Source organism: Notolabrus celidotus, chromosome 1, assembly GCF_009762535.1.
Source record: "Notolabrus celidotus isolate fNotCel1 chromosome 1, fNotCel1.pri, whole genome shotgun sequence".
Classification (NCBI taxonomy): Eukaryota; Metazoa; Chordata; class Actinopteri; order Labriformes; family Labridae; genus Notolabrus; species Notolabrus celidotus.
Window position 1 is genome coordinate 687,811 of NC_048272.1, and position 72,089 is coordinate 759,899.

The window sequence follows — 72,089 nt, forward strand, 5'->3', positions numbered from 1 at the left end:
CAGGACCTTTCTGAATCAGAGGAGACCAGCGGCTCACATACGGCTCCAGTCTGCATCACTCATCATCCAGAGTTCCCTGCCTTACAGGAGGTTTGCTTGTTTGAACAGCCGGGATAAAGACAGGTACGTCCCATCTTTTAAATGTACAGAAAAGTGAGTTTAATTCACTCTAAAGACCGAGACCGCTACTTGATCCTGCTACGTGCTTGTTGATCCAAACAGCTGATCGGCGTGTATCCGTGCTCATGCAGCGGAAGAACACCGGTCTGTGAGGTGCGTCTGAAAATAGTCCCAAAACAAAGACTGACGGCAAACTGAAGAGCTCCAATTTGTTCTACTGGTTCATGCATTTGCACCGTGATGAGTTCATGGACCATATTTTCTCAACTTTAGTGAAATCACATGAAATAGGAGGCCCCGTCTGCAGAGAATTGTAGCCTAGCTTACCTGCCGGTCCTCTGGGAATTTTCTCATTAAAGGGGAAGAGCTCACCGGCACTCATTGTGGCTAACAGGAGCAATAGTGTACTGTAACTCATACGACCCCACTTCAAAAAAACTGTAATATCCCTTTAAGTGTTGATGGCCATGACCTGAAGTGGCAGGCCCATCATGACACAGCACGATGGAAACTGCTGAGTCAGTGAATCACACTTCTTTTTAAATGGTTCCTTCTTGTTTTGCAGCTGCTATGTTGACACTTTTCAACTTCTGACAGTGAGACCAACTTTCCACAAACTACCCAAAACCCTGACTGAGTCTAACCTGCTAACAGAGGAGCAGAAAAGGAGTACTTTTAGTTTCAGTGTTTCCTGTGCTGGTTTTGTTTGCATTGTTCTGTCAATACTGGAGAGGGAACACCACAACCTGCTTGTACGTCATTATTTCCCTCAGTTGTTTTAAAGGTGACATATCACGCTTTTTTCATCAACATATATTGGTCTAAGAGGTCCCCAAAACATGTCTTTAAAGTTTATGCTCAAAAAAACACTTTGAAATCAGATTTTGGTCTGCCTGAAAAACCCTCTTCTTCAGTCCTCCTCAGAACAGTCTGTTTTCCCTCTGACCACGCCCCCTCAGGAAGTGGATGTGCCTCGGCTCTCCAGCACGTTGATCTTAATGTTTACATGTTGGCTGAATATACACGGCTGCTCACAGACCCGCGTTACTTCAACCCTCTGAATCTGATCCAGAATCTGATCCTGACGGAGAGGCGCCTGCAGCAGGACCTTTCTGAACCATTGGTCACAGATTTAGTGTTTCTTGGTGTTTTATTTATCAGCATGTCGACGTGTGTCTTGGTGCACAGCGACGAACATGTAGCTATGTAGCTATGCTAACTAGCGCTAGCACTTATCCATGATAAATAAAAGTCTTCCACTAGATCTTCAAATCTGCAGACGTGGGGAGTAAAACTGACCTCTGTGTTTATTAAGACAGCCTACAACTAGCATGCCTCCCTCCTAAGCTCCTTGTTAGCACACATGTGTGCAGGTAATGAAAAACGGAGGAGGGGTTGAGTTGTATTTTATACAGTCTATGGGCTGAACAAGCTCCGAGCTCTGACTTCCTGTTACAGACTGGATGGCGTTGTGACGTATGAAAAACACTGAAAACTGAAACGGCTGGTTTCAGCACACATTTACAGAAAGGTGGAGAAATCAGAACAGGGGCAGAATGGATTCTTTTCATTCTCGGGGGGTTTGTAGACAGGGACACATATTTCAGGTAGAGAACCATTAAAAAGTCAAGTTTGCATGATATGTGACTCTTAACATTAACATTGCTTGTATTTTTTTGGAAAGGTAGAAACCACTATCTAACATGAAGAAGACCTAAGGGATTTCTTCAATCCCAGTACTTTTATATAATGGTGCCAGTTTGTCAGTGAATGCAGTCAACGTCAGGTATCCAGGTCCTCTTCTTCATCCTGTAAAAATGATTACAAAGCTACTTTATGACCACTTTTCTTTTTCAGGGTATAGTTCAACCTTTGGTATTATGTGTTCAACAACCAATAACATTGATTACTGTATATAATGAGGACATGCAAGTGCAGAGTTTATGAATCAGCAAGTTTCAAACGGCTCAAAGGTCTCCTCCAAGGTAACAACACTTAGCATACCGTATTGCATAACTGTGCATAAAGCAACCCTTCCCTTTCTTTGCAGGACTAAATCACATTTAATGGGTAACATCTGAAGGTTGGATAACTTATTATCACAGCAACATGCACTACATATCAGAGTCCTTCTTTTTCCTGTGTGCGTTTTGTGTCTGCTTTGCTTTGTATTCATTTTTAGGAAGAGTCAGCTTGCAGAGAGATTAAATGATTAACCAAATGACAGAAATGAAAGTACAATTTATGTTATTCTCAAATGACTCATTAGCAAGTAAAATAAAACAGAAGCACTTTTAAATTCCTTTTAAATTGTGTTAGTTTACCTTTAAAGCCTGAAGTGACTTGCCCAATGCACTAGCCTGCGATCAGGTAATGATTATTATGATATTTCTGTATGATCTTGTTTTTTCTAACATGTTGTAAAGTTGTTTTGTGGCATCAGCCACAGAATACTGTTTCTACTGTTAGTCTTCACAGAACCAACTTTGTCCTAGTCTGGGCAAACTCAAGACCGACCTTTTTAGTCTGGCTTTTAAACAAGTTTTATTTTTATTCTGAACAGTTTTATCTATTTATTTATTTCAAATTTAGTCACTTTTATTCTACTTTATTTATTTATTTATTTACTTATTTATTTATTTGAAGTCTCGCATCTTATTTTCTTTTAATGGTTTAATATTTTAGTCTTTTATTATCTTAGAAATGTATTTTACTTTGGTGATTTTAATTTCCTGTTTTGAGTTTTAACATCTTATTTTACCTCCAGTGTTTCCTCATTAAGATAACATGAGAGCGTTTCCTCAGTTTGTTCAGCAAATTATTCAGATTTTTTTTAATTGTTTTTATTACTTTTGTTGCATATTGTATTGTTAACCTTAGGATTGTGGGGTGGGTTTGGGGTCGGGGCTGAGATCTTTTTCTTAATTTAAGTGATTGTTTTTGGCCCCAAACACCTCAGAGAGACCTTTTCTAATAATATAAGTACCTTAGACGGCATCAGTCTGGCATCCAGCACCTCGGCTAGGAATCTAGGAGTCCTATTTGATCAAGATTTATCCTTCAACTCCCAAATTCAACAAATCTCAAGGTCAGCCTATTTTCACTTGCGCAATATTTCTAAAATTAGACACTTCCTATCTCAGAGCGACGCAGAAAAACTAGTCCATGCATTTGTTACCTCCAGGTTAGATTACTGTAACTCCCTCTTATCAGGCTGCCCCAATAAGTCTCTAAAGATTCTTCAGCTAGTTCAAAACGCTGCAGCTCGAGTATTGACTAGAACTAGGAAGAGGGAGCACATTTCTCCAGTGTTACCTTCTCTTCACTGACTCCCAATAAAATCTAGAATAGAATTTAAAATCCTTCTTTTAACCTACAAAGCCCTTAAAAATCAGACACCCTCGTATCTTAAAGAGCTCATAGTGCCCTATTACCCCTCTAGAACTCTACGCTCCCAACATGCAGGCTTGCTAGTTGTACCTAAAATCTCTAAAAGTAGTATGGGAGGTAGAACCTTCAGTTATCAGGCCCCTCTCCTTTGGAATCATCTACCAGTCAGGGTCCGGGAGGCAGACACCCTCTCCACTTTTAAGAGTAGGCTTCAAACTTTCCTTTTTGACAAAGCTTATAGTTAGAGCTGGATCAGGCTTGGACCAGCTTTTGTTATGCTGCTATAGGCCTAGACTGCCGGGGGAACTGGCGCACTGACACACTGGGATCCTAGCTCACCCCCTTCCCCCCAACCCCCTCATCACTTATTTTAACTCTGCCTGTCCCATTAAAGTTACTAACCATAGACCTTTCTGGAGTCCCTGAGCTCCCTTGTCTCGTAGATTCCTCTGAGCTGCCGTAGACATCCTCCTGCTGCAGACGATCTGGACTCCAGCTGATACGGACGTACTGGACTTCAGCGTCTACGACTCGTCTCATCACTATCACCTCTCTCTCTTACTCCCCTCTATCTGTCTTTCCAGACCCAACTCGGTCGAGGCATGATGGCTGTCTAACATGAGTCTGGTCCTGCTGGAGGTTTCTGCCTGTTAAAGGAAGTTTTTCCTCACCACTGTAACTAGCTAAATACTGCGATGTGCAATGCTCATGATGGATTAAGGTGGGGTCAGACTGAGTCTTACCCTGTCTTGAAGTTGGGTCTCTGTTCATAATTTGACATAGAGTGGTCTAGACCTCCTATGTTTGTAAAAGCGTCTTGAGATAACGTTTGTTGTGATTTGGCGCTATACAAATAAAGGTTGATTGATTGAACCATGATCTATGAGAATTAAAGAACACCAATGGACTAAATCTTGATTTAAATAGTCAGTAATGGAGTTAAAAATTAGATTTAAAAAAATGTGTATTGTGATTTTTTGGGAGTTCTGACACTTTCGGATAATTGGGTCAAATTAACACAGGAACATTATTGCTGTTCCAGAGAAACAAACATAACAGGAGGGTTAGAATGAATGTTTTAAGTGTTTATAAGGTAAAGGTGTCTTTTCCCCCTCTAATGCTATAATTAACCCTAACAACATTTTATTCTGGGGGTCATGTTGGGTCAAAAATGAACCCTTGAACACAGCAGGATGTTTCACTGAATCAATGTAATCAAAGAATATATCAAGGATTAAAGGACTGATGTCTCAGCAGGATGCAGAAAAACTCATCCATGCATTTATCTTTACAGACTAGACTACTGTAACGGGGTCTTTACAGGACTCCCTAAAAAGTCCATCAGACGCCTGCAGCTCATACAGAATGCTGCTGCTCGAGGACCAAAACAGTAGACCACATCACTCCAGTTCTTAGATCTCTACACTGGCTTCCTGTCTGTCAGAGAATAGACTTTAAAATCCTGCTGATGGTTTATAAAGCACTGAATGGTTTAGGCTGATCTGCTACTACTTTATGAACCACCTGGACCTCTGAGGTCCTCAGGTACTGGTCTGCTTTCAGTCCCTAGAGTCAGAACTAAACATGGTGAAGCAGCGTTTAGTCATTATGCACCACATATCTGGAACACACTCCCTGAAAGCTGCAGGTCTGCTCCAACTCTCACCTCTTTTAAATCAAAGACTAAGACTTTTTTTATTTAACACTGCCTTCCTATCTTAGCTCATTTTAACTCACTTTAAATTAAAATTTTAATGTCATTTTTAATACATTTCTAATTCTCTTTTCTGTTTTATTATATTAGTCATTTTAATTGTGTTCTTTTATGCTTGTCTGAATGTCTCCAATGCTTTTAATGTTTTAATGTAAAGCACATTGAGTTGCCCTTGAGTATGAAATGTGCCTTGCCTTGATTTAAATGGTCAGTAATGGAGTTAAAAATTAGATTTAAAAAAAAATGTGTATTGTGATTTTTTGGGGGTTCTGACATTTTGGATAATTGAATATGCCCTGGGTCAAATTAACACAGGAACATTATTGCTGTTCCAGAGAAACAAACATAACAGGAGGGTTAGAATGTGTGTTTTTAGTGTTTATAAGGTAAAGGTGTCTTTTCCCCCTCTAATGCTTTAATTAACCCTAACAACAATTTATTCTGGGGGTCATGTTGGGTCAAAAATGACCCCTTGAACACAGCAGGATGTTTCACTGAATCAGTGATTGGTTAACACTGTTGTTGAGTTAGTGTTTTTGGTCCTTTAAAAACTAGTTTGAACCATAGACTATAAATAAAAATGGACAGCGTTGCTCCACTTCTTTTTTTATATTCTATCCTCTATTTTTTATTTTATATTTATATCTGTATTTATATTTAGGGCTTTCCAATGTACATTAAAAAAAGTTTTAACATGAATTTGAATGAGAAATGAGTGAGTTATCCTCATTGAACCATGATCTGTGAGAATTAAAGAACACCAATGGACTAAATCTTGATTTAAATGGTCAGTAATGGAGTTAAAAATTAGATTTAAAATCAATGTGTATTGGGATTTTTTGGGATGATTGAATATGCCCTGGGTCAAATTAACACAGGAACATTATTGCTGTTCAAGAGAAACAAAGATAACAGGAGGGTTAGAATACATGTTTTAAGTGTTTATAAGGTAAAGGTGTCTTTTCCCCCTCTAATGCTATAATTAACCCTAACAACATTTTATTCTGGGGGTCATGTTGGGTCAAAAATTAACCCTTGAACACAGCAGGATGTTTCACTGAATCAATATAATCAATGAATATATCAAGGGTTAAAGGACTCATGTCTCAGCAGGATGCAGAAAAACTCATCCATGCATTTATCTTTACAGACTAGACTACTGTAACGGGGTCTTTACAGGACTCCCTAAAAAGTCCATCAGACGGCTGCAGCTCATACAGAATGCTGCTGCTCGAGGACCAAAAAAGTAGACCACATCACTCCAGTTCTTAGATCTCTACACTGGCTTCCTGTCTGTCAGAGAATAGACTTTAAAATCCTGCTGATGGTTTATAAAGCACTGAATGGTTTAGGCTGATCTGCTGCTACTTTATGAACCACCTGGACCTCTGAGGTCATCAGGTACTGGTCTGCTTTCAGTCCCTAGAGTCAGAAGGAAACATGGTGAAGCAGCGTTTAGTCATTATGCACCACATATCTGGAACACACTCCCTGAAAGCTGCAGGTCTGCTCCAACTCTCACCTCTTTTAAATCAGAGACTAAGACTTTTTTATTTAACACTGCCTTCCTATCTTAGCTCATTTTAACTCACTTTAACCTCATTTTATTTTTAATATATTTCTAATTTTCTTTTCTATTTTATTATATTTGTCATTTTAATTATGACCTTTTATGCCTGTCTGAATGTTTCCAATGCTTTTAATCTTTTAATGTAAAGCACATTGAGTTGCCCTTGTGTATGAAATGTGCCTTGCCTTGATTTAAATGGTCAAGGTGTCTTTTCCCCCTCTAATGCTATAATAAACCCTAACAACAATTTATTCTGGGGGTCATGTTGGGTCAAAAATGACCCCTTTTTCTGGGGGGGGTTCTGACACTTTTGGATAATTGAATATGCCCTGGGTCAAATTAACACAGGAACATTATTGCTGTTCCAGAGAAATAAACATAACAGGAGGGTTAGAATGTGTGTTTTAGTGTTTATAAGGTAAAGGTGCCTTTTCCCCCTCTAATGCTATAATTAACCCTAACAACAATTTATTCTGGGGGTCATGTTGGGTCAAAAATGACCCCTTGAACACAGCAGGATGTTTCACTGAATCAGTGATTGGTTAACACTGTTGTTGAGTTAGTGTTTTGGTCCTTTAAAAACTAGTTTGAACTGACTCTGTCTGACTGAAGTCTAAAGAGGTCACGGGTGTAGAGTCAAACTTTTGAATGCCAGCACGTAGGGTACACGTCCTTTATCTCTCTCTCACACACACACACACACACACACACACACACACACACACACACACACACACACACATTAAATGCAGCTGTGACAGATAGATACCATATTGTTTACTTTACCTGACAGCCCTCCCATGGCTCCAGTCCACGGCTGCTTGAACACGATGTTCCACGTCAGGAAAGCAGAAAACCCCATCAGCATCCCGAACGAGGCGTAGCCGATACTAATGTAGGTTTTATTAACAGCCATGGTCACAAGAACTCAAAGGTGTAAGGAAATCAGGGGGACACGAGCTCGACAGGACAAGAAGCGCGAGCGTGTTGGTGGTGAGCGAGCGCGAGACAGCAGCGAGCTGCTAATTTCAAAACAACAGCATCCGGTTACTCTTCAAGCAAGAGAGGAGGACAGAGCGTCAAACTGTGGACCTCTGAGGAATGATAGCTGTCCCGCACACACAGGGGGGAGTGTGGAACATGACAAAGCGTTCCTAGAGTCTTCTGTTAAGGTTTTTTTTTCTCAAGCTGCAAAACACATCGCCTCACTCAACGTCATCTGACACTAACCAAAGAAAGCCCGTTTAGTACTGCCCACTTTACTGCACAGCGCCCCCTAGAGGAGCAAACAAGGGAACAGACCTTTTTATTTACAGTCTATGGCAGGGGTGTCAAACTCATTTCAGCTCAGGGGCCACATACAGCTGGAGTTGATCTCGAAGGGGCCAGACCAGTAAAATCATAACATAATAACCTTTAGGTTTTAGTGCAAAAAATGATTCATGAAAAATTGGATCATGAAGTGAATTTCAGAATCAGAATCAGAATCAGCTTTATTCGCCAGGTATGCTTGAACACACAAGGAATTTGACTTTAGTAAACTGTGCTCTCTTTGTACAAGGCATAAGAATAGGAATAAGAATAAGAACTACAATAAAAAATAAAATAAAAATATAATAACAATAACCTTAGCTATAAATACAAAGAAACAACAAATAGGCTTGACTAATATGTACAGGCTAAAATAATATGATAAAGTGCAGTGGTGAGTTGCAGAGGTAGTTTAACATTATAAAATAGTAGTTAAATAATAATCCATCAGATTATGCAAACTGTAAAGTCCCAGAGCGCCGTTCACGTGTGCTCCATCAGCACTATGAATGAATATTAAAATATTATTGAAAAATTGCAAAATTTTCACTTTGCAAAGACATCCAAGGGGCCGGATTGGAACCTCTGGAGGGCCGGTTTTGGCCCGCGGGCCGTATGTTTGACATCCCTGGACTATGGAACAGAGCCCTAGAGTTCTAGAGAGGTAATAGGGTACTATGAGGTCTTTAAGATACGAGGGTGCCTGATTTTTAAGGGCCCGCCTTAATCCATCATGAGCATTGCACATCGCAGTATTTAGCTAGTTACAGTGGTGAGGAAAAACTTCCTTTTAACAGGCAGAAACCTCGAGCAGAACCAGACTCATGTTAGACAGCCATCATGCCTCAACCGAGTTAGGTCTGGAAAGAGGGATAGAGGGGAGTAAGAGAGAGAGGTGATAGTGATGAGACGAGTCGTAGAAGCTGTTGCCGCTGGAGTCAAGGACGTCTGCAGCAGCTCAGAGGAATCTACGAGACAAAGGAGCTCAGGGACTCCAGAAAGGTCTATGGTTAGTAACTTTAATGGGACAGGCAGAGTTAAAGTAAGTGATGAAGGGGTTGGGGGGGAAGGGGGTGAGCTAGGATCCCAGTGTGTCAGTGCGCCAGTTCCCCCGGCAGTCTAGGCCTATAGCAGCATAACAAAAGCTGGTCCAAGCCTGATCCAGCTCTAACTATAAGCTTTATCAAAAAAGGAAAGTTTGAAGCCTACTCTTAAAAGTAGAGAGGGTGTCTGCCTCCTGGACCTTGACTGGTAGATGATTCCAAAGGAGAGGGGCCTGATAACTGAAGGTTCTACCTCCCATACTACTTTTAGAGATTTTAGGTACAACTAGCAAGCCTGCATGTTGGGAGCGTAGAGTTCTAGAGGGGTAATAGGGCACTATGAGCTCTTTAAGATACGAGGGTGCCTGATTTTTAAGGGCCCACCTTAATCCATCATGAGCATTGCACATCGCAGTATTTAGCTAGTTACAGTGGAGAGGAAAAACTTCCTTTTAACAGGCAGAAACCTCCAGCAGGACCAGGCTCATGTTAGACAGCCATCATGCTTCGACCGAGTTGGGTCTGGAAAGACAGATAGAGGGGAGTAAGAGAGAGAGGTGATAGTGATGAGACGAGTAGTAGAAGCTGTTGCCGCTGGAGTCCAGAACGTCCGCAGCAGGAGGACGTCTACGGCAGCTCAGAGGAATCTACGAAACAAGGGAGCTCAGGGACTCCAGAAAGGTCTATGGTTAGTAACTTTAATGGGACAGGAAGAGTTAAAGTAAGTGATGAAGGGGTTGGGGGGGAAGGGGGTGAGCTAGGATCCCAGTGTGTCAGTGTGCCAGTTCCCCCGGCAGTCTAAGCCTATAGCAGCATAACAAAAGCTGGTCCAAGCCTGATCCAGCTCTAACTATAAACTATATCAAAAAGGAAAGTTTGAAGCCTACTCTTAAAAGTGGAGAGGATGTCTGCCTCCCGGACCCTGACTGGTAGAGGGACCTACGAGACAAGGGAGCTCAGGGACTCCAGAAAGGTTTATGGTTAGTAACTTTAATGGGACAGGAAGAGTTAAAGTAAGTGATGAAGGGGGTGAGCTGGGATCCCAGTGTGTCAGTGCACCAGTTCCCCCAGCAGTCTAGGCCTATAGCAGCATAACAAAAGCTGGTCCAAGCCTGATCCAGCTCTAACTATAAGCTTTATAGTTATATAAAACATGAATCGCTACAATGAATTAATTGAGCTCAATGACAATTTCAGTTGCAGTGTTGGATGACGTGTAGGCACTGAGAACTGTTGATAAATCTTGTATGAATGGATGTAGTTTTGTGTTAAAGGCTGAATTGTTTATTTTGTTTCATTACTAAAGGTGAACACTTGAGGAGTTAGTAAAGAGATGAAAACAGTCGAGCAGTGCTGGAAACAGTAAAAGCAGTGAGGTACATATAATGATTTAAAGTTTTATTTTTGAACATTCAAACCTTCTGCTTAAGTCATGCCCAAATGTGGATATTTGTGTCTGTAGACGTGTGTAGCTTGACTCAACTAAATGGCATAAAGAATTATAACTTCAGGGTTGAAGTTTTAGAATTGAGGTAGATTAATTTATCTGGCATTTCATACCACACATGAATAATCTTAAAGGGTTTACATCCAACGCAGCCCAAGAACAGATCTCCTTCAGAGAGTAGTAAAATGGACAAACATGGCCAATAACACCCTAAATTCAACTTTATACTGCATGCAACACCATCTCAAAACCCAATGGTTATTCTCTCACTTTTCAATATTTATGATGTTAAGAAATGAACACTCTTTTCCTTTTTGAAGTCCAGTAATCAACATGAGATGCAAACATGTAAAGATCATAAGTAAAGCAAAATTTGCCTCTCCAGTTATGACTGTGATATAAACCGTCATTTCCTGGTTCTGTCCTAGAAATATTTGTTTCAGGTGAATCTGAGTTTAGCTGTAAATGTTAACTTATACGGAGGCTTCACCCTGGCCTCTTCAGCAGTATGAACTCAAAAAGGAAACCGATTATCTATTTGCAATCATGTAGGGAAAAAGGAGTAATCTGAAAGTATCACAATCTGTTAAAACGTGCAACAACCCCTCTGTGGAGAACCACATAGTGTGTATATCAGCAGTGTGACACCAGTCTAAACCAGACTTGGTAGATAGTAGTAGAAGAAGAAGTTATCCAGCTTCTTCTTCATGATGTCAATGACGCTCTTGTCTCTATAGATGCGTTGAACCAGTAAGTCTTCGTTGGAGAACACCAGCAGATCACACCAGGACATGCCAGCTACCATCATCTCTCCTTGCATGTGCCAATACAGAGGATGGGTCTTCTTCAGCTGCAAGACTCCGTACTTGCAGACCAGGAAACTGCAGTCCATGAAGCTCCTGAACTGAACACATTTGACATGCACAAGCCCGTAACTGGGCTTCTCCTTGGGGTCATACACCAACCCGTGAGGCAGCGCCCCGAGCCACGGTGCATTAGGGTGGACGACCAGCCCACAGGGGGACCAGTTGACACACACAAGGCGACAGTATTCCCTCAGTGCTTCAGACTTTATCTCTTCGTCTACCTGTGAGTTCTTGTACTTGCGACCTCCCTTCTGAATCTTGAATATCAGGTGGTCAGCATTACTTTTTCCTGGTCTGAGTATGCAGATTTCCCGAAAACGGCTGGTCAGGCGCAGCTTCAGCAGCTCTTCAGCTAGCTCCTTGTGTCCATGTGGAGGACGTGTGGAACTCTCCAGACATTGTGCATTCTCCCAGGTAATCTGCATGATGTCCACGTGTTCCTGCTCTCTAGTACTAAGGGATGAAGGAAAATCAAGCACTGGCTCCAGCGTATGATATGACAAGGGAAGCTGTGGGCGAGGGGAAGCGTGATCATGAGTCTGATAATCCTTACTTGATGGCACAGGGCACTGGTAGGACAAGGGGGAACCTTTAGGGACTTTACCGAAAGCACAGTCCACAAAGTCTACACCCTCTGAGAGGCCCACTTTTGTTATCAGAGGCTTTTTGTCCTCCGGAAAATCCTTGAAGGCCTCAGTGAGCCTCGACAGAAAGGACTGGCAATCAGATGGGGTTGGAATAACACATTTGGAAGGCATCATCCTGCATACAAAAAGGTTTGATTATTACTTATACAGTGCAAGCAAATACAGTCCCCCCCAAAAGTATTGGAACAGTGAGGCCAATTCCCTTATTTATGCTGTAATAATAATAATAATACATTTTATTTAGAAGCGCCTTTCAAAGCACTCAAGGTCGCTTTACAGACAGATAAAAAACACAATAAATAAAAGAACACGATAAGATAAATAAAAACAACAAGCAAAGTAACACCAAGTTAAAAATGAAGCAGTGCAAATGAAGCGGGGAATGCAGTTTGAAACAGATGGGTTTTGAGTTTTGATTTGAAGAGGGGTAGTGAGTCAGAGTTTCGGATGTCCGGTGGGAGTGAGTTCCAGAGTTGGGGAGCAGAGCGACTGAAAGCTCTGCTCCCCATGGTGCTGAAACGGGCAGGGGGCACAGAAAGGTGGAGGGAGGAGGAAGACCTGAGGGAGCGAGAGGGGGTGACAATGTGGAGGAGATCAGAGAGATACGGGGGGGAGAGGTTGTGGACGGCCTTGAATGTGTACAGGAGGATTTTGAAATTGATTCTGAGTTTGACCGGGAGCCTGTGGAGCTGCTGGAGGATGGGGGTGATGTGGTGAAAGGAGGGGGTTCTAGTGATGATGCGGGCTGCAGAGTTTTGGACCAGTTGAAGTTTATGGGAGGGATTTGTGAGGGACACCGAAGAGGAGTGAATTACAATAATCGATACGGGAGGTGACAAGACTGTGGACCAGGATAGCAGTGGTGTGAGGGGTGAGAGAGGGGCGGAGACGGTTGATGTTGTGGAGATGGAAATATGCAGACCGGGTTATGCTATTGATGTGAGAGTTGAAAGAAAGTGAGCTGTCGAGGATGACACCCAGACTCTTTACCTGGGGGGAGGGGGACACTGTTGAACTGTCGATGGAGAGGGAGAAACTGTCAGCTTTGGATAAGGTGGATTTGGTGCCTATAAGGAGGAGTTCTGTTTTATTGCTGTTGAGTTGAAGGAAGTTGGAGGTGAACCAGGACTTGATCTCAGAGAGACAGAGGGTGAGGGAGGAGGGTGGGAGAGTGGAGTCGGGCTTGCTGGAGAGGTAGAGCTGGGTGTCATCCGCGAAGCAGTGGAAGTGGATGCCGAATTTGCGGAAGATATTGCCGAGTGGGAGAAGGTAGGTGATGAAGAGGAGGGGCCCCAGGACAGAGCCCTGGGGCACACCTGAAGTGACGGGGGAGGGATGTGAAGTGAAGGATTTGAGTTGGATGAACTGAGTGCGGCCTGTGAGGTAGGAGTGAAACCAGTGCAGGGGGGTGTCAGTGATGCCCATGGAGGAGAGTCTATTGAGGAGTATGGGGTGAGAAATAGTGTCGAAGGCCGCACTCAGATCGAGGAGGATGAGGATGGAGATGAGACCGGAATCAGCTGCCATGAGGAGGTCGTTAGTTATCTTGAGGAGGGCTGTTTCTGTGCTGTGACGGAAACCGGACTGGAATTTTTCATAGAGGTTATTGCAGGTGAGATGGGAGTGAAGTTGAGAGGCAACAGTTTTTTCTAGAATTTTGGAAATGAAAGGGAGGTGAGAAATGGGGCGGAGGTTGTTGACTGGAAACATTTGAGTTTGACACCAAAAGATGAACATGAGACAAGAGATCAACATGTCAGCTTTTATTTCCAGGTATTTACATCTGGATCTGATGCACAACTTAGAAGATAGATTTGTAAAGGAACACCACATTTTTAGGTGAGCAAAACTATTGGAACAGATACAATTAAAATAAATTAAAGTGAATAAGACTTAATATTTTGTTGCAAATCCTTTGCTTGCAATAACTGCATCAAGCCTGTGACCCATTGACATCACCAAACTTTTGCATTCTTCTTTTGTGATGCTTTTCCAGGCTTTCACCGCTGCCTCTTTCAGTTGTTGTTTGTTTTGGGGGGTTACTCCCTTCAGTCTCCTCTTTAGCAGGTAAAATGCATGCTCTATAGGGTGTAAAGCTGGGGTTGGCAGTCTCGGAAAACTAGCATGAATTTGAATGTAGTATTTCCTCAGGACTCCGTCTAACCCATCCCCCCCTCCATCAGAGCTCCTCCAAAACGACGCGCCCCCCCCCCCCCCCCCCCCCCCCCCCATGCACGAGCGCCGCTGACTTGCGACCATATGATCGTGACTGATTCAAAACTGGTCCTCACCAAAACATTCTCATAGTGAAAGTTAAAAACACAAATAAACATGGCTGCTGTTAGCACTCACAACTGTCATGCTAGCATTATCCAGTTGTACTGGTGACACGATATCAGGAGAAAAGTTATAACACATATATAATACTGTAACAGCTCTACTGTTTGTTAAACCTGTTCAGTGTAGATGTTCTTAATTCCTACAGTGTTGACGGTCAGTGAAGGCATCAGGAGAGGTGTAGAGTGTGTGAGCGGGAGAGAGGAGAGACAAGAGGAGAAGTTCTTCATTCATTCAAACTTTGATTGTTGTTTTGTTGGTTGGCGTGGTAACGGCCGACAGTGACCGGTTATTAAAGATCAACGTGTTCACCAATCGGCTCGTCATCCCTACAGCGTCCGGACAGACGCTACAGTACATCTACATTTCTGTAGGACTTACTAAATGTCATTCATTCTTCTGCTTGTCAGAGCCCCGTGGTGAGAGCTTTTTAGACTCTGATCCGGACTACAGTCCTGAGCAAAGCCCCTCATCAGGTCAGAGGGGACAGGCCTGAGGTGGAGCGAGAGGAGCAGTAAATAGAGTCAGGGGAAGCAGAGGCAGGAGACGGGGACTCGGAGTGCACGTCGGGGAAATGTACGTGCAGGAGGCGGGCAGAATGGCAGGACGGGATTTGAATGGTTTAAAATTTTGGCACCCAAAAAAGGCTGATTGGTTGGTGTTTTCCCAGGTTTACTCCGGCTGTAGATAGCAGCTTTTCTTCCTTCTTTTTTAAGAACACATTATGTATTGATTACCATCGGGACAGAAAGATCATTTTAACCAGTATAACAAAAAGTGTATCTAAATCTGACTACCAACCCCAGCTTTAAGTCTGGAGATTGACTTGGCCAGTCTAAAAGCTTCCACTTCTTGCCCCTGATGAACTCCTTTGTTGTTTTTGCAGTGTGTTTGGGGTCATTATCTTGCTGCATGAAGAAGGATCTACTTATCAGTTTGGTTGCATATTTCTTTAAAATTGGCAAACAAAATGTTTCTGTCATTTTGCTGCTGCCATCATGTGTTACATCATCAATGAAGATTAATTATTCATGAACAAAAGTACAGAGGCTACACTAGATGATGCAAACCACTCACTAGCATAAAGAATAGGAAGCCCAGACTGGATTTTGCCAAAAAGTACAGAGATGAGCCTCAACAATTCTGGGACAAAGTTTTATGGACTGATGAGACAAAGATGAACCTTTACCAAAGTGTATCTCTTCCAATAGTTTTGCTCACCTAAAAATGTGGTGTTCCTTTACAAATCTATCTTCTAAGTTGTGTATCAGATCCAGATGTAAATACCTGGAAATAAGAGCTGACATGTTGATCTCTTGTCTCGTGTTCATCTTTTGGTGTCAAACTCAAATGTTTCCAGTCTACAGCAAAAAAAAAGGGAAATGACCTCACTGTTCCAATACTTTTGGAGGGGACTGTAGGAAGCAGACAAATTGGGATTACATTGAATCTTGATATTCTTACCTTGGTAATTCCAGCACAGTTTTCTGCAGGGAGCGCCTTTTCTGTTTTGGAGTACAATTTAAAGGAAAAAAGAATAAATCATTGAAGAATCAACAAACCAGACTTTTAAATCAAACAACATAATCAACTAGATCAGGGTTCCCACTCTTTTCCAGAGATCATTTTCCAGGACATTTTCATTGATGATAATAATAATAATAATTTTTATTTGTAGAGCACCTTTCAAAACCAGGTTACAAAGTGCTTTACATGGGTAGCAAATAAAACAGGCAGATCATAAAAACACACAAGTCAAGATAAAGAAATAAAACATATTTTAAAAGACATAAAATTCCCTTAAAAGAACTCTAAAGGAATAAAATTCTTTCAAAATATATTTCTTAAAGACGGTTAAAATAAAATAAAATTCAGATAAAATCCGGGAAGGCTCTGCGATAAAAGTATGTTTTAAGAAGGGATTTAAAAGAGCTCACTGACTCAGCAGACCTGATCTCCTCGGGCAGAAGGTTCCAGAGCGTCGGACCCCTTACTGCAAACGCTCTGTCCCCTTTTGTTTTCATTTTAGTGTTTGGAATGCACAGTAAACCTCTGCCCGAGGATCTCAATGTACGTGTCGGCTCATAGGGTGTTAAAAGGTCTGCTATATAGCTCGGAGCAAGCCCATGCAGGGCTTTAAAAGTAATCAGTAAAATCTTAAAATCAATTCTAAAACATACAGGGAGCCAGTGCAAGGAAGCTAAAACCGGAGAGATGTGGTCGAATTTTCTGGTTTTGGTTAAAACCCTGGCAGCTGAGTTCTGTACGGTCTGGAGACGATCAAGTGATTTGTTGTGCAGGCTGCTAAAAAGACTGTTACAATAGTCCAGGCGTGATGAGATAAAAGCATGTAAAATCGTCTCAGTGTCTTTAAAAGTTAAAACGGACCGAATTTTAGAAATGTTTCTGAGGTGGTAAAAACACGACTGTACAAGTTTTGTGATATGATGCTCAAATGTTAAATTGCTGTCAAACCAGACGCCAAGATTCTTTGCAACAGGTTTTATGTGGTTCGCCATTTGACCAGCAGATGGCAGTAACTGCTTGGTCATGTGTGGTGGTCCGATTAAAATGATCTCTGTCTTGTTTGAGTTTAATTGTAAAAAGTTTCTTGACATCCAGCTCTTTATTTCTGACAAGCAATTATTCAGTGAACTCAGCATGCCAGGGTCTGTGTGTCTGATGGGCAGGTATAACTGTGAATCATCTGCATAAAAATGAAATAAAACACCATGCTTGCTTATGATGTGCCCCAGGGGGAGCATATACAAGGAAAATAAAATCGGACCCAAAACCGACCCCTGAGGCACACCATACTTCACCTCAGTAAAACCAGAAACATAATTATTTACAGACACACAGAACCTTCTATTATTAAAATAAGATTTGAACCATTCTAAAACCGTACCAGAAACCCCTACCCAATGCTCTAATCTGTCCAATAAAATGTTGTGGTCTATAGTGTCAAAGGCTGCGCTCAGATCCAGGAGCACAAGGACTGAGCACATGCCTTGATCTGCAGCCATTAAAAGGTCATTAGTGACTTTAAGTAGTGCTGTCTCCGTGCTGTGATGCTTGCGAAAGCCAGACTGGAATTTTTCAAAAGTCTTGTTATTTTCCAGCACAGAGAGGAGTTGTTTGGACACTAATCTTTCTAAAATCTTTGAAATAAAAGGTAACTTAGAAATGGGCCTGTAATTCTGGGGAAGGGAAGGATCCAGTCCAGGTTTTTTTAACAAAGGATGGACACAGGCATTTTTAAAATAATCAGGGACACAACCATTGGACAGGGAGCTATTAAAAATGGAAAGCAGCCAAGGCCCCACAGAATCCATTACTTTCAGTAAAAACCTTGTAGGCATCACATCAAGAGGGCTGGAGGACACTCTCATATGTGATACCATTTCTAAAAGTTCAACCAAAGTAACTGGATAAAACTGATAAAAGGGATTAAAACCGTCGTATTTAGTAGGGACGTCAGAGTAATTAAAATCAGGAGTGATCGAGGCTCTGATAAAATCCACTTTCTCAGTAAAATATGATAAAAACTTCTCACAGTCAGTGTTACTAAAAACTGGGGCAGGAGGGGGTTCTGGATTTACAAGTTGATCGACCGTTTTAAATAAAAACCGAGGGTTGTGTTGATGAGTTAAAATCAATTCAGAGAAATACTGTGCTCTCGCATTCTTAACCAAGGTGTTGTATTGAGATAAAAGGTCTTTCATGATGTTGTAGTGTACTTGTAAGCCAGTTTTCTTCCATTTGCGCTCTGCCCTTCTGCAGTTCCTTTTATTGTTACGGATATTTTCATCAATCCAGGGCTGCTTCCTTTTGGCTGACTTAGACCTTACTTTAAAAGGTGCAATGGTATTTAAAAAGGATAGACACGTAGAGTTAAAAAGGTCAGTTAAGTCATTGGTAGGTGAATTTACGGGTGGGTGAGGGCATTGGCTTTCAAATACTTGGCAGAATTTTGCGGCACTATGTTCGTTGAAGATGCGAGAGCACAGTGAGTGGGGTGGAACAGTGTCTACAGCTGGTGAATCACAGTTAAAAACGATACATTTGTGGTCAGATATAGTCAAATCAAGTAATGATATGGAAGATATTGTCATGCCCAGGGTAAAAACAAGGTCGAGAGTATGACCACGATTATGTGTTTGTCCGTTCACGTGCTGTTCAAAGTTAAAAGACATAGTGATGTTTAAAAAATCTGCTGCATAATGATTATTCGGGTCATCAACATGAATATTAAAATCCCCACATAAAACAACTCTGTCATAATTTAAAACAAGAGTGGATAAAAATTCTGGGAGTTCTGCTAAAAAGCTGCCAATAGGTTTTGGAGGACGGTAAATTAAAACAAAAACAACCGGATGGGGACCACACAGTTTAAAAGTGAGTGCTTCAAAGGAAGACAATTCATCAAGGGTGATTTGATGACATTTAAAACTTTTTCTAAAAACGCACACTATACCACCACCACGACCAGTGGCCCTGGGCTGGTTAAAACAACTATAGTGAGGCGGACACAGTTTGACGAGGTGGCTAAAATCATTGGTCTGCAACCAGGATTCAGTTAAAAACATAAAATCCAAGCTGTTAGAAGAAATAAAATCATTCAAAATAAAACTTTTGTTTGACAGGGATCTCACATTAAAAAGTGCCATTTTTAGTGAGCCTGTGTTGGGAGTTGGAGGTGATGGATTTTCGATGGTCTGTAATAAATTATACGGGTTTCTGCGTGATGTGACTGTGTTTCTGCTGGTAGTGGGTCTGTTCGTTATGATCACCGGGATTTGAGAGACGGCACTGGTGGGGGGCGGGGCTTTACCTCCGTAGCGCAAAGTGCTGGATGAAAGTGGCAGTGAAGGGGTCCGTTCTGTAAAAGGTGCAGTGTCCAGGTGTGCGGTATGAGTGATTAGTCAGGTGTGTTTGAGAGTGGAGGTGGCATGGAAAATGTTTGCTGCAAGGGCACGGGAGCCAAGTGGACTGGGGTGAATACCATCTCTGTTAAAAAATGATGAACGCTCCCAGAACAAGTTAAAATTGTCAATCAGCGCTACTTTGTGCAAAGTGCACACCGACTGAAGCCAGGAGTTGAGACTGAGCAGCCGGCTGAAACGCTCTACGCCTCGATGGAAGGAGGGGAGAGGTCCGGAGATAAAAACGGATTTTTTGCAGTCCTCAAGTAATTTAAAAAGACTGTTAAAATCACGCATAAGAGCTTCGGACTGATGGCTGGAGATATCGTTGGTGCCGACGTGGATGACTACATTTCTGGCGCCGGGATGTTTGCGCAGGAGAGCCGGAACCTGCCGGACCAGGTCCAGAACTCTCGCGCCGGGGAAGCAATACGTGGAAGCCGTTTTGGATCGTATGTGTTTGACTATGGAGTCACCGATGATAAGTGAAGATGGGTGAGGGGGCTCGGGGGTCCGAACCGGGGCGTGTGCTGCCTGAGAGGTTTGTGTGGTGCCAGGCTGTGGAGAGGGAGCGCGAGCGTGCCCCCGAGTGCGTGCACCCCTGGACTCAGGGCCCCGTACTGGGCCGCTGGGTGCAGGGCGAGGAGTGAACTGCACACAGCCCGGCCGTGAAGACAGGGTCCGTGTGTGAAGTTTAGCAGTGGCGGCGAACGACTTGGACACCCCCTTGGATAATGGCTGCGAGGACACGGACTCATCCGACTCCGGGGAGGATCGCGCCATGCGGCTGTCAGCAAGTGGGGGGAAGTCCTGCTCGTCCAGGATGGAAAACCTGTTGGTTACCTGGAGAGCTGGCGGTTGGGGGGCGGGGGGGTGCCCACCATATTTGCCTTTGTGGATAGTTGTCCATGGTACCTTCTGGCTAGGAGTGGAGCTAACAGGGGCTTTAGGCTTAGCTCCTAGCTGGGACCAGTAGCCTGCCGGATGGGCAGCGAAGTCCGCACACGGGACTGTCGAATCCAGTTCTTCAGCAGGTGAGCTGCTGGCAGCGCGTCCTAGGGTGACCATGGAGTCGAGGAACCGTTCTTCATCCTTGATCTGGTACAGGATGGATATTCTCCCTTCCAGCTCCGACACTTTCTGGGTCAGGCGGAGACAGCTATCGCATCCGGATGGTGAGGTGAGTGGAGGCATACTTCTTGGGTCCGGTGTGTGAAGCTGCGGGGGAAACACAAGCTATCGCCAGTAAAAGTGGTCGGTAGAAGGGTAGAGTGCTAGGATTCTGATCCGTAACAGGCAGTATCACAGAGTGAGACTTACCCGCGAGGGCTCCACAACGGGAGCCCACAGCGGAAAGTTGTTTGGAAGACAGGTAGAGGTCCTGCTGGAAGCGGCACTTACCGGCACAGGCCCAGTGTCTGGGCCTGTTGCGGGGGTTAGGTATCCGGCAAGTAAGGTTGTCCTTGTAACAGGTGTAGAGCTAAAATCAGTCCCGGTTATGGTCGCCACTGAGGCAGGAAGCAGTGGCAGCCCGGTGTGTAGTGGCCAGAGGGCTTAAAAGTGAAGATCTGTGAGTCGATCGTTACAGTCTTCGGCTGTGTTAAAACATTGTGTTAAAAACATTCAGTGCCTGAGAGAACTGTATTAAAAGCTACCCTAAAAACGATTAAAAACGTGCTTAATTCCTGACACGGCCTCAGAGCTTCTGACTGGCGTGTAGACCGCCAAAACGCCGACGCTGTAGACTTTACAATTAATGGACGTAGTATCTGTGACGTCACAAGCTGGTGTGACCGTCTAAATTTAGTTCCTAATTTAGTTCCTAAATAGTCTAATATGTTCCTCTCAGTGGAAGTCTACATTGAAAGACATGTAGTCTATGGCTATCAATGAAATCATCTCTTACATACTTAAAAAATTATTGCAAATTGATAATAGAATAATGCAACCACAGATGTACAGCACTTCACTTTATTAGTGCAACCAAGTAACAATGATGGGCAACATCTCAGCTTTCTCTTTTCTCAAAAAATATAAAATGAGCTAAGAAAAAAACAAAAGAGCCTGTAAAGGAATCAGGAAGCTGCCTCACTGAAATAATTAAATAATAGTAATGATCAGAGGAAGAGTGCATTAATGACCTAAACAGAACTGAATGACACAAATGTTTCTCAACTCAACTCAGACTCAAAATATACCTGCTTAATCCTGATGTTCATCCTGCTAAGTGTTGGATATAAAAAATGTCACGTTTTTTTATTTGAGTTACCGTAAACTCTGAAAAAAAATGCACCGGTGTAAAGACGCACTCTGTATTTGAAGATCTCTCAGAGATTTAAAAAAATGTAAACTGTCTTCCTGCATGGCGATGTCTATTAGGATCAGCGATGTCTACAACGTGGAGTTTCTGTGTCGCTCTTTTTGTTCCGTTTGTTTTCACTATCGGGGGTTTGCACTCCTACTAGCTAGAGCAGGGGTTCTGAAACTTTTTGGAGCCAGGGAACCCTTACAGGTGAGAAAAATGTCCAAGACTCCTCATAATTGTAACACAGATTACATTAGTGAACACATTAGAACACATTAGTGATGTGTCATGATCAAAAGCTGCGGCCGATGCTTTATAGTGAATCAGAAGAGCCGGCTCGCATCGAGAGAGAGCCGGCTTACTCTGTTTTGATTGGTCAGCATGGCGGCCATGCGGCCAATCACATGTGAGGATATAGGATACAGGTGATGGAGGGGAGGCTGTGTATCCTGGCTACATCTGTTCCTTCAGAGAGAGTCTTCTTGAAGACCGGGCAAATACTCACGGAGAGGAAAAATCTGATCAGCTCATCCAAGCTGAGGCATCTGATATTTCTCAATGCCAACCTGAGGACATTAATAATGTTTGCTTCAGTTTGGTTCTGGTTCTGTTTCTGTTTACTTGAGTTGGTCCTGGTTCTGTTTGCTTGAGTTTGGTTCTGGTTCTGGTTGCTTGAGTTCGGTTCTGGTTCTGTTTGCTTGAATTTGGTTCTGGTTCTGTTTGCTTGAGTTTGGTTCTGGTTCTGGTTGCTTGAGTTCGGTTCTGGTTCTGTTTGCTTGAGTTTGGTTCTGGTTCTGTTTGCTTGAGTTCGGTTCTTGTTCAGTTCTGTTCTGGTACGGTTCTGGTACGGTTCTGTTCTGGTACGATTCTGGTTCGGTTCTGGTTCGGTTCAGGTATGGTTCTGGTTCGGTTCCGGTTCGGTTCTGGTTCGGTTCTGGTTCTGTTCTGGTTTGGGTCTGGAACAGTTCTGGTTTGGTTCGGTTCTGGTACGGTTCTGGTACGGTTCTGGTACGGTTCTGTTCTTGTTCTGTATGGTTCTGGCTCGGTTCTGGTATGGTTCTGGTTCAGTTCCGATTCAGTTCAGGTTCGGTTCTGGTTTAAGTTTGGTTCTGGTTCTGATTCGGTTCTGGTACAGTTCTGGTTCGGTTCTGGTTCGGTTCTGGTTCGGTTCTGGTTTCGGTTTGCTTGGGTTTGGTTCTAACCCTAATCCTAATCACAACCCTAATCACAACCCTAACCCTAATCACAACCCTAATCCTAATCACAACCCTAACCCTAATCACAACCCTAATCCTAATCACAACCCTAACCCTAATCACAACCCTAACCCTAATCACAACCCTAACCCTAACCCTAATCACAACCCTAACCCTAACCCTAATCACAACCCTAACCCTAACCCTAATCACAACCCTAACCCTAACCCTAATCACAACCCTAACCCTGACCCTAATCACAACCCTAACCCTAACCACAACCCTAACCCTAACCCTAATCACAACCCTAACCCTAACCACAACCCTAACCCTAATCACAACCCTAACCCTAATCACAACCCTAACCCTAATCACAACCCTAACCCTAACCACAACCCTAACCCTAATCACAACCCTAACCCTAATCACAACCCTAACCCTAACCCTAATCACAACCCTAACCCTAATCACAACCCTAACCCTAACCCTAATCACAACCCTAACCCTAATCCTAATCACAACCCTAACCCTAATCACAACCCTAACCCTAACCCTAATCACAACCCTAACCCTAACCCTAATCACAACCCTAACCCTAATCACAACCCTAACCCTAACCACAACCCTAACCCTAACCCTAATCACAACCCTAACCCTAACCCTGACCCTAATCACAACCCTAACCCTAACCCTAATCACAACCCTAACCCTAACCACAACCCTAACCCTAATCACAACCCTAACCCTAATCACAACCCTAACCCTGACCCTAACCCTAACTCTAATCACAACCCTAACCCTAACCCTAATCCTAATCACAACCCTAACCCTAACCCTAATCACAACCCTAACCCTAACCCTGACCCTAATCACAACCCTAACCCTAATCACAACCCTAACCCTAACTCTAATCACAACCCTAACCCTAATCACAACCCTAACCCTAATCACAACCCTGACCCTAACCCTAATCACAACCCTAACCCTAATCACAACCCTAACCCTAACCCTAATCACAACCCTAACCCTAATCACAACCCTAACCCTAATCACAACCCTAACCCTAATCACAACCCTAACCCTAACCCTGACCCTAATCACAATCCTAACCCTAATCACAACCCTAACCCTAACCCTAATCACAACCAGAGTCGCCTCTTCACTGTAGACGTTGACACTGGCGTTTTGCGGGTACCATTTAATGAAGCTGCCAGTTCAGGACCTGTGAGGCGTCTATTTCTCAAACTAGAGACTCTACTGTACGTGTCTTCTTGCTCAGTTGTGCACCGGGGCCTCCCACTTCTCTTTCTACTCTGGTTAGAGCCTGTTTCTGCTGTTCTCTGAAGGGAGTAGTACACATCGTTGTAGGAAATGTTCAGTTTCTTGGAAATTTCTCGCATGGAATAGCCTTCATTTCTAAGAACAAGAATAGACTGTGGAGTTTCATATGAAAGTTCTCTTTTTCTGGCCATTCTGAGAGAATAATCGAACCCACAAATGTGATGCTCCAGATACTCAACTAGCTCAAAGAAAGGCCAGTTTTACAGCTTCTCTAACCAGCAAAACCGTTTTCAGCTGTGCTAACGTAACTGCACAAGGGTTTTCAAGATGTTTCTAATCATTCATTAGCTTTCTAACTCGATTAGCAAACACAATGTACCATTAGAACACTGGAGTGATGGTTGCTGGAAATGGGCCTCTATACACCTTTGTAGATATTCCATTAAAAACCAGACGTTTGCAGCTAGAATAGTCATTTACCACATTATCAATGTATAGAGTGTATTTCTGATTAATTTAATGTTATCTTCATTGAAAAAAACAGTGCTGTTCTTTCAAAAATAAGGAAATTTCTAAGTGACCCCAAACTTTTGAACGGTAGTGTACATCTTCAAATTATACTGAATTAAAGTCCAGGTTTAAGTGAGCCAGTCAGTTGTATTTTCAGTGTTCCCTTGCAGTTCTGTTCATCTCTCTCAACTGTGTGAAAACCTATGCTGGCTGGCTGGCGAGTAGTTGAAAACAAAATTCAACAAATCCTTCCCACGGGTTAATGCGCTCTTTCATTGTTGATTGTCAGTGTCTGTGACCATCAGCAGAGAAAACCAAAGATCTTGCAACGGTTTCTCAAGATCTTGTGAAAGTATCTTGGGATCTCAAGAAAGCGTATTGGGCCCAACCTAAAAATATTTCCCTTCAGTTTCTCTTCCCAGGCATTGATCAAGGAACTCTCTGGTATCAACCAAGCGGCAAACTCCGGTCTCAAACGATGAAGCCAATGCGGAAGTGATATAAACTGCAATACATCGAAAATCCGCTTGAGGCTGGCTGCAGAAACACCGGAAACCACATAGATATGAATGGGAAAAAGACGATCTTTGCAGCATTAATAAACATGTTTACAGCCTGGTTCAAAAAACAGCTTGGCCCTACAACGCTAATCTCTCTAATGGCACACACTGTACGGGGGGTGAATTTTTTTCTAACGTGACGGTTAAGAAAATATTAAAGGTGACATATCATGCAAAATTGACTTTTTAATGGTTCTCTACCTGAAATATGTGTCCCTGTCTACAAACCCCCCGAGAATGAAAGAAATCCATTCTGCCCCTGTTCTGATTTCTCCACCTTTCTGTAAATGTGTGTGAAACGAGCCGTTTCAGACTTCAGTGTTTTTGTTACGTAACAACAATATCCGGTCTGTCACGGAGTCAGAGCTCGGAGCTTGTTCAGCCCATAAACTGTATAAAATAATACTGAACCCCTCCTCCGTTTTTCATTACCTGCACAAATGTGTGCTAACAAGGAGCTTAGGAGGGAGGCATGCTAGTTGTAGGCTGTCTTAATAAACCCAAAGGTCGGTTTTACTCCCCACGTCTGCAGATTTGAAGATCTAGTAGATGATTTTTATTTGTCATGGATAAGTGCTAGCGCTAATTAGCATAGCCACATAGCTACATGTTCGTAGCTGTGTGCAAAGACACACGTCGACATACTGATAAATAAAACAACAAGAAACACTAAATCTGTGACCAATGGTTCAGAAAGGTCCGGCTGCCTTTCTGGTAGAGGTCGGTTTTACTCCCCACGTCTGCAGATTTGAAGATCTAGTGGATGATTTTTATTTATCATGGATAAGTGCTAGCGCTAGTTAGCACAGCCACATAGCTACATGTTCATAGCTGTGTACCAAGACACACGTCGACATACTGACAAATTAAACAACAAGAAACACTAAATCTGTGACCAATCCTTCAGAAAGGTCCTGCTGCAGGCGCCTCTCCGTCAGGATCAGATTCTGGATCAGATTCAGAGGGTTGAAGTAACGTGGGTCTCTGAGCAGCCGTGTATATTCAGCCAACATGTAAACATTAGATCAACGTGCTGGACAGCCGAGGCACATCCACTTCCTGAGGGGGCGTGGTCAGAGGGAAAACAGAGTGTTCTGAGGAGGACTGAAGAAGAGGGTTTTTCAGGCAGACCAAAATCTGATTTCAAAGTGTTTTTTTGAGCATAAACTTTAAAGACATGTTTTGGGGACCTCTTAGACCAATATATATTGATGAAAAAAGCGTGATATGTCACCTTTAAGATTATGAGTTTTGCCCAAATAAGGACATGACTGACGTGACTCCCGGTCGGGAACACACAGCCATTGGCTAAGAGACACACCACGTCACACTCTGCCTAGTTGAGTTCCGCATTACCAATATGGCTGCTGCCGTCGATTTGCTTCAAAACAGCTCTCAGGAACAGATGGGTGACGTCACGGATACTACGTCCATATTTTATACAGTCTATGGTATCAACACAGACTTACCTTTTTCTTCTTTGACTTTCTTTTGGGGTTTCGAGTTTCCAATCTTTCACCTGTGCTTACTCCATTCCAGGAAAGTCGTGGGCAATCTTCGAGTGCATCCGAGTCCAATGAGGAAGAATCGTCATCTTCTGCTGATGCGGTGACTGAAGAGTCCTGGTTGACCTCCACCACTTTAAAGTCGTAGGAGTCACTGATGGGAGGCATACTTGAGTCATCTGCATCTGGGTCATGTTTCACCCAGTCTGTTACATCACTGGATCCCTCCAGTGCATGCTGTTCAGCTGATTCACAGCTTATATCGTACTCTAGTTGCTCCTCTTTAGGGATTATATGCAATGGCTCAGAAATGTCCATGCTAACATCCTCGGTCTGCTCAGTGGGGTGACATATGGAACCCCTGGTAGCTCCAGTGTGATGTACATCATCTATCAAGCAGAGAAGAGGGAAAGAAGATTTTTAAACAATGCACTTTTAGTTTTAGTTTTGGGCACAACAATAGCTTTATGACAAATATAAGTGGAAGAATAACATGAATTTTATGTCCATGGACACTTTCTCAAAGACTGTCATATCATGTCTTTATGTAGCTTTTAGTCATTTTCAGAGGTGTAGCTCCGCCCCCTCCTCCACCTACAGCTGGGGAGAGAGGCTGCATCATACCTGGGTCCCCTTTGGAGGAACATGTTTACCCTGTGCCCAACATCCAGACTCTCTCATAACTTCTAAATGATGAGGAGAAACAGTGACATTATGAGCTGCTTACTAAATCCTAAAAGGTGGAAATCTTGAGCTTCAACGTAGAAAAATTAAATCTTAAAAAGCATGTCATGGTGAGTTATCAGTTAGATAATCTAAGGATCATACTGGTTAATATTAAATCTTAAAAGCATGTTAGAAATGTTGGAAAGTAATCTAAACTAACTCATAAGAGATAATGATAAAAACAGCTCCTTCTGAAGCTCAACAGTCACCTCAGAGAGATTCTTCAGGACTGAGTTCACGGCCTTTTTAAACACTTCCAAGTTGTTTTAGTATTTTCATGTTGTGTTTTTAAGTAAGATGTACTGAAAATAAGTTAAAGGTTTAAAAAAAGAAAGTTTGGAAGGCATAGATATCTGTTTTATTGTAATGTTGGAGTATTGATGTTCTGGAGTTCTGATGACATCTCAGACACAGTTTGAAGTTTCAGCCTGTTTTAAATAATGAAAGTGAGTACATTAGTTTGAGCACAGTGCAGCTCCTCTTTCTTTAATGTTTGAAAGTAAACCATTCAATTTGGCATTTTTCCTATTTATGTCACTTTATTAAAGGCAGTGTGCTCTTCACATTATTAGCATTTCCAATAAAATACAATTTTATATATGATACTACTCACAAGTTACTCACTACTTGAGAAGTTGTTTTTTTTAGGTACTTATTTACTCTTACTCAAGTACTTATTTCTATGAGTACTCTTACTTCTACTTGAGTAACATCATTGTAAAGAAACAGAACTTTAACTTCTGAACTCCACTCACTACCTCCCCCCTCTGCCCCCTGGACTGTAACACACACACACACACACTCTCACTCTCTCTCACACACACTCTCTCTCTCTCACACACACACTTACACACTACATACAAGGACTCTACCTCAGCTGCTTTTTGCACATTATTATTTGCATATTATCTTGAACACTGTCTGCACCTTAATATCATTTGCACTGTTATCTATTTTCATTTTCATTGTCCATTTTTAAACTGTCACTACACTACCTGCACTGTGTACATAGGCTGTTTTTATAAAACTGTATTTTATATTTAAATTTTTGATATTTAAAAGCTGGAAGAGAGAAACAGGGTCTCGTTTTTCCTGTATGTCTCGTGAAAATTGACAATAAAAACCTTTGAATCTTGACTTGAGTACTATTTCAGTTTACTCCACCCACCTCTGGTCATTTTTAATTGTATAGTGCTATTTGTACTTTTCTTTTCTTCTCTTTTTTTGTTTGTTTGTTTGTGTTTTGGTTTCTCCTCTACCTTCTTACTTTGATTTTATTTGACTCTATTTTATCTTTGTTTAATCTTCATCTTTTTCAGGGAGCCTTTTTAACATCTGGCAAGGGACTATGGATGTAAACTAGCCTTTTGGCAAACTCTGGCATATTTACAGAAGTGTTAATTAATATGCATGGTCCTTTTTAAATAATAAATAAACAATAAATACATATTCGAGTAGCATTACACACCACAACTATAGAAGTAAGCATTTCAACACAAGCTGTGCATGGACGTGTATCATGTAGCTTGTGTTTCACGTCAATGCACAGATATCTGGAGGTCTCAATGCTGTAAGTTTAATTATAGTAACAGACCTATCCTCAGTAACTTTATCTCGGGGTTGAGCACCATGTGTAAGACATTCCGCAGGCGTTTGTTTTCCTCGCAGTACGCCTCCACTATGGCTTCAACTTCTCCAAACACGTCCACGGCCATGGCGGTGAAACGCTCAGTCAGAAAGCTGCGAAATCTCTGGTGTCGGACGTCTGACATTTTTTTGGGACGCTCCAGTTTCATAAAGATAATAAAAGTTTAACTTCTCCTCTTCATCCACAGCGAGCGGGACACACGCGCGCGGGACCTTACGAACAGGCGGAAGTGGGAGGTCTGACTTCCGGTAGTAACATTCCTCGAGAGGACAGTGTGGGAGGATTCAGGTGATCCGAGCACCCTCTACCGGACGGTGAAGAAACAATGTTACTTTTATTATTTATTATTTTAGCTTTTATTTTGGTACTAACAGCGCCCAATACAAATCCACACTGCAGCCTAGCAGAAGTACCAAAATAAAAGCTTATTAAGAGATACAGATATCCTAACTGTAGCCATAGACTGTTGTAGCCTATTTACAGTCTATGGTTGTAGCCCGGTTGTAGCTGGACTGCCCGCTGTAAAAATTATGTAAATGCAGTTTTGGAGGATATAAAGAGATTTCACAACACTCAGAGACAGAACTGACCCAGTCTATGGTACGGACAAGCTAAGTTGCTATTGCTAAGTCTGTTGTATCTCTTTATGAAGCTTTTATTTTGGTATTTCCGCTAGGCGGCAGTTTGAATCTGCATATCAGATAAATATTTAAGAATCGCAGGGCAACATTTAACATTTATATTTAACATTTAAAATTTATATTTAAGATTTATATTTAAGATTTAGATTTATTAACATTTAAAATTTATATTTCTATTTAACATTTAGATTTATATTTAGCATTTAGATTTAGATTTAACATTTAGATTTAGATTTAACATTTGGATTTAGATTTAACATTTATATTTATATTTAATATTTAGATTTATATTCAACATTTAGATTTAGATTTAGCATTTATATTTAGATTTAACATTTAGATTTACATTTAATATTTAGATTTAGATTTAACATTTATATTTATATTTAATATTTAGATTTATATTCAACATTTAGATTTAGATTTAGCATTTAGATTTAGATTTAACATTTAGATTTACATTTAATATTTAGATTTAGATTTAACATTTATATTTATATTTAACATTTATATTTATATTTATCATTTATATTTATATTTATCATTTAGATTTATATTTAACATTTATATTTATATTTAGCATTTAGATTTTATATTTAACATTTAGATTTATATTTAACATTTAGATTTAGATTTAACATTTAGATTTAGATTTAGCATTTGGATTTGTATTTAGCATTTAGATTTATATTTAACATTTATATTTATATGTAGCATTTATATTTATATTTAGCATTTAGATTTATATTTAACAATTAGATTTATATTTAGCATTTCGATTTATATTTAGCATTTATATTTATATTTAGCATTTATATTTATATTTAGCATTTATATTTATATTTAGCATTTAGATTTATATTTAACATTTAGATTTATATTCAACATTTATATTTATATTTAGCATTTAGATTTATGTTTAACATTTATATTTATATTTAGCATTTATATTTATATTTAACATTTATATTTATATTTAGCATTTATATTTATATTTAGCATTTGGATTAAACAATTATTTTAACTTCACAACAAAATTAAAGTTGAAGAACATCACAAATATTCCTCTAAATCTGATTTTAAAAAAAGTGACTTTTAAAAATTCACTCTACATTTTTATGACGTTTTGGAGCTAAATGTGGAGAAATGGCGCCCCATACCCTTTTTACAGTCTATGCCCATAACACAAGAATCAGAATCAGAATCAGAATCAGAATCAGCTTTATTCGCCAAGTATGCTTGAACACACAAGGAATTTGACTTTGGTAAACTGTGCTCTCTTTGTACAAGGCAGAATAGGAATAAGAATAAGAACTAAGAACTACAATAAAAAATAAAATGAAAATATAATAACAATAACCTTAGCTATAAATACAAAGAAACAACAAATAGGCTTGACTAATATGTACAGGCTAAAATAATATGATAAAGTGCAGTGGTGAGTTGCAGAGGTAGTTTTACATTATAAAATAGTAGTTAAATAATACAAAAATAGAAATATGGAATTCTGCTTGAGAATTGTTGCATTGTATATCTACATGTATATTTACAGAGAGTATTTATCTGACAGGTATGACACTGTTATGGTTTAGTGTTCATCAGAGTGACAGCCTGGGGGAAGAAACTGTTCTTATGGCGGGTTGTTTTGGCGAACAGTGATCTGTAGCGCCTGCCGGAGGGGAGGAGTTTGAAGAATTTGTGTCCAGGGTGTGAGGGGTCAGCGGTAATGCTCCCTGCCCGTTTCCTGGCCCGGGACCGGTACAAGTCCTGGATGGGGGGCAGGTCGACACCGATGATTTTCTCTGCAGTCCTTATAGTCCGCTGCAGTCTGTGTTTGTCTAGTTTGGTTGCAGAGCCAAACCAGACAGTGATGGAGGTACACAGAACAGACTGGATGATGGAGGTGTAGAACATGATCAGCAGCTCCTGAGGCAGGTTGAACTTCCTGAGCTGACGCAGGAAGTACATCCTCTGCTGGGCCTTTTTTCTGATTGTGTCTATGTGGGAGGTCCACCTCAGGTCCCGGGAAATAGTGGATCCCAGGAACCTGAAAGAGTCCACAGTAGACACAGTGCTGTTCAGGATGGTGAGGGGGGGGAGTGGGGGGGGGCTTCTCCTGAAGTCCACTGTCATCTCTACTGTCTTGAGCGGGTTCAGCTCCAGATGGTTCTGACTACACCAGAGGGCCAGCTGTTCCACCTCCTGTCTGTAAGCAGACTCGTCTCCGTCCTGGATGAGACCGATGACGGTGGTGTCGTCTGCAAACTTCAGGAGTTTCACCGAGGGGTCCCCTGAGGTGCAGTCATTGGTGTAGAGGGAGAAGAGCAGTGGGGAGAGAACACATCCCTGTGGGGCGCCAGTGCTGATGGTCCGGGTGCTGGATTTGATGCTCCCCAGCCTCACCTGCTGTCTCCTGTCCGTCAGGAAGTTGGTGATCCACTGACAGATGGAGGCCGGCACTGTGAGCTGGGTGAGTTTCTGGTGCAGGATGTCTGGTATGATGGTATTGAACGCAGAGCTGAAGTCCACAAACAGGATCCTAGCGTAGGTCCTGGGGGAGTCCAGGTGATGCAGGATGTAGTTCAGACCCATATTGACTGCGTCCTCCACCGACCTGTTTGCCCGATAGGCAAACTGCAGGGGGTCCAGCAGGGGGCCTGTGATGTCTTTCAGGTGGCTCAACACTAGTCTCTCGAAGGACTTCATGACCACAGACGTCAGGGCGACGGGCCTGTAGTCATTGAGTCCTGTGATGGTGGGTTTCTTTGGGACTGGGATGATGGTGGAGCTTTTGAAGCATGAGGGCACTTCACACAGCTCCAGCGATGTGTTGAAGATCTTTGTGAAGATGGGGGCCAGCTGCTCAGCACAGACTCTCAGGCAGGAGGGGGACACGCCGTCTGGTCCTGGAGCCTTCTTGGTCTTTTGTCTCTGGAAGAGCTGGATTACCTCATCTTCACAGATCGTCAGCGCAGGTGGGGGGTCAGAGGGGGGTGGGGAGGGGCTTGTGGGGGGGCCAGGTAAATCAGAGTGTTCGGGTGTGGGGTGTGAAAACCTGCAGTAGAAGCTGTTCAGGTCGTCAGCTAGTCTTTTGTTACCTTCAGGGTGGGGGGAGGGTCTCCTGTAGCTTGTAACTTCACGCAGGCCTCTCCAAACTTCAAGAATATAAGAATTGATGTAAGGACCTGATTCATCGACCTGAGGAGGGCAGCAGTACGCCGATGTTGCCTTACCCAAAGAAGACAGAAGAAGAAGAAAGATCAGGTTGAGACCTTGAGACGCCAGAGGGGGGCGCTGTTGCACCGCTTCCATCACCAGCTGCCATGAGTAAGATGAAGAAGAACAGTGGGCAGGCAGCTGGTGACAGCCAAAGTGAACCGCTCCCCCCTGCACTCAGTAAACTGGATCAAACGGAGACATAACCGGACAGCTCAAATGTTAGCGTACTCTGTGGTTCTTCCATTGAAGAGGGGCACGCTTTAGTACTTTGAATCGACCGTGACACGTGCCCAGGTGTCGTTATCGGTGCTGCAGATGGCAAACTGAGTGAACACTGTTGCTTCGAGTTTTAGCATTAGGCAGCGTTTAGCAATAACGAGAGCTAGGTAACCTCAGTGTTTACCGTTTCAGCCTGTCACGGGGACAAATCACCAGGTTGCGGGACACGCTGTAAACATGGATGACTTTAACCCAACCACATCCAATGCATTTCAACCAGAGGTAAGTGTGTGTTTAATGGAACTGTTTTCCTCTTGAGTAGTTTGCAGTCATGGCTGTCACCACTACCACTACCACCACTACCACACGATGTAGCAGCTGCTGATTAGTGAGCGTTAGCATGCGAGGCTAATGTTGACATACTGTTAGCAACTGGTGCAGAAATGAGACAAGTTTCACATCTGATCATCTGATTTACTCTGACAACGTTCACTAACACAGCTTACACTGATTCACAGAGAGACTTAGACATGATACTTTGGATATTTCTTTGTAAGATTGGCAGTTAGGGCAATGTTTCATCAGATAAAAAGCATGCTAACATTAACTACCTAAAGCATCATTATTACGCAATCCACTTTTATCTGTCAGTGAACAGTAAACAGGTAAGCTATCATGTAGTGGTGTTAGTCTGGGGGTTTCTTGGACTTGTATTGTGTTCCTGAAGCTTTGTTTACTACATGAACTCCATCAGCTAGCTTCTTATCAGTAGTTACTTATTTGCTGTCTGTTGCTAGCCGTCCTAGCTAACATGAGCTGCTGTCGGTAGTTAATCGGTGGGGGGTTGGTAAGATGATGATTCACTATTCACTGTGGAGGGAATGTGTCTTAGTTAATTAAAGTATGGCTCAGTGTATTCACACACATCATCACTAATGTACATCTATATGAATTCAGTGTTTTCACAGTGGTTGGATACTAACAGACAAAAAAAAACCCACAACATACAACAATGACACAACATACTAACAGAAAACATACAACAAACACACAACACATTAACACACAACATACTAACAGAAAACATACAACAAACACACAACATACTAACAGACAAAAAAACCCCACAACATACAACAATGACACAACATACTAACAGAAAACATACAACAATGACACAACATACTAACACACAACAAACACACAACACATTAACACACAACATACTAACACATATCAAACACACAACATACTAACAGACAAAAAAAACCCACAACATACAACAATGACACAACATACTAACAGAAAACATACAACTAACACACAACAAACACACAACACTCAACAAACACACAACATACTAACACACAACATACTAACACATATCAAACACACAACACATTAACACACAACAAACACACAACATACTAACACACAACATACTAACACATATAAAACACACAACACATTAACATACAACAAACACACAACATACTAACAGAAAACATACTAACACATATCAAACACAGAACACATTAACACACAACAAACACACAACATACTAACACACAACATACTAACACACAACAAACACACAACACTCAACAAACACACAACATACTAACACACAACAAACACAACACTCAACAAACACACAACATACTAACAGAAAACAAACACACAACTTACTAATACACAACATACACACCATACTAACACACAACATACTAACACACAACATACAACAAACACACAACATACTAACAGACAACATACAACAAACACACAACATATTAACACACAACAAACACACAACATATTAAAACACAACAAACACACAACACACAACAAACACAACATACTAACAGACAACAAACACACAACATACAACAAACACACAACATACAAAACACACAACATACTAACAGAAAACAAACACACAACATACTAACACACAACATACTACCACACAACAACAACAACATACTAACAGACAACATACTAACACACAACATACTAACAGAAAACAAACACACAACAAACACAACATACTAACACACAACATACAACAAACACACAACATACTAACAGACAAAAAACACACAACATACTAACACACAACAGACACATAACATACTAACACACAACAAACACACAACATACTAACACACAACAAACACACAACATACTAACACACAACAAACACACAACACACTAACACACAACATACTAACACACAACATACTAACACACAACATACTAACATACTAACACACAACATACTAACAGACAACAACAAAATACTATCAGACAACAAACACACAACATACTAACACACAACAAACACACAACATACTAACACACAACAAACACACAACATACTAACACACAACAAACACACAACATACTAACACACAACATACTAACATACTAACACACAACATACTAACAGACAACAACAACAAAATACTATCACACAACAAACACACAACATACTAACACACAACATACTAACATACTAACACACAACATACTAACACAACAAACACACAACATACTAACACACAACATACTAATACACAACAAACACAAAACATACTAACACACAACATACTAACACACAACATACTAACACACAACATACTAACACACAACATACTAACACACAACAAACACACAACAGACAATCCCAATCTTACATACAGAGGTTAGTGGGTGCATTGATATGATCAGTAAATTAATCATACATTGCCAGAAGTTGCAATTTTAGCTTTTTTTGAAGATGGAATGTGACTTTTTTTTTCACAGATATGTTTATTTACATTTCGTTTAATGCAAACAACAAAAAACCAAGACAGCACACAGGCAGTAACACACAACAGCAACAAAAACAACAATAGTACATTACTATATTAAAATGTAAATGATAAAGAGAAGTGTATACAAATCAATATGCATAAAGTAGATAAATAATTAAGTAAATAGATACATAGAAAAATTAAATACAATTAAATACAAAAGAGATAAATTGTTATTGGTCAGTCTGCCGCCCTCAACATTACTTTTAAAAATTGCCAAAAAGGTAACCACCTAATCAGGGATCTCAGAGAGGTCCAGCTCCTGCAGATACTTAAAGAAAAAGGGAGCCTCTCACTAAGTGTCTGATTCTCTCCAACTTCACAAAGTGGGAATGTGACATTTTTAACCCAGCATCAAGCTCATTCCATATCTAGGGCCGTTTGCATACAATGCTAAAGCTGGTCCATTTTAACCTTTGTGGGTTTTTTTCCCTCCCAGTGATTAGGTTTTTATTCCTGGTGGCATGTGTGTGCATAGGTAGGAAGATTGGAATGAGCTCACACAGTTTCTGGTTCAGTTTGTGGACGGTCTAGTACATTATACTACAGGCATTCTGGAGGTGATTGTACTCAGGAAGCCTCAGAAGATTATAATGGATGCAAAGGATTCCGGTTGGACTCAGACCGTGATGACTTTCTTTTGGAGAGTCTCAAGTTTTTTTTTTTAAGTGTGTTGGAAATGTGTTCCACCATATGATATTGCAGTAATGTAGATGAGGCTCAAATAAGGTTTTGTAGGGTGAGTAGTGCTGAGAGTGGAAGAAAATGTCTCAACTTAAAAAACAAAGAAGCATTTTTTGATAGATTTTTTTGTTAGATCTTCAATGGGACATTTGAAATTAAGAGATTCAGAGCTGAGAATAGAACTGCCTGTGTTACAGTGTTAAAGGTGACATATCATGCAAAATGGACTTTTTAATGGTTCTCTACCTGAAATATGTGTCCCTGTCTACAAACCCCCCGAGAATGAAAAAAATCCATTCTGCCCCTGTTCTGATTTCTCCACCTTTCTGTAAATGTGTGTGAAACCAGCCGTTTCAGACTTCCGTGTTTTTGTTACGTAACAACAATATCCGGTCTGTCACGGAGTCAGAGCTCGGAGCTTGTTCAGCCCATAGACTGTATAAAATAATACTCAACCCCTCCTCTGTTTTTCATTCCCTGCACACATGTGTGCTAACAAGGAGCTTAGGAGGGAGGCATGCTAGTTGTAGTCTGTCTTAATAAACACAAAGGTCGGTTTGACTCCCCACGTCTGCAGATTTGAAGATCTAGTGGATGATTTTTATTTATCATGGATAAGTGCTAGCGCTAGTTAGCATAGCCACATAGCTACATGTTCGTAGCTGTAGCTGTGTACCAAGACACACGTCGACATACTGACAAATAAAACAACAAGAAACACTATATCTGTGACCAATCCTTCAGAAAGGTCCTGCTGCAGGCGCCTCTCCGTCAGGATCAGATTCTGGATCAGATTCAGAGGGTTGAAGTAACGTGATCTCTGAGCAGCCGTGTATATTCAGCCAACATGTAAACATTAGATCAACGTGGACAGCCGAGGCACATCCGCTTCCTGAGGGGGCGTGGTCAGAGAGAAAACAGAGTGTTCTGAGGAGGACTGAAGAAGAGGGTTCTTCAGGCAGACCAAAATCTGATTTCAAAGATTTTTTTTGAGCATAAACTTTAAAGACATGTTTTGGGGACCTCTTATATATTGATGAAAAAAGCGTGATATGTCACCTTTAATGGTAATGTTGCTTTGCCCAGGTTTGTTAAGTGGCATCGAGCAAAAGATGAGTGGCAGTTGCGTGTGCCGATCACCTCTCATTGATGTCAACAACGCCTCATGTCGGGATGAGTACGATGCATCTAATGTTTCTGTTCGCTTATTGTGTTTCAGGGCTTCAGTCCGCCATACAGGAAGAGGAGGACCGTAGAGGATTTTAACAAGTTTTGCACTTTTGTTCTGGCCTATGCCGGCTACATCCCATATCCACAAGAGGTGAGTAAATGAGGCACATACAGCCATATCTTCACATTAGCATCTGTGCTGTTTGGCCAAACATATTTTAAAGGGATATTTCAGTTTTTTTGAAGTGGGGTCGTATGAGTTACAGTACACTATTGCTCCTGTGAGCCACAATGAGTGCCGGTGAGCTCTTCCCCTTTAATGAGAAAATTCCCAGAGGACTGGCAGGTAAGCTAGGCTATTTTCTAATTTCGCTAAAGTTGAGAAAATATGGTCCATGAACTCATCACGGTGCAAATGCATGAACCAGTAGAAAACATTGGAGCTCTTCAGTTTGCCGTCAGTCTTTTTTTTTTAAGTTATATTTTTTGGGGCTTTTTTTGCCTTTATTGGATAGGACAGGTGAAGATTGACAGGAAATGTGGGGAGTAGAGAGCGGGGGAAGACATGCAGGAAACGGTCAACCGGCCGGGAATCGAACCGGCGACCCCTGCGACGAGGACTGTAGCCTCTGCATGTGGGGTGCTTAGACCGCTAGGCCACCAGCGCTCCACTTTGTTTTGTTTTGGGACTATTTTCAGACGCACCTCTCAGACCGGTGTTCTTCCGCTGCATGAGCACGGATACACGCCGATCAGCTGTTTGGATCAACAAGCACGTAGCAGGATCAAGTAGCGGTCTCGGTCTTTAGAGTGAATTAAACTCACTTTTCTGCACATTTAAAAGATGGGACGTACCTGTCTTTATCCCGGCTGTTCAAACAAGCAAACCTCCTGTAAGGCAGGGAACTCTGGATGATGAGTGATGCAGACTGGAGCCGCATGTGAGCCGCTGGTATCCTCTGATTCAGAAAGGTCCTGAAGTATTGTTGTCACTCAGTCCCTCTCCTGACAGCAGAAGCTCTCTGGGTTCGTTGGCATGGGCTCACAGTTTACACACCGGCACCACCAGGTAACGTGGGATCTCTCCTGCTCACTCGTTAGCACAGAACTTTCTCCCCTCTCTTCTTCTTCGTTGGTACGTTGGGTCTGCATCTGGAGTTCTTCCTCTGTAAACTCTGGTTCATAGAGGGATCCTCTTGTGTCCACAGTAAACGGCATGTCATCGTCGCTGTCAGAATCACTCATTTCTGCAGTTTGTAGTTTTTGTTCCTAAAAGTGTTTACTGCTAAAAATACTACGTGCTTGTTGATCCAAACAGCTGATCGGCGTGTATCCGTGCTCATGCAGCGGAAGAACACCGGTCTGTGAGGTGCGTCTGAAAATAGTGCCAAAACAAAACAAAGGGGGTTTCTGACGGCAAACTGAAGAGCTCCAATTTATTCTACTGGTTCATGCATTTGCACCGTGATGAGTTCATGGACCATATTTTCTTAACTTTAGTGAAACTACATGAAATAGGAGGCCCTGTCTGCAGAGGATTGTAGCCTAGCTTACCTGCAGGTCCTCTGGGAATTTTCTCATGAAAGGGGAAGAGCTCACCGGCACTCATTGTGGCTAACAGGAGCAATAGTGTACTGTAACTCATACGACCCCACTTCAAAAAACCTGAAATATCCCTTTAAGTTCCATGCACTCCTTTTGATGAGCTTCTACACCCTTGAGGACTTCAATTCAAGTAAAGCTGAAAAAGGTCTCTGTGGATGGTATTGGTCCAACATTCATGGAGAAGCAAAAAGAAAATACTCATTATGCTCAGAGAAATCATACTTTGTAAATTGCAGTTAATGTGAATGACCTTTCTTAGCTCCAGAGAAAACTAGTTGATGGATTTAAAAGGAGGTGCAGGTTTAAAACTTGAGCATTATCCTTACTGACCACATGGATGTAATCAGTTCACCATCTGTTTTGATCACATTTGAGCGGGCCAGACTTAATGATAATGGAAGATATTGTCTGGCCAAGGGGAAGTGAAGCTGTACACTCTGTCAAACCAGTAAGCCAATGTTTTGTTTTTTTTCTTACATTTTGTTGACTCAGCAAATTGTATCCTGGACTGGAAATTTGATATGTGACATAAACTTCTGTTATGCTCGATGAATTGCATCATCTGTTTGCGGACAGGGAAGGCAATGTAGACAGTGAGATGATCTAAAACAGATTCCTTTGTCCCTGTAGTTTCTCTGGCTCTGTTTATTTGGGTTTCAGAGGGCCCTTCTGTTAAGAATTAAACGTAGCCTTTTTTTTTTCCTTACCATTCACATTGCAATAGTACTTTTTTGAATACAAGATTTCAGCAGTACCTGTGTCATTGGTGTGACAAATAGCCTCCTGTCTAGTGTGCAGGAATGCTATGACTGCCATTTAACTCCTTTTTTTTTTCCAGTGTTGCAAAAAAACATTCTTCACATTTCAATTTACATACAATTATTCATTATCAATCAATCCATCAATCTTTATTTGTATAGCCCCAAATCACAACAAACGTTATCTCAAGACGCTTTTACAAACATAGGAGGTCTAGACCACTCTATGTCAAATTATGAACAGAGACCCAACTTCAAGACAGGGTAAGACTCAGTCTGACCCCACCTTAATCCATCATGAGCATTGCACATCGCAGTATTTAGCTAGTTACAGTGGAGAGGACAAACTTCCTTTTAACAGGCAGAAACCTCCAGCAGGACCAGACTCATGTTAGACAGACATCATGCCTCGACTGAGTTGGGTCTGGAAAGACAGATAGAGGGGAGTAAGAGAGAGAGGTGATAGTGATGAGACGAGTAGTAGAAGCTGTTGCTGCTGGAGTCCAGAATGTCCGTATCAGCTGGAGTCCAGAACGTCTGCAGCAGGAGGACGTCTACGTCAGCTCAGAGGAATCTACGAGACAAGGGAGCTCAGGGACTCCAGAAAGGTCTATGGTTAGTAACTTTAATGGGACAGGCAGAGTTAAAGTAAGTGATGAAGGGGTTGGGGGGAAGGGGGTGAGCTAGGATCCCAGTGTGTCAGTGTGCCAGTTCCCCTGGTAGTCTAGGCCTATAGCAGCATAACAAAAGCTAGTCCAAGCCTGATCCAGCTCTAACTATAAGCTTTATCAAAAAGGAAAGTTTGAAGCCTACTCTTAAAAGTAGAGAGGGTGTCTGCCTCCCGGACCCTGACTGGTAGATGATTCCAAAGGAGAGGGGCCTGATAACTGAAGGTTCTACCTCCCATACTACTTTTAGAGATTTTAGGTACAACTAGCAAGCCTGCATGTTGGGAGCGTAGAGTTCTAGAGGGGTAATAGGGCACTATGAGCTCTTTAAGATACGAGGGTGTCTGATTTTTAAGAGCTTTGTAGGTTAAAAGAAGGATTTTAAATTCTATTCTACATTTTATTGGGAGTCAGTGTAGAGAAGCTAACACTGGAGAGATGTGCTCCCTCTTCCTAGTTCTAGTCAATACTCGAGCTGCAGCGTTTTGAACTAGCTGAAGAGTCTTTAGAGACTTATTACATGATTATTATCATTACAACAGGTATATACTGAAGTCAAAGTTGACTTTTGTTTAGACAAAAGCAGCAATCTTCTTTTTTGTTTTTAGCTCCTTTAAACTTCCCCCTTCTCCTCTCCTGATAAAGAAATAAAAAACTCCCAAAGAACTAATCCGGACTAAATATCATTTTGACCACATATTAAATCAGGGAGCACAAAGAACAGCCCAACATACATTAAATATAGGGATGCACCGATCCTACTCCTTAGGTCCTGATACCGATATCGATACCTGGGCTTTGGTATCTGCTGATACCGATACTAGCCGATCTGATCCCAGTATTGATTCAACAATCTCTATTCTTTAATGTGAGGATAGAATCATGTTTTGGGAACTTCAGGGTTTCCTGACTTGATGGTGAACTGTACCTGGGTTCCAAGTGCTAAACCAGAGGCTGGAATCCCTTCATTTCAAGGATCCAGAACAATTAAATCCAATAACCTGTCCATGTTTTCACACTTTGAATCCATCAATAGAAGGTTTCTTGGGGCTCTGGTGGCCTAGTGGTCTAAGCGGCCCACATACAGAGGCTATAGTCCTCATCGTAGAGGTCGCCGGTTCGAATTCCGGCCGCGAACAATTCCTGCATGTCTTCCCTCGCTCTCTCCCTGCATTTCCTGTCTCTCTTCAGCTGTCCTGTCAAATAAAGGCAAAAAAAAGCCCCCCCCCAAAAAATAGAAGGATTCTTCATTCTTTGCAGTCGGCTACAGCTGACGTAAACTTCTTCCTTTGGGCTTCCATTATATTTTTCAGAGTGACCGCCATCCGTGGAAACATTAGCGCTGCACATGTTGCAGGTTTCAGGCGGAGTTGTTAGCAAAAGAAGTGAGATATGCAGCTAAACTGCAGAGCCTCTGTAGTTATCCTCCATCATGCTCCACCGGGCAAAAATGCACAGACCGGCCAACGCTGATGACGTAGGAGACGCACATGGCTGTTGAAAACACTAGGGATGCACCGATCCGATCCTGGTATCGGATATCAGCTAGATCGGACTCAAAAAGCTAGATCGTATATCGGTGACAAAGGGCCGATATATAGTGCCAATCCATATGGCAGATCTATCTAGAAGGAAGAAACCTTCTATTTTAGACAGGAAGTGCGGGGAGAGAGTGAGGGAAGACATGCAGGAAATGGTCGCGGCCGGGAATCGAACCAGCGACCACTGCGAAGAGGACTATAGCCTCTGTATGTGGGCCGCTTAGACCACTAGGCCACCAGTGCCCCAAGAAACCTTCTATTAATGGAAACCCCCCCCACCCAAAAAAAAATAGAAGGTTTCTTCCTTCTTCGTCGGCTACAGCTGACGAAAACACAGAAAAGCATAGAACTGAGATGAATAGATCTGCCATATGGATCGGCACTATATATCGGCCCTTTGTCACTGATATCCAATCTAGCTTTATGAGTCCGATCTAGCCGATATCTGATACCAGGATCGGATCGGTGCATCCCTAGTGTTTACAACAGCCTTGTGCGTCTCCTACGTCATCAGCGCCGACCGGTCTGAGCATTTTTGCCCGGTGGAGCATGATGGAGGAACTACAGAGGCTCTGCAGGTTAGCTGCATGTCTCAATTATTTTGCTAACAACTCCACTGGAACCTACAACATGTGCAGCAGTAATGTTTCAATGGATGGCGGTCACTCTGAAAAATATAATGGAAGCCCAAAGGAGGAAGTTTACGTCAGCTGTAGCCGACTGCAAAGAAGGAAGAAACCTTCTATTGATGGATTCAAAGTGTGAAAAAACACGGACAGGTTATTGGATTTAATTGTTCCGGATCCTTGAAATGAAGGGATTGCAGCCTCTGGTTTAGCACTCAGGTACAGTTCACCATCAAGTCAGAAAAGCCTGAAGTTACCAAAACATGATTCTATCCTCACATTAAGGAATAGAGATTGTTAAATCAATACCAGGATCAGATCGGCAGATACCAAACCCCAGGTATCGCTATCGGGACCTAAAAGGAGGATCGGTGCATCCCTAGTAAACACAGAAAAGCATAGAACTGAGATGAATAGATCTGCCATATGGATCGGCACTATATATCGGCCCTTTGTCACCGATATCCGATCTAGCTTTTTGAGTCCGATCTGATATCCGATACCAGGATCGGATCGGTGCATCCCTATTAGATAGTTGTTTAGAAAAATAACTCTTTGACAAAACATCTAACAAAAGTGTGGCCTGGTGCCATGTGTGCCACAAACTTCTGTACAGTAGCCATTTAACTCCTTAAAGCCTCCATCACCAACAATCATTCCCTGTCATCTGCCATGTTCCTCCTAATTACACGTTGATGCACGTTTTTATCTTTTAAAACATTTGTTTGAAAAAAATGGTGATTTTAAAAAAACATGCACTACCCCTTTCCAAAACACTGATATCCTGTCCTGTTATCAGGGAGGCTGCTTTTACAGTGTTTGATCCACACTGTCAAAAGAATGTTTTGAAGCGCTCCAGTTCTGCAACTGTGGCAAAATGTTGCTTAAAAATGACATGCTTTTAGTCTGTCATCCTTGTCTTTAAAGCCACAGACAGCCAAGTGTAACACCTGGTTTTCAGTGTATGCATCATTTCTCTTGTCAGGACTACTGTGGGACAAATTTGTTTTCTGTTCCTCCCCATCAAAGAGAAAAGCTTCAAGACGCAGACTCATTTTGATCAAGTTGTGGTTTTCTCTTCAAAGGTTACTCTTTCTCAGTGTTGCTGTTCTGCTTCTCATGAACACATGCCAGATTTGTTTTCATTTCTGTCCCCCCCTTCTTAAAGCTGGTAGTCAGATTTAGATCCACTTTTTGTTCTACTGGTTAAAATGATCTTTATGTCCTGATGGTAATCAATACATATTGTGTTCTTAAAAAAGCTGCTATCTACAGCCGGAGTAAACCTGGGAAAACACCAACCAATCACCGCCTTTAGGGTCAAATTTTTTAAACCAATCAAATCCCGTCCTGCCGTTCTGCCCGCCTCCTGCAGAGCGTACATTTCCCCGGCGTTCACTCCCCGTCCCCTGCCTCTGCTTCCCCTGACTCTACTGACTGCCCCTCTCACTCCACCTCGGGCCTGTCCCCTCTGACCCGATGAGGTGCTTTGCTCAGGACTGTAGTCCGGATCAGAGTCTAAAAAGCTCTCACCACGGGGGCTCTGACAAGCAGAAGAATTAATGACATTTAGTAGGTCCTACACATAGACTGTATGAAATATGGACGTAGTATTCTTGACGTCACCCATCTGTTTCTGAAGAGCTGTTTTGAGGCAAATCAGCGGCGGCCATATTGCTTCTGTGGAGCCAGTGTGACGTAAAGAGGCGGAGTTTGAGCCTCCTAGCCAACAGCTGCAGTGTTCCTGCAGTCAGCTGTGCCTCTCATTGGAAGACTCATAATCTCAATATCTTTGAAATTGCTGCATTAGAAAAAAATTCACATTCCTCACAGTGAGAGGACATCGAGAAATGAGCTATCCAGACTACACTGGTCTTTTGTACCAGGCTGTAAACATGTTTATTTCTGCTGTAAAGATCGGCTTTTTCCTATTCATGTGTATGTGACTTCTGGTACTTCCAGAGCCAGCCTCAAGCGGATCCTCCATGAACTGCAATTTTTAACACTTCCACTTTGGACTCATATTTTTAGACCGGAGGTTGCCGCTTGGTCCTATAGAAATTTACATTGTAGCGTCTGTCCGGACGCTGTAGGGATAACGAGCCGATGATTCATGAACACGTTGATCTTTAATAACCGGTCACTGTCGGCCGTTACCACGACAACCAACAAAGCAACAATCAATGTTTGAATGAATGAAGAACTTCTCCTCTTGTCTCTCCTCTCTCCCGCTCACACACTCTACACCTCTCCTGATGCCTTCACTGACTGTCAACACTGTAGGAATTAAGAACATCTACACTGAACAGGTTTAACAAACAGTAGAGCTGTTACAGTGTTATATATGTGTTATAACTTTTCTCCTGATATCGTGTCACCAGTACAACTGGATAACGCTAGCATGACAGTTGCATGACCGGTCTCTCGTTGAAACTGAATCATCACACTAACTATGTTGCATCGTTTCACTGGGGAATTTCTGACACTGAGTAATTGTTATTTTTAGTTTTGAATCAGCTATTTACCACCCAAGTGTCACTCACTGGTACTTCTTCATTTTTGTTTTTAGGACTCTCCACTGCGCAGCAGTTCCAGCCCCCCCAACAGTACAGGCAGCACAGCTGACAGTGATGGCTGGACGCCGGGACCCCCGACCTCTTGCCCCCAGCGCCCCCCTAAGGCCCCCCAAGACAGGAGCAGAAAGCGTCCACCGCCAGGAGCCACTCTGTCCAGCCACACCAAGAAAGATGTGAGTGAACTTAATGTCACATCATTTGTCTTGTGTGTTCACCTTCATCCCTTTTAACAGTATTTCATTTTTCTTCTCTGCAGCATACATTTACAGCCATGCACCCAGACGACCGCCGGAAAGCCGACAAGCTGAAGAAGAAGAAAAGGAGAAAGGAGAGGGAGTATTCAGGTGGGGAAGAAGGCGGCGTCCAGCAGGCCCACTCAACAGTCCCAGAGCTGCAGTACCACGTCTCCTATGGTGGCAAAATGATCAAAGAAGAGCCAGAAGATGATATCAGCATTCCCCTCCCTCCCCAGCATCTGCACAGCCCCGCCCACTGCAAAGAGGAGCCCAGTGACGAGCACAGACAGTGGGAAGGTCGAGACCTGGAGGAAGGGGTGGTGAAGGTACAGAAGGTGGAGGGGTTGGCAGGAAGCAGAACGGTGTTCCGTCAGGGGAAACAGGTGGTGTTCAGAGACGAGGACGGATCAGGAGAAGATGAAGACATAATGGTTGACTCAGGTAAGGGCTGTTTTGGTGCATATATTGATTTTGTATTGTTATAAGTTTAACAAAGTGGCAAAGCTAAACTAAAGCGCGGATATTTTTGCACACTCATCAGGTCTGGTGAAAATTGCAGCCTTTTATGGGTCTCGCAAAAAAAGTCTAAAAAATGTGCTCACTAGCGCCCCCTAGAGTTTAAAAAAAAAAAACTCCCCATAGAGGTTATTTTGAGCTACATGCTTGAAAATCAATACGCATATTCATGGCATCAGGACGCACAAAAAAGCCTCTTGCACCCATATCCGAAACTCAACAGGAAGAGCGCCACCTAGCTTTGAAAATTCAAAATGGCGTCCAAATAAGGGTGCATACTTTCACTAACTTGTCCTAGGGTTTTTCTCCAATTCAGTCCAAACTAAGCACATTCTATAGTCGACATATTGACGATTAAATATCATTAAAGGAATTCCGTTCAGACTAAAATTGTGGGCGTGGCAGGCTTTCAGGCGCTGCATCAAACGCATATACAGCTTTGAATGTGAAGAAAAAACACCCACATAAGGGTGCATACTTTTGAGAACTCCTCCTAGGGTTTTTCACCAATTTAGTCCCAACAAGGCACATTCTATAGCAGACATATTGACCATCCAAAATTATTAGAGGCATTCCATTCCAACTAAAATTGTGGGCGTGGCAGACTTTCAAGTTTGGCCGTTTTCTTGGCAATCTGCCAAATACTTGGAACATTAGCAGCACCTAAGCCAGTATATACTCTCAGATCTTGCTTTCACATCATGTGGTGGAAAATATCAGGCGGCGGTTTACATGTGGCGGTGGCTCACGTAGGTGGTGGCTGCAGGTGTGCGAGGGCCCGTTCATCGCCACTTGCGGATTTAATTTATTTTATTTTATTCTATTTTATTTTGATCTATTTTATTTTGATCTATTTTATTCTATTTTATTTTGTTCTATTTTATTCTATTTTATTTTATTTTGTTTTATTCTATGTTGTTATTTTATTTTAATTATTTTATTTATTCTATTTTGTTCTATTTTATTCTTTTTTATTTTATTCTATTATATTCTATTTTATTTTGTTCTATTTTATTTTAATTTATTTTATTCTATTTTATTCTATTTTATTCTATTTTATTTTATTTATTTTATTATGTTATTACTTTTATTTATTCTATTTTGTTCTATTTTATTCTATTTTATTTTGTTCTATTTTATTTTATTCTATTTTATTTTATTGTATTCTATTTTGTTCTATTTTATACTATTCTATTTTATTTTGTTCTATTTTATTTTATTCTATTCTATTTTGTTCTATTTTATTTTGTTCTATTTTATTTTATTCTATTTTATTTTGTTTTATTCTATGTTGTTATTTTATTTTAATTATTTTATTTATTCTATTTTGTTCTATTTTATTCTTTTTTATTTTATTCTATTATATTCTATTTTATTTTGTTCTATTTTATTTTAATTTATTTTATTCTATTTTATTCTATTTTATTCTATTTTATTCTATTTTATTCTATGTTGTTGTTCTATTTTATTTTATTTATTTTATTATGTTATTTATTTTATTTATTCTATTTTGTTCTATTTTATTCTATTTTATTTTGTTCTATTTTATTTTATTCTATTTTATTTTATTCTATTTTATTTTGTTCTACTTTATTTTTATTCTATTCTATTTGACTTTAGTCATTGCTATTATTATTGTTATTATATTTTTTTAACTATGTTAGTACATTGTTGTATTCCCCTGTCCCGTGTTGTAAGCTGCTGTAACAAAAGAATATAAAGTATATCTTATCTTCTCTTCTCTCTTGTTTCCTCAGACGATGACTCGTGGGACCTGGTAACGTGTTTCTGCATGAAGCCCTTCGCAGGCCGGGCAATGATCGAGTGTAACAAGTGCAACACCTGGATCCACCTGTCGTGCGCCAAGATCCGGAAGAGCCACGTGCCAGAGACATATGTGTGCCAGAGCTGCCGAGAGTCTGACGGAAATCCAGACACGCGCCGCTCCCACCGCTCACGAGTAGGCCCACGCAAGCATCTGCTGGACTGACCCCCTCCCAGGCCAATCTCTGAACTCTGACCCCTTCCTTTCCTGCCCCCTCAAACCAAACACCTGCTGGACTGACCCCTTCCTTGAATTCAGGTCTTGCACCCTTCAGTCTCTGTCCTTCACGGTCAGCCACATTTTCTATGAACACTCTGGTGGACCTATCCCAAGCCTTGATCCCATTTGTAAACAGTTGGAGTGCTATTTTAGATTTCCTAAGGTTTGTCTCTGCTTCCCTACAGACTCTGTGCGTAAGGCAATCACTGAATGGATGTCTGTCTGTAGATGACTTTAGCATAGCAGCAAACCGCTACCGACTAAGGACTTTGTGTCTTGTGAACACTGGAACAATTGAACTGCCATATGTAGAGAGAATAACCCTAACAACTGCCACCCCCTATGGTGCATGCTGGGATTTATGGGAAAGACAGTTTGCACTTTTTTCCCCCCTAAAGTTTTAAAACAAACATCCATTTGACCTTTTTGTCACATGGCCTCTAGGCATTCTGTCTTTCAGTATAAACTGGATCTGCTTTTTGATTCAATGCCTCTTGTTATTGTTACATAATTTACCGTTTTAATTGAGAAATCAAGATTAGCCTTGTGTTTCTTGCTTCAGATGGTGCTATAGTATAACGCTGAGGTATTATCCAATAGAACAAAGATGTAGGAAAGAGAGTACGGTCTGCATCTGCTTCTTCTATTTCCTGTTTTGTTATTTAAAAAAGTCGTGGAGGAATATCATTGTGGCGTCGAGCCTGTATAGTGGAAACAAGCGCTTGTTCTTCTCTTCCTTCTACTTCACAAACTGTCTTCCAGCCTCGGCTTCTCCTCTGAATCAAGGTGTTTGCTTGGCCCACACGTGGAGCTTTTAAAGATTTTTGCCTATCGAAAACAGTGTTCTTATTCTGCCAGACTTTTGTTTTATGAGATTTTTTTATTTCTCAGTTATTTCTCATATTGAAAAAGCCAAACAGCCTGAAAGTTTTCAGTCAAGTTGTTTTTAGAGTTGTTCTGACACCAGTATGAAAGCGGCCTGATACTGCATTCTGTGCAGTACGTGTTGTCTGCTAATACACCAGTCGATGCACTGATCTGATATCATTATTTATGCCCCAAATAAAGTCAACTTGTTTCTTCTCTGAAACAGTAGCCTACACTGCAACAATATGTAATATGCTACCCTGAACAATGACTGTTTTAGAGCTGCAAAGAAGAACTGGTTTCAGGTAAACTCCTATTTGATGATAGCAAACAACAGTGCAGTGCTAGCAGACGTTGCATTGACAGTAAGTTCTAGCAATCTGCCTGCAATCAGTGTTTTTACACCAATAATATACATATGTTTGATCTCACTTGTTCTCAAGGGGTACTTTGTATGAAATATTTGTATTGGAATCAGGATCTGGAAGGAAACAAATTGTATTGAAGCATCTCTAGTTGTATTTAGATTGAGTGTTTTGTTTTGTTTTGTTTTCCATTGTCTTGTCAGCGTTGCTGCATTTCATGACAGGAATGAACAGCCTTGAAATATGAAATATTTCTACTTTTTTAAACCGTTTCGTGCTCATGACTGAGTTTTTCAGAGACAAGCACATTTACAGAAGGGAACTCGTGGCCGTCCTGTTTCGGTATCAGCAGAATAAAAAGCTATCTTGACTGGAATAGTGTTGATCTGGAAGATTCTCCAGTTTGAAATGATGCATGTGAGTTTGTGTTTGAACGGTTTACACTGTGAGGGTGAACGCAATGCATGTGCTGCTAAGAGTTGTCTCAACTAAGCTCCCTGTTTTTTTGTTTTTTTTGGTCTTTTGTTGGATGAAAAAAAAGGATTTCTGCAAAGTACCATGGGAAGTATTTGGGAAATTTTTTTTTAGTCTCTGATGAGTCCGATTTGGAAGAACAGATATCAATCTCTTCTCACCTCTCACATTTGACAGCAGTATTTAGTTTTCTCTGTGTGCAGCAGGTTTGTTGGGAAAATGTTTTTTATGGCACAAGATAAAGATTTTAAGCTGTTCTTCATGTGCCATCTGCTGTTGTTTCTGATTATGTAAAAGCCATACTGTAGAGTGACATACTTTAGATTAAGAGCCTTGGATATGAGTCCAGGATGGGATTTAACAATACAGAATCAATGACTTGGCCAGGGAACCACTAATACACACACACACACACACTTACACACACACAATGAATGTTTGGTTTGTAAAGAACACAAGACTTTTCTGAGAGTTTAAAATGGTTAAGCTCATCTCTGCACTCGTCTTCTGGTATTTACAGATGTTGGTTGATACTCAGCAATCATCCAAGTTGTGATGATTTTAAGACCTATCAAGACCCCAAATAACCTCTCAGGACGTTCATGTCTTGAAGAGAACCTGAAGACGTCTTTGGGAACAAGTGTCTAATTTTAGTCTGCGTCTTTAAGACATCGATGTAATTATTGCTAACGATGCTCATTGTGATACAGTTTATTCTGATCCTGGGTTGTCCTATCCCCTTATTGAGAAAGCGTTGTCTGTTCTGTGGTGCAAACTGTTTCTGTGAAACTATTGTAAACTATTGTAAATAAAGAGTTACCATTTTAACAGGTGCTGTTTGTCTCTTATAATGCCAATGGCCGCCAGTCCACAATAAGATAAGATATACACTGCTCAAAAAAATAAAGGGAACACTTGAAAAGTACAACGTCACTCCAAATCAATCACACTTCTGGGATATCAACCTGTCCAGTTAGGAAGCAACACTGATTGTGAATCAATTTCACCTGCTGTTGTGCAAATGGAACAGACAACAGGTGAAGATGAGAGGCAATTAGCAAGACAACCCCTATAAAAGGAATGGTTCTGCAGGTGGAGGCCACAGACCATTTCCCTGTCCTCATCCTTTCTGCAGGATTTTTGGTCACTTTTGCATTTTACCAGTGCCCTCACCACTAGAGGTAGCATGCAGCGGTGTCTGCAACCCTACAGAAGTTGCTCAGGTAGAGCAGCTCATCCAGGGTGGCACATTAATGCACGCTGTGGCAAGTGTCTCCCAGCACAGTGTCAAGAGCATGGAGGAGATACCAGGAGACATGGAGGGGGCCGTAGGAGGACAACAACCCAGCAGAAGGACCGCTATCTGCTCGTTTGTGCAAGGAGGAACAGGAGGAGCGCTGCCAGAGCCCTACAAAATGACCTCCAGCAGGCCACTCATGTGCATGTTTCTGCTCAAACTGTGAGAAACAGACTCCATGAGGGTGGTATGAGGGCCAGACGTCCACAAGTGGGGCCTGTACTCACAGCCCAACACCGTGCATGCCGATTGGCATTTGCCAAAGAACACCAGGATTGGCAGGTTCGCCATTGTCGCCCTGTGCTCTTCACAGATGAGAGCAGGTTCACACTGAGCACATGTGACAGACGTGACAGAGTCTGGAGACGTCGTGGAGAACGTTCTACTGCCTACAACATCCTCCAGCATGACCGGTTTGGCGGAGGGTCAGTGATGGTTTGGGGCCGCACAGACCTCCATGTGCTAGCCAGAGGTACCCTGACTGCCGTTAGGTACCGGGATGAGATCCTCAGACCCATTGTAAGACCGTATGCTGGTGCAGTGGGTCCTGGGTTCCTTCTGATGCATGACAATGCCCAACCTCATGTGGCTGGAGTGTGTCAGCAGTTCCTCCATGATGAAGGCATTGATGTTATGGACTGGCCTGCCTGTTCCCCAGACCTGAATCCAATAGAGCACCTCTGGGGCATCATGTCTCGTTCCATCCACCGACGCCACGTCGCACCACAGACTATCCAGGAGGTGATTGATGCCCTGATCCAGGTCTGGGAGGAGATCCCTCGTAGGGAGTGTATACAGGCACATGGAGGCCACACACACTACTGAGCCTCATTTTGAATTGTCTTGAGGAATTTCCACAGAAGTTGGATCAGCCTGTGATCTGATTTTCCACTTTGATTTTGAGTATGATTCTGAATCCAGACCTCCATGGGTTAAGGATTTTGATTTCCATTGATCATTTTTATGTTATTTGGTTCTCAACACATTCCACTTTGTAATGAATAAAGATTTTCAACTGGAATATTTCATTAATCCTGATCTAGGAGGGGTTGATTAAGTGTTCCCTTTATTTTTTTGGGCAGTGTACTTTATTGGTCCCCCACACTATGTGCACTTCTTTCTTTTTTTTAAATACTTTATTTTCAGTTTTTTCTTATATAAAAAGACAAGAAAACAGACAGACACAACCATAATAAAAAGGAAGGAAAGAAATAGGCATGCACATCATTGGAATGGAAAGCTATCAAAAGACAAAAAGCAAAACAAAAAAACAGACAGAACAAAGAAAATAGGCATACATGCATGCCCACACTACCTTAACAGCAAGGTGAGATATTAAATCAGTGTCAGACCAAAATGAAGAAAGTAAATAATGGATGACATTCCACTGTCTAAAAGTCCAAGGGTAAATTAAAGATCCAGGTGCAGGGTCCATATGTTCAGTCCAAGGTGTAATCACCCACCATCAGTGCAGTCCAAACCATGCCTAGATTAATCAGGTAGCAGTTTTTTAACTTTTGATATATTCAATAAAGGGACCCCACATTTTCACAAACTTAGTGTGTGAGTTTAAAACAGTATATCGTATCTCCTCCAGGTACAAACAGGAAACCATTTCACTCAACCAACAGTTAAAGGAGGGAGGCGTAGCTGACTTCCACTGCTGCAGGATCGCTCTCTACACTATGTGCACTTCTATCAGATAAATACATACAGTGGGGCAAAAAAGTATTTAGTCAGCCACTGATTTTGCAAGTTCTCCCACTTGGAAAGATGAGAGAGGTCTGTAATTTTCATCAGAGGTTCACTTCAACTATGAGAGACAAAATGAGAAAAAGAATCCAGGAAATCACATTGTAGGATTTTTAAAGAATTTATTTGTAAATTATGGTGGAAAATAAGTATTTGGTCACCCACAAACAAGCAAGATTTCTGTCTCTCACAGACCTGTAACTTCTTCTTTAAGAAGCTCTTCTGTCCTCCACTCGTTACCTGTATTAATGGCTCCTGTTTGAACTGGTTATCTGTATAAAAGACACCTGTCCACAGCCTCAAACAGTCAGACTCCAAACTCAACCATGGCCAAGACCAAAGAGCTGTCCAAGGACACCAGGAAGAAAATTGTGGACCTGCACCAGGCTGGGAAGAGTGAATCTACAATAGGCAAGCAGGTTGGTGTGAATAAATCAACTGTGGGAGCAATTGTAAGAAAATGGAAGACATACAAGACCATTGATAATCTCCCTGGATCTGGGGCCCCACGCAAGATCTCATCCCGTGGGGTCAAAATGATCATGAGAACAAAAATCCCAGAACTACACAGAGGGACCTGATGAATGACCTGCAGAGAGCTGGGACCAAAGTAACAAAGTCTACCATCAGTAACACACTACGCCGAGAGGGACTCAAATCCTGCAGCGCCAGGCGTGTCCCCCTGCTGAAGCCAGTACATGTCCAGGCCCGTCTGAAGTTTGCCAGAGAGCATATGGATGATCCAGAAGAGGATTGGGAGAATATCATGTGGTCAGATGAAACCAAAATAGAACTTTTTGGTAAAAATTCAACTCGTCGTGTTTGGAGGAAGAAGAATGCTGAGTTGCATCCCAAGAACACCGTACCTACTGTGAAGCATGGGGGTGGAAACCTCATGCTTTGGGGCTGTTTTTCTGCAAAGGGGACAGGACGACTGATCCGTGTTAAGGGAAGAATGAACGGGGCCATGTATCGTGAGATTTTAACCTCCAAAACCTCCTTCCATCAGTGAGAGCATTGAAGATGGAACGTGGCTGGGTCTTCCAGCATGACAATGATCCCAAACACACCGCTCGGGCAACGAAGGAGTGGCTCCGTAAAAAGCATTTCAAGGTCCTGGAGTGGCCGAGCCAGTCTCCAGACCTCAACCCCATGGAAAATGTGTGGAGGGAGTTGAAAGTCCGTGTTGCCCAGCGACAGCCCCAAAACATCACTGCTCTAGAGGAGATCTGCATGGAGGAATGGGCCAAAATACCAGCTACAGTGTGTGCAAACCTGGTGAAGACTTACAGGAAATGTTTGACCTCTGTCATTGCCAACAAAGGTTATGTTACAAAGTATTGAGTTGAACTTTTGTTATTGACCAAATACTTATTTTCCACCATAATTTACAAATCAATTCTTTAAAAATCCTACAATGTGATTTCCTGGATTTTTTTCTCATTTTGTCTCTCATAGTTGAAGTGTACCTCTGATGAAAACTACAGACCTCTCTCATATTTCTAAGTGGGAGAACTTGCAAAATCAGTGGCTGACTAAATACTTTTTTGCCCCACCGTATATTATTGCACGGACAAATTGACACACACGAGTAATATAGGTTCATATTTATTGTAGCCTTTACAGCACACAGAAAACAGGCTCCTCAGCATTACATTACATTGACATACATACTAATGTGGGTCAGTTTGGGTGGTGGGCTGGAGTTTCACAGCTGGATAGCAGTCTGTCTGCTGGCCTCTGGGTGGCACCAGAGCAGAGGCGACCAGCTGACCTTTCAGATACTTACAGCACAGTTAAAACAAACAAACAATACAAACAGAATCAGTGCAAAATGGCTGCTGTAATAGTGACCCCGAACTCAACACTAACATGGATCTCACTGTGGAGGACAGAGACATGTTTCTCACTACTGGTCAGACACCCTCTGCTCTGCAACTGCATTCTCCAAACATAAAATGGACTAACAGATGGATCCACTGAAAGTAAACCTTGAGTTAGGTTCAGTTAGAGGATTTCAGCACCTCTTCATAACACCTCTTATCCTAAATATAATGTACATCTTGTGCAAAATCTGACCTTTGTGTTGATAAAGTAACATTTGAGTTCTACATGTGTACAGTGTTTTCAGGTATTGCCTTTAGCCCATGACAGGATCACCTCAACTAATCCCCTTTTGTAACCTCTCCTTCACTACTATGGAGACATTTTAAAAGTGGTTCACATTTGTAATGTGCGTGTGATGTCCAAACAGAAAAAAAAGCCCTCCATAATTACCATAAAAGTGCAGTACCCTCAATTAAATCTCCTCATGTCAACCTCACCTTTCTCATAAAAATAACTACAGCAGAGGTAAATTAGTGTTTGCAATATCACACAGAAGTTGCCCATCAAAGTTTGCTGACAAGTTTTCCTTTACACGTCTCATACATTGTACTACCATGTAATTAAAGGTGACATATCATGCAAAATGGACTTTTTAATGGTTCTCTACCTGAAATATGTGTCCCTGTCTACAAACCCTCCGAGAATTAAAAGAATCCATTCTGCCCCTGTTCTGATTTCTCCACCTTTCTGTAAATGTGTGCTGAAACGAGCCGTTTCAGAGATCTGTGTTTTTGTTACAATCCGGTCTGTCACGGAGTCAGAGCTCGGAGCTTGTTCAGCCCATAGACTGTATAAAATAATACTGAATCCCCTCCTCCGTTTTTCATCACCTGCACAAATGTGTGCTAACAAGGAGCTTAGGAGGGAGGCATGCTAGTTGTAGGCTGTCTTAATAAACAGAAAGGTCGGTTTTACTCCCAACGTCTGCAGATTTGAAGATCTAGTGGATGATTTTTATTTACCATGGATAAGTGCTAGCGCTAGTTAGCATAGCTACATAGCTACATGTCGTAGCTGTAGCTGTGTACTAAGACACACGTCGACATACTGACAAATAAAACAACAAGAAACACTAAATCTGTGACCAATCATTCAGAAAGGTCCTGCTGCCTTTCTGGTAGGGGTCGGTTTTACTCCCCACGACTGCAGATTTGAAGATCTAGTGGATGATTTTTATTTGTCATGGATAAGTGCTAGCGCTAATTAGCATAGCCACATAGCTACATGTTCGTAGCTGTGTACCAAGACACACGTCTACATACTGATAAATAAAACAACAAGAAACACTAAATCTGTGACCAATCCTTCAGAAAGGTCCTGCTGCAGGCGCCTCTCCATCAGGATCAGATTCTGGATCAGATTCAGAGGGTTGAAGTAACGCGGGTCTGTGAGCAGCCGTGTATATTCAGCCAACATGTAAACATTAGATCAACGTGCTGGACAGCCGAGGCCACATCCACTTCCTGAGGGGGCGTGGTCAGAGAGAAAACAGAGTGTTCTGAGGAGGGCTGAAAAAGAGGGTTTTTCAGGCAGACCAAAATCTGATTTCAAAGTGTTTTTTTGAGCATAAACTTTAAAGACATGTTTTGGGGACCTCTTAGACCAATATATATTGATGAAAAAAGCGTGATATGTCACCTTTAATACAAGGGGCAAATTGGCAGTTAAATCAGTTAGATAGTTGAAAAGTTTTAAAAAGTGGGAAATAAATCATAAAATCAAACATATGGCACTTATAGCTGTACAGAATAAACAAGGTTAAATCAATAAATGTGCCGTAATCAGTAAAATGGTTTCAATGTGGCTCAGGTCAGCTCCAGGAACAAGTTATAGACAGCAGCAATCACAACCACTTTGAAGGGAAAGTGTATTCCTATGCCCTCTAGTGGTCACATCCCAACCGTACATGAATCTCTATTCATTTCTCTGCTTTTGCTCAAGTTGTAGAACCAATGTGAACAGTGTGTATCAAGCCTGTCTCTCCTCACAACAATCAAAGCACATCCTTATCCATCCCTCCTCAAACCCCAGCATCCCATCCATCACGGACAGAGGTATTAAGCACCAGTTTACTGCTGCTGACTGGCACCTCTATGATCAGCAGACATGTCACTAAAAGGCAATTAAGAAAAATTGCTGAGGGTCACTGAGACATGATCCTGCATAGTGTTGCTATAAACATTTTTATGAGTTAGTGTAACGACTGGTATGTTATATAACATTATTAGATTCAAACCTACCAGGGTGACGAAAACAGGACACACACAGGACAGAGACTACAATGATATGGAATGAAACTACACCGCAGCTCATTTGTATATACTTGACTTAAGTAACGTCAAGACACATCTTAGACTCTTTCTCTGCACCAGGAATTATCACCAGATCCATGGTGACAGTTCTCAGTGTAGTGCATATATAAACTATGTACGGGAGTCTGATCTCCTGCAGCTGGTAGAGGTTTGAGCAGACCAGAGACACAAAAGGGTGACACCTTGTAGAAACTCTTTCCAACTTCTGTGCTGTGCTGAACCTCGAAGATGGCCCACAGGAAAGGGAGGAGTGGAGGAACTGGATAAATAGATTCACTAATACCATGACAGAAGAGGATTGGGGGGGTAGAAAACAGACTTATTGTTGATGTGTCCCCTCCAATCTTGGATTCTTCTGATTAGAGAAAGTCTATTTTTATCTCTGGTGTTCCAACATTAGCTAGGCTCCTAAGACTCAGACTCAATTCTGTGAGCTGAAAAGACAAGAATACATATATTAACTCAGTATGGATGCACAAACAAAGTACAGACTGTCATAATTAGGGTGCATCCACATTAAAATAATATATACTGACATTGCTTGGGTATCCGTAGTGCCTCAGTGTCTGCAGAGATGACTTGGTGCATGACTCCTCTGAACTGGTACAGTAATTTAAGACTCTTCTCCTCTCCCACACAGGGGTCGTAGAATCCTGGCAGTCCAGCCTGAAGAGAGAGAGAAAGAAATAAAGAATATTCTGAATCTATGCATTCAGACTCTAGTTAGTCAAAAGGGACGTGTAAACCAGCGCACCTTGGAGGATTCAGTGAGGATGAGTTTGGAATCTTTGACCAGGCACTGCAAAGGCACGGTGACGTCGATCACCTTTGCTTTCTCCTGCTTCTGGCTGGTGTCAGACACAAATTTTCCATACCAAGCGTTGAGGATGATCAGACCTACACAGAATGACAGTATGGGTGGGAATCACAGTGGTTAAAATGTTTAAAACTAAAGTTATGATGTGATGAGGATAAGATAAGACAGGGTGCAGTATAGTAGGGGAGAACGGGGCTGGTTGTCACACGGGTTGGTTGGCACACTCGTTATATCTCGCCACTAGAGGGCGCTGTCTCTCAAATTGGGGTATGGACATTTCCAGAATTAGGATCAGAGCTCACCTACATAGTCTTCTCTGGAGTAAGACAGCTGAACTTGAGGTGAGAGGACTTTTTGTGTTTTTCATGTCAAATTGTAAATATTCAGCTCCTCAGTGTTTTTCTTCTAGGCTTTTAAACGATGGGTTTATAACAAAACAAGTGTTACCCTTACAAAGTGTGAGGGGAAAGCTAGAGTTTAGATTTGTATTAGCTAGCTAACTAGTTGTTAAATGGTTGTTAGCCTTGATGCTAGCAAAAAAAATCCAGTTGGGGTTGGTGGTCACATTCTCTTTGGGGTTGGTGGTCACATGTAACAACCAACCCCTATGTTGGCAAAATCATGCATGGTGAAATGAGTTGGAGTGTGCAGACCCTACATTTGCCATCACTGTAACTCAGACAGTGACTGCATGTAGCCTAGTTGAGTCGGCCATTATTGTTAGGCCTGTTTGTTTTGTTCTTTATGTTGTTATATAGGCTGGCCTAAAGATGTGTTTCCTGTTCATGTTCTTTTTTTGTATGTTAAAATGCATTAAGTTATGTAGGCCTATCACTTGTCAGTGCAATTCAACTTTCAAATTTAGTTCTGCCTTCTTGCCTTTTTAAAAATATTTTTCCCATTGAAATACCATTGTGACAACCAACCCCATAGTGTGTGACAACCAACCCCATAGTGTGTGACAACCAACCCCATAGTGTGTGACAACCAACCCCATAGTGTTTGACAACTAACCCCATAGTGTGACAACCAACCCCATAGTGTGTGACAACCAACCCCATAGTGTGTGACAACCAACCCCATAGTGTTTGACAACTAACCCCATAGTGTGTGACAACCAACCCCATAGTGTGTGACAACCAACCCCATAGTGTGTGACAATCAACCCCATAGTGTGTGACAACCAACCCCATAGTGTGTGACAACCAACCCCATAGTGTGTGACAACCAACCCCATAGTGTGTGACAACCAACCCCATAGTGTGTGACAACCAACCCCATAGTGTGTGACAACCATCCCCATAGTGTGTGACAACCATCCCCATAGTGTGACAACCATCCCCATAGTGTGTGACAACCAACCCCATAGTGTGTAACAACCAACCCCATAGTGTGTGACAACCATCCCCATAGTGTGTGACAACTAACCCCAGAGTGTGACAACCAACCCCATAGTGTGTGACAACCAACCCCATAGTGTGTGACAACCAACCCCATAGTGTGTGACAACCAACCCCATAGTGTGACAACCATCCCCATAGTGTGTGACAACCAACCCCATAGTGTGTGACAACCAACCCCATAGTGTGTGACAACCAACCCCATAGTGTGTGACAACCAACCCCATAGTGTGTGACAACCAACCCCATAGTGTGTGACAACCATCCCCATAGTGTGTGACAACCAACCCAATAGTGTGTGACAACCATCCCCATAGTGTGTGACAACCAACCCAATAGTGTGTGACAACCAACCCCATAGTGTGTGACAACCATCCCCATACTGTATGACAACCAACCCAATAGTGTGTGACAACCAACCCCATAGTGTGTGACAACCATCCCCATAGTGTATGACAACCAACCCAATAGTGTGTGACAACCAACCCCATAGTGTGTGACAACCAACCCAATAGTGTGTGACAACCAACCCCATAGTGTGTGACAACCAACCCAATAGTGTGTGACAACCAACCCCATAGTGTGTGACAACCAACCCCATAGTGTGTGACAACCAAACCCATAGTGTGTGACAACCAACCCAAAGTGTGTGACAACCAACCCCATAGTGTGTGACAACCAACCCCATAGTGTGTGACAACCAACCCAATAGTGTGTGACAACCATCCCCATAGTGTGTGACAACCAACCCAATAGTGTGTGACAACCATCCCCATAGTGTGTGACAACCAACCCAATAGTGTGTGACAACCAACCCCATAGTGTGTGACAACCATCCCCATACTGTATGACAACCAACCCAATAGTGTGTGACAACCAACCCCATAGTGTGTGACAACCATCCCCATACTGTATGACAACCATCCCCATAGTGTGTGACAACCAACCCCATAGTGTGTGACAACCATCCCCATAGTGTGTGACAACCAACCCAATAGTGTGTGACAACCAACCCAATAGTGTGTGACAACCAACCCCATAGTGTGTGACAACCAACCCCATAGTGTGTGACAACCATCCCCATAGTGTATGACAACCAACCCAATAGTGTGTGACAACCAACCCCATAGTGTGTGACAACCATCCCCATAGTGTGTGACAACCAACCCAATAGTGTGTGACAACCATCCCCATAGTGTGTGACAACCAACCCAATAGTGTGTGACAACCATCCCCATAGTGTGTGACAACCATCCCCATAGTGTGTGACAACCAACCCAATAGTGTGTGACAACCATCCCCATAGTGTGTGACAACCAACCCCATAGTGTGTGACAACCAACCCCATAGTGTGTGACAACCATCCCCATAGTGTGTGACAACCAACCCCATAGTGTGTGACAACCATCCCCATAGTGTGTGACAACCAAACCCATAGTGTGTGACAACCAACCCCCTAGTGTGTGACAACCAACCCCATAGTGTGTGACAACCATCCCCATAGTGTGTGACAACCAACCCCATAGTGTGTGACAACCAACCCCCTAGTGTGTGACAACCATCCCCATAGTGTGTGACAACCAACCCCATAGTGTGTGACAACCAACCCCCTAGTGTGTGACAACCAACCCCATAGTGTGTGACAACCACTACACAGTCTCTTCTACACGTCTATATCCTCACTGTACTGTATTTTTATGAACTACTGTGAACTGCTCGTGAGTCACACGTCACTGTTTTGTCCTTTACACACATCCCTGTTCAGGATTTGTCCGTATTGCGAGCACAGCCCACAATAATGTGAGAAAAGTATCAAATCAGACAAAAATGACAATCAAGCTGTCTATAATTCAACAACATGGTGGATTGGAGAGTAGGCAGTTCTTCAGTGTGGCCCAGGACACATTTGCATAAGCCCTGTTTAGAGCTGCTATCAACATGCCTCCTGAGTGATCTGATCACAGTGTGTCCTCAGAGCATCCCGAGCATGCTTACATCTGTACTTAAGCCTGTCAGCTTGTGATCCGATCACAACACATCATTACAGGGTGTTAACAGGGCCTATGGTGTGTAACTTGGAGCAGCATGGAAATAGGCACATTGACTTGCTACACAGTATTTGGATAATGATGGTCTTATAAATGAGAGCTCTTGAGCTACAGTAGATTATGCAGTTAAAGGCGGCCATGAGGCATGTGGTTGAACCATGAACACACTTTGGATAATTTGGCTGTCTGCAGGCTAAAAAAAAAAAAGTCTGTTTCCCACCCTGGTGTAGTTTCTCTGTGAGTGGGTGTATGTGTGTTCTCTCACCCATCTTGGATTCTTCGCCTTCTATGATTCTCCTCACAGACTCCTGCATCAGCAGAACCTGCAGAGGAGCCAAGGGAGGAAGAGGAGGAGCAGAAGAAAGAGGTGGTGGAGAGGAGGAGGGGTGGAGGGGAACAACATAGAACAGAATAGGAAAGAGTTATTTTTTTTTTTAAGACAGGATGAACCCAGAAAGAATGATCAATGATCCACTAGACACAATGAATTTCGTGTGTGTGAGTACTCACAGCTGACTCTGCCTCCAGTTTCTTCTTGGCAATGTCAGTAGCTGAGCTCTTCCTTTGCAGCTCCAGCTCTCTGATAAGCACATTGACACACAGCAATAAAAATCAACAATTACCTCACCCAATCACTGCTATCATGATTAGACTTTAGACTTTAGACTTTATTGTCCCCTTGGTGAAATTCTTTTCCACAGCACCTTTCTGCATTTCCAGACATAGACAAACACAAAAGATACACTGTCGGCTCAACAAACTGTCCACCAAGACATCAACACTCAGACAGAGTTGTGTGATTCAGCGAGGCCTTTTATTCAGGCTCGCTATAACAGCAGGGATCACGCTCTTGCCAAGGTGAGCCCTTCTGCACCTCAGAGCTCTGTACCTGCGTCCTGAGGGGAGTGGGATGAGGAAAAGAAATGTAGAGAGGAGATCTCTAATGTGTTTCATTTCTGTCTCCTAGACAACAATGAGATCTGTTTGAAAGCAAAATGAGACTATAGCTTATGTCTCCTGTTTCTCATTCTTGCCTCCAGAAAAAAAAAGTTGTAAAAAGTCTCAGCTTAGTCTCCCTTTCAGTTCAAAAGGAGATCTGGTCTAAATCTGAAATGATTCTCAGGTATTTCTCAAGTGTTGTGACTCCTTTTGAGCTCAGGTGGAGAAATCAGGGAGCTCTCTCAATTGTCTCAATCTAACCTCATCCATTTGTTTTTGTCAGACTCAGTTTTTGTGTCTCAAGTTGAGCTCAGATGGAGCAAAGAAAGAGCCTGAGCTCATCTTTTCATCAACATTTATAGTGCCCTGCAAAATTAAGATGTCAATGTAATTGTCCACAAACTTACAATTCTCATTAAAACATTTGAACTACTTCAAGATCAGATATTTAGATGTGAAATGATCTCTTCTTTGACTTCACAATATGGTCCTTCCTTTACAAGTCTGTTTGGAACAAAACAACTTCACAAAGATTTAGTGGATTTGAGAGAAATTACAAAAGATAGAGATTTCATACAACAGGTATGACCGACCATTTATTTAAAATATGGGCCGCAAAAGGGCTGACCAGATTTATCCAGATTATTACAATTAAAGGGGTGGACTCTTTTGGGTGCTGATGGCCTAGCGGTCTAAGCGCCCCACATACAGAGGCTACAGTCCTCGTCACAGGGGTCGCCGGTTCAATTCCTGGCCGGTCGACCATTTCCTGCATGTCTTCCCCCGCTCACTACTCCCCACATTTCCTGTCTCTCTTCAGCTGTCCTGTCAAATAAAGGCAAAAAGGCCAAAAATATATTTTAAAAAAAGAGAAGAAAATGAGCCATTAATGAGATCTCTCATTTAAGTCTCAAATAAGACTCATGTCATGGTCTCAACTATTTCTCCTAGTGAATTTTAGGAGAAACTAATGAGAACAATTTGAAACTTGAATAAGGCTGAAGTGAGAATCTCAATTTTGTCTTCAGAGACTTAGAAGAGAAAGCCTTGAGCAGTAACATTTACCTCTGGGAGGTGTTTAGTGGATGTGTGATATCCTGTTCTATTGCGGTTGTGATGCGTCTGATGGCCCTGTGGTTTAAGTCTTTGACGTTTGGTGTGGGGAGACTGATTATTTTAAGAAGCTGTGGTGGTTATGCGTGTGAGTTTGGTCTTGTTTTTAACAGATAACATGTTGTAGAAGCAGGTGGAGTAGTACAAGAGGATGGATTGAGTCATGCTTTGATATAGCAGCAGAAGGAGACGGGGGGCAACTTAAGAGTCCTTTTAGTTTAAGCATGGCTGACAGTCTTAGATGGCTCCTTTTTTGAATGTCACTAGTGTGCTGGTTGAAAGTGAGTTGATTGTGTGCGTGTGGAAAAAGAACCCCTCCTTCAGTGTAACCTGATTCGGTGTTGGATAAAAATAAAACTTTATGAGGACACAAAAAAGTAAACAAAAGTGTCAGTACTTCTAAAATGAGCAATGAGCGGCTATATTTGACCAAATACAAGCATTTGTTTTTAAACCAAGAAATTGAATAAGGAAATACAATATGAGAAGTGAGCATGTGTACTCACTCCTCTTTCTGTGCTCGTGTATATGGGATGATGATCAGTCTGTGGACCACCATATAGATCAGCAGAGGTCCCGCGGTGGCATAGAAGACGGCGCTGGGCAGCAGCTGATCTGTTAGGTGGACTGGAAACAGGTACGTCTGACTGGCACGGGATAACCTGCGTGGAAACAAGGGCAAAAATACACACACACACACACACACACACACACACACACACACACATATACGTCAGATAATTACGCAGTGAGGCCCACAGAGGTATGAGCTCATATTTTGGGTTTGGTCAGTACTTGATCTTGAGTGTGACTCCCTGAGGGACCCCGATGCTGACAGTCCCTGACAGGACACTGTGTCGGCTGATCTTCCTCTCTGCTCCATATTCCACAACAGTGCCAAACCAGCCTGTCCTGTAGAGGGAAGAACAATAAAATATTAATAGGACTAAGGCACTAACAGGAAAACAGTAAAGATGATCTTTCTACAAGTCATTTGATCGGAGATTCTCAGGCCATGTAATAAACTAGATTTATATAATCCCTTGATTTTTAAAGGTGACATATCATGCAAAATTGACTTTTTAATGGTTCTCTACCTGAAATATGTGTCCCTGTCTACAAACCCCCCGAGAATGAAAAAAATCCATTCTGCCCCTGTTCTGATTTCTCCACCTTTCTGTAAATGTGTGCTGAAACCAGCCGTTTCAGACTTCCGTGTTTTTGTTACGTAACAACAATATCCGGTCTGTAACAGGAAGTCAGAGCTCGGAGCTTGTTCAGCCCATAGACTGTATAAAATAATACTGAATCCCCTCCCCCCGTTTTTCATTACCTGCACAAATGTGTGCTAACAAGGAGCTTAGGAGGGAGGCATGCTAGTTGTAGGCTGTCTTAATAAACACAAAGGTCGGTTTTACTCCCCACGTCTGCAGATTTGAAGATCTAGTGGATGATTTTTATTTGTCATGGATAAGTGCTAGCGCTAATTAGCATAGCCACATAGCTATATGTTCATAGCTGTAGCTGTAGCTGTAGCTGTAGCTGTGTACCAAGACACACGTTGACATACTGACAAATAAAACAACAAGAAACACAGAATCTGTGACCAATCCTTCAGAAAAGGTCCTGCTGCCTTTCTGGAAGAGGTCAGTTTTACTCCCCACGTCTGCAGATTTGAAGATCTAGTGGATGATTTTTATTTATCATGGATAAGTGCTAGCGCTAGTTAGCATAGCCACATAGCTACATGTTGGTAGCTGTGTACCAAGACACACGTCGACATACTGATAAATAAAACAACAAGAAACACTAAATCTGTGACCAATCGTTCAGAAAGGTCCTGCTGCAGGCGCCTCTCCGTCAGGATCAGATTCAGAGTGTTGAAGTAACGCGGGTCTCTGAGCAGCCGTGTATATTCAGCCAACATGTAAACATTAGATCAACGTGCTGGAGAGCCGAGACACATCCACTTCCTGAGGGGGCGTGGTCAGAGAGAAAACAGAGTGTTCTGATGAGGAATGAAGAAGAGGGTTTTTCAGACAGACCAAAATCTGATTTCAAAGTGTTTTTTTGAGCATAAACTTTAAAGACATGTTTTGGGGACCTCTTAGACCAATATATATTGATGAAAAAAGCGTGATATGTCACCTTTAAGACCATTCAGGTTACATCACAGACTGTGTAAAATCATGAACAACATAATTGCTATCCTGAGTGAAGCCAAAATGTTTAGCGGTCTCCCCTGATAACTGGCTGCACTATAGGTCTTAAGCTCCGCCTCCTCCATTACAACAGATGGAACATGAGTCAAACCAGAAAATTAAAATACACGTCAAATACATTCTTCTTAAACATGCTTTCTGTTATAGCAGTTAGCTCTTATCGTGGTGATTTATGTGCAAGTGTTCATTTTTCTGATATTTTTGTTTTAATTAGTTACATGATGCTAAAGAATGAGAATGATATTTTATGACTGACAGCTCTGTTGACAAGTCATTGAACTTTCCTTACTCTAGAGTGTTCGCTTTAAGTCAACACAAGAATCTGTTCTACTGTAGGCTGTACTGATCTGAAGGATCTTTGCTGTTTTATCAGTAAGCAGGGTTCCCACTCTTTTCCAGAGGTGATTTTCCAGGACATTCCCAGCCTGCAGGGAAAGATGTGAGGCACAGACCCACAAGCTCTCTGCCCGACTCCGATGGTTCACGCTTTTTTCATCAACATATATTGGTCTAAGACGTCCCCAAAACATGTCTTTAAAGATTATTGCTCAAAAAAACACTTTGAAATCAGATTCTGGTCTGCCTGTAAACCCCTCTTTTTCAGCCCTGCTCAGAACAGGCTGTTTTCTGTGTCTGTGCCTTTAAATGAGAATGAGCTCTCTGACCACGCCCCCTCAGGAAGTGGATGTGGCCTCGGCTGTCCAGCATGTTGATCAAATGTTTACATGTTGGCTGAATATATACGGCTGCTCACAGACCCGCGTTACTTCAACCCTCTGAATCTGATCCAGAATCTGATCCTGACGGAGAGGCGCCTGCAGCAGGACCTTTCTGAACCATTGGTCACAGATTTAGTGTTTCTTGTTGTTTTATTTATCAGTATGTCGACGTGTGTCTTGGTACACAGCTACGAACATGTAGCTATGTGGCTATGCTAACTAGCGCTAGCACTTTTCCATGATAAATAAAAATCATCCACTAGATCTTCAAATCTGCAGACGTGGGGAGTAAAACCGACCTTTGTGTTTATTAAGACAGCCTACAACTAGCATGCCTCCCTCCTAAGCTCCTTGTTAGCACACATGTGTGCAGGGAATGAAAAACAGAGGAGGGGTTGAGTTGTATTTTATACAGTCTATGGGCTGAACAAGCTCCGAGCTCTGACTTCCTGTTACAGACCGGATGGCGTTGTGACGTATGAAAAACACTGAAAACTGACACGGCTGGTTTCAGCACACATTTACAGAAAGGTGGAGAAATCAGAACAGGGGCAGAATGGATTATTTTCATTTTCAGGGGGTTTGTAGACAGGGACACATATTTCAGGTAGAGAACCATTAAAGAGTCCATTTTGCATGATATGTCACCTTTAATTTAAATATAGGACTATATAAACAAAAGAGCACTCTACAAGGTTCATTTACCATAAAACATAAACAATATACCCCCCGTTTTCTGTGAATGCAGGATTATGACCAAGTGAGGGAGAAAAGATGTGAAAAAAGTCACGCAGCCAGACCGGTCTGTGTCACCCCATAGGAAAATAAATTTAGAGAGGAGATCTCTGATGTGTTTCATTTCTGTCTCCTAGACAACAATGAGATCTGTTTGAAAGCAAAATGAGACTATAGCTTATGTCTCCTGTTTCTCATTCTTGCCTTCAGAAAAAAAGTTGTAAAAAGTCTCAGCTTAGTCTCCCTTTCAGTTCAAAAGAAGATCTGGTCAGAATCTGAAATGATTCTCAGGTATTTCTCAAGTGTTGTGACTCCTTTTGAGCTCAGGTGGAGAAATCAGGGAGCTCTCTCAATTGTCTCAATCTAACCTCATCCATTTGTTTTTGTCAGACTCAGTTTTTGTGTCTCAAGTTGAGCTCAGATGGAGCAAAGAAAGAGCCTGAGCTCATCTTTTCATCAACATTTATAGTGCCCTGCAAAATTAACATTTCAATGTAATTGTCCACAAACTTACAATTCTCATTAAAAAATTTGAACCACTTGTAAGATCAGATATTTAGATGTGAAATGATCTCTTCTTTGACTTCACAGTATGGTCCTTCCTTTACAAGTCTGTTTGGAACAAAACAACTTCACAAAGATTTAGTGGATTTGAGAGAAATTGCAAAAGATAGAGATTTCATATCTCCAGGTATGACAGACCATTTATTTAAAATATGAGCCACAAAAGCGCTGACCAGATTTATCCAGATTATTACAATTAAAGGGGTGGACTCTTTTGGGTGCTGGTGGCCTAGCGGTCTAAGCGCCCCACATACAGAGGCTACAGTCCTCGTCACAGGGGTCGCCGGTTCAATTCCTGGCCGGTCAACCATTTCCTGCATGTCTTCCCCCGCTCACTACTCCCCACATTTCCTGTCTCTCTTCAGCTGTCCTGTCAAATAAAGGCAAAAAAGCCAAAAATATATTTAAAAAAAAAGAAGAAAATGAGCCATTAATGAGATCTCTCATTTAAGTCTCAAATAAGACTCATGTCATGGTCTCAACTATTTCTCCTAGTGAATTTTAGGAGAAACTAATGAGAACAATTTGAAACTTGAATGAGGCTGAAGGGAGAATCTCAGTTTTGTCTCCAGAGACTTAGAAGAGAAAGCCTTGAGCAGTAAAATGTTCCTCTAGGACTGTCTTTTCCAGCACAGCATGCACTCAACTTTCAATGAATGGGGATGCGTTTGTTTTAATTGTGCCAGGTCGCACGCACCTATGTTGGAATCATTTTCCAGGTGTTTTCCAGTACTGGAAAACTAGTCAACTGTTTTCCAGGTTTTCCAGGACGCGTGGGAACCCTGAGTAAGTTGAATGTGGGTTTTGTTTACTGGGAGGTGTGTGGCGTCAGGCCTATGGCTCCACCTGCCAGATCACTACTGCACATGCTTTAGCTGCACCAGTGCAATATGTCATCACCCACTGAGGCGGTCATTTGGCTTGACTGCTGTCCATATTAATACACAGTCAATAGGCTACATCTTCACATTAAACTGTATTCTTTTTATCTTCAACTAACAAGGATTTTAGAATATGCAATTGTGTGTCTTATAACTACGATGCTAAGAACAAGACACATCATGTGAGATTCCCTTCACACTTCTCTTGCAAGACCAATAAGACTGAATTAAAAAAACAGTTTGAGTCTTCACAGAATAACTTCATGTCAGGCAGTGTTTACATCCGGTGTTAACATACTTTAAGGAGTACTTAGAAGTACTTGCAACATCAGCCTGAGAACCAATTGTTTTTCACAGGGTGTGTCCTTTGAGACATACTTGACAGAGCCTTTAACTTTGGTTTGGTCTTCATCCTGGAACTTGTACTGGTAGCTCATCATCAGGTAGGAGTGAGGCACACCCAGCTGTAAGTGTTAGGAGATCATTAACACAGGTTAAAACAAATCTCAGAGGGAAGTTGGTACAATTTCAGTGACTGCAAAAACCATATTGACTACAATGACAGCAGGTATGTACAACATGTGCTTTTGCTTATTTGTACCTGCAGGGCAAGAGTGAAGTGGCTGCTCTTTGTGTCTCGGACTAGGCTCGTTGTCATGGCGCTGTTGGGCCCCCAGCGCCACTGCAGATATCCCATAGTGTTCTGGTCCAGGTGGCGTGCTGTCATCAGAGAACAGCTCGGCCGCAAACCTCGAGGAGAGAACTGCAAACCGCACTGGGCTGTCAGGAAACTGGACAGAGAAATGACAGAGAAGGGATGAGAGGATTAAACTGAAAGTCATTCACATGTTGACATGGTTTGTTTATCAAGAATTGATCAAAGAGTGCATCCCTACCAGCGTGGAGTGATGTTGCGAAACACCTTTAACCCAATGAGAGGTCCAAGTATATCTCCTGCACCTAGTTCCACCTACAGAGACAGAAAATAAACACTGAGAATATGTAACATCTCATCCTAACATTTAACACAAAGCATGATCAAATTCCTCTTAAAGGGATGTTTCAGTTTTTTTGAAGTGGGGTCGTATGAGTTACAGTACACTATTGCTCCTGTTAGCCACAATGAGTGCCGGTGAGCTCTTCCCCTTTAATGAGAAGATTCCCAGAGGACCTGCAGGTAAGCTAGGCTACAATTCTCTGCAGACGGGGCCTCCTATTTCATGTAATTTCACTAAAGTTGAGAAAATATGGTCCATGAACTCATCACGGTGCAAATGCATGCACCAGTAGAACAAATTGTAGCTCTTCAGTTTGCCGTCAGAAACCCCCTTTGTTTTGTTTTGGGACTATTTTCAGACGCACCTCACAGACCGGTGTTCTTCCGCTGCATGAGCACGGATACACGCCGATCAGCTGTTTGGATCAACAAGCACGTAGCAGGATCAAGTAGCGGTCTCGGTCTTTAGAGTGAATTAAACTCACTTTTCTGCACATTTAAAAGATGGGACGTACCTGTCTTTATCCCGGCTGTTAAAAACAAGCAAACCTCCTGTAAGGCAGGGAACTCTGCATGATGAGTGATGCAGACTGGAGCCGTATGTGAGCCGCTGGTCTCCTCTGATTCAGAAAGGTCCTGAAGTATTGTTGTCACTAAGTCCCTCTCCTGACAGCAGAAGCTCTCTGGGTTCGTTGGCATGGGCTCACAGTTTACACACCGGCACCACCAGGTAACGTGGGATCTCTCCTGCTCACTCGTTAGCACAGAACTTTCTCCCCTCTCTTCTTCTTCGTTGGTACGTTGGGTCTGCATCTGGAGTTCTTCCTCTGTAAACTCTGGTTCATAGAGGGATCCTCTTGTGTTCACAGTAAACGGCATGTCATCGTCGCTGTCAGAATCACTCATTTCTGCAGTTTGTAGTTTTTTTTTTGTTTTTTTTTAAATGGTCTGGCACCGTCTTATTTATCAGACCTTGTACAGCCTCACAGTACTTGCAGAGCACTTAGGTCATCAAACCAGCTGCTCCTGGCAGTACCTCGGTCCAGACTCTCTACTCGTGGGGACAGAGCCTTCTCAGTGGCGGCCCCAAAGCTGTGGAACAACCTACCTTTCCAGGTTAGAGCTGCACAGCCTGTAGAGCACTTTAAAACACTCCTAAAAACCCATCTTTGCTCCTTGGTGTTCAGTCCCAGCTAAACAAGAATCCTTGGCTTTTCACTTCTTTACTCTTTTATTTCCTAAATTGAGCTCTTACTATTCTTTTATTGTTTTTATTTATTGTTATATTGTGAATGATTATATTGTATTTGAATATCTGTACAGCACTTTGGTCAACTGAGGTTGTTTTAAATGTGCTTTAGAAATAAAGCTTGACTTGACTTTGTTCCTAAAAGTGTTTACTGCTAAAAATGCTACGTGCTTGTTGATCCAAACAGCTGATCGGCGTGTATCCGTGCTCATGCAGCGGAAGAACACCGGTCTGTGAGGTGCGTCTGAAAATAGTGCCAAAACAAAACAAAGGGGGTTTCTGACGGCAAACTGAAGAGCTCCAATGTTTTCTACTGGTTCATGCATTTGCACCTTGATGAGTTCCTGGACCATATTTTCTCAACTTTAGTGAAATTACATGAAATAGGAGGCCCTGTCTGCAGAGAATTGTAGCCTAGCTTACCTGCCGGTCCTCTGGGAATTTCCTCCTCAAAGGGGAAGAGCTCACCGGCACTCATTGTGGCTAACAGGAGCAATAGTGTACTGTAACTCATACGACCCCACTTCAAAACAACTGAAATATCCCTATTAAAGTGCATCTGTAGATTGTAACTTATATCATCTTTCTGTTTTTGAATGCACTTTGTAGTTCATACATATACGTGTGCATACCTCTCCCCAGCCCTTGGCCGATGTAACCCTTCGTACAGTCATGTTAATGTTGCCTCCTCCGTTCCCATTGTGTGTAGAGAGAGAGCCAGACAGAACAGCTGTGTCAGAGTTTGTCAAAGGAGCCTGAAAATTAGAATTCAAGGAAACACATGTAAGAGAATACAGCCGTGACACTTACCAAGGTGAGCAGACAGTAACTTCTAAGAGTGTGTGTGTGTGTTTTTGTTGTACCTCTATGGACTGAGAAATGTGCATCTTGTTGATTTCAATATGAGGAAACCCTCCACCCGGCATCTCTTCGAAGTCCTCGTCATAACGGTCGAACAGGTCTGTCGCGTCTACGCCCACGCTAATGGT

General features: G+C 42.1%; 4 protein-coding genes across 4 annotated transcripts in view; 1 reads left to right on the forward strand and 3 right to left on the reverse strand.

The window, feature by feature from the left end:
• LOC117821010 (heme transporter hrg1-A-like) overlaps positions 1-8,045 on the reverse strand; it is a 13,786-nt gene extending 5,741 nt beyond the window's left edge. The window contains exon 1 of the mRNA XM_034695000.1: positions 7,581-8,045. Within this exon, the coding sequence (XP_034550891.1) occupies positions 7,581-7,710 (130 nt within the window). The 5' untranslated portion in view covers positions 7,711-8,045. The remainder of the gene's footprint in view (positions 1-7,580) is intronic.
• Positions 8,046-10,531: 2,486 nt separating this feature from the next.
• Positions 10,532-29,371, reverse strand: LOC117815809. The gene is made up of 4 exons (XM_034687751.1): positions 29,048-29,371; positions 26,692-27,116; positions 15,910-15,950; positions 10,532-12,223 (listed from the first exon to the last, which is right to left on the reverse strand). The coding sequence occupies exons 1-4, from the start codon at positions 29,247-29,249 to the stop codon at positions 11,248-11,250; spliced, it is 1,644 nt and encodes a 547-aa protein (XP_034543642.1). The 5' UTR covers positions 29,250-29,371; the 3' UTR covers positions 10,532-11,247.
• Positions 29,372-32,951: 3,580 nt separating this feature from the next.
• On the forward strand, positions 32,952-50,996 carry phf13 (PHD finger protein 13). The gene is made up of 5 exons (XM_034693952.1): positions 32,952-33,462; positions 37,942-38,043; positions 45,660-45,839; positions 45,923-46,343; positions 48,176-50,996. The coding sequence occupies exons 1-5, from the start codon at positions 33,418-33,420 to the stop codon at positions 48,406-48,408; spliced, it is 981 nt and encodes a 326-aa protein (XP_034549843.1). The 5' UTR covers positions 32,952-33,417; the 3' UTR covers positions 48,409-50,996.
• Positions 50,997-54,809: 3,813 nt separating this feature from the next.
• The window catches only part of LOC117823232 (dnaJ homolog subfamily C member 11-like), a 23,689-nt gene continuing 6,409 nt past the window's right edge, over positions 54,810-72,089 (reverse strand). The window contains exons 5-16 of the mRNA XM_034698379.1: positions 71,964-72,089; positions 71,733-71,855; positions 69,751-69,824; positions 69,456-69,645; positions 69,233-69,318; positions 64,529-64,645; positions 64,240-64,395; positions 62,192-62,261; positions 61,947-62,004; positions 58,171-58,313; positions 57,953-58,082; positions 54,810-57,850 (exon numbers count right to left, since the gene is read on the reverse strand). The exon at positions 71,964-72,089 is cut by the window's right edge and continues 3 nt beyond it. Coding sequence (XP_034554270.1) covers positions 57,825-57,850; positions 57,953-58,082; positions 58,171-58,313; positions 61,947-62,004; positions 62,192-62,261; positions 64,240-64,395; positions 64,529-64,645; positions 69,233-69,318; positions 69,456-69,645; positions 69,751-69,824; positions 71,733-71,855; positions 71,964-72,089 — 1,299 coding nt within the window. The 3' untranslated portion in view covers positions 54,810-57,824. The remainder of the gene's footprint in view (positions 57,851-57,952; positions 58,083-58,170; positions 58,314-61,946; positions 62,005-62,191; positions 62,262-64,239; positions 64,396-64,528; positions 64,646-69,232; positions 69,319-69,455; positions 69,646-69,750; positions 69,825-71,732; positions 71,856-71,963) is intronic.

Coding starts and splice junctions, on each gene's coding strand:
- LOC117815809 (XM_034687751.1), bottom strand. CDS start 29,249: ATGAAACTGGAGCGTCCCAAAAAAATGTCAGACGTCCGACACCAGAGA. Junction 15,951..26,691: donor GAAAGTCAAAGAAGAAAAAG/GTAAGTCTGTGT, acceptor ACTCCAAAACAG/AAAAGGCGCTCCCTGCAGAA. Junction 12,224..15,909: donor ACTGTGCTGGAATTACCAAG/GTAAGAATATCA, acceptor TTTTGTATGCAG/GATGATGCCTTCCAAATGTG.
- phf13 (XM_034693952.1), top strand. CDS start 33,418: ATGGATGACTTTAACCCAACCACATCCAATGCATTTCAACCAGAG. Junction 38,044..45,659: donor ACATCCCATATCCACAAGAG/GTGAGTAAATGA, acceptor TTTTGTTTTTAG/GACTCTCCACTGCGCAGCAG. Junction 46,344..48,175: donor AGACATAATGGTTGACTCAG/GTAAGGGCTGTT, acceptor TTGTTTCCTCAG/ACGATGACTCGTGGGACCTG.